General features: G+C 42.6%; 1 protein-coding gene across 1 annotated transcript; it reads right to left on the minus strand.

The window, feature by feature from the left end:
- Nucleotides 1–15487: 15487 nt before the first annotated feature.
- LOC310775781 (intelectin-like) lies at nucleotides 15488–45738 on the minus strand (the record flags this gene model as incomplete). The annotated part of the gene is made up of 12 exons (XM_083635915.1): nucleotides 15488–16403; nucleotides 16588–16694; nucleotides 16905–17025; nucleotides 18331–18489; nucleotides 18640–18887; nucleotides 20562–20606; nucleotides 25362–25415; nucleotides 29082–29115; nucleotides 29636–29784; nucleotides 44344–44442; nucleotides 44590–44828; nucleotides 45728–45738. 12 exons carry the CDS (start codon nucleotides 45736–45738, stop codon nucleotides 16251–16253), a joined length of 1419 nt encoding a protein of 472 aa, XP_083492041.1. The 3' UTR covers nucleotides 15488–16250.
- Between the last annotated feature and the right edge of the window lie 26351 nt (nucleotides 45739–72089).

Consider the following 72089-nt stretch of genomic DNA (forward strand, 5'->3'; position numbering starts at 1 on the left):
CTTCGCCTTTTGGTCTTTGTAGGGTTGAAAGTTTAAGTCTAGGTTTCTTTTTGCCCCAAATAAATTTGGAGATTACAGAGTGTAGATCTTTCCAGTAACCACTAGGTGGTGCCAAAGAAAGCATAGAGCTGAAAAAATTTATTCGTGGGAGAACATTCATTTTAATAACTGAAATACGCGAATGAAATGAGAGGGGAGAAGTGCTCCACCTTTGTAGATCAATTTTTACCTCCGCAAGCACTTTCTTGTAGTTAATTGACACAGTGCTTAGAACTGAGGGGTGGATCGAAATCCCCAGATATTTAAAGTTGTGTACCAATGGGATGTTTGATGGTATAGTCGAAAGTCTGGCAGAAGCGTTCAAAGGCAATAGTGCAGATTTTCCCCAATTAATTTTATATCCAGAGATCTGGCTGAAGTTGCTAAAGATATTTAGGAGGTGGGGAAGAGACTTAGGGGGGTTCTGGATAAAGAGCAAAATATCATCTGCATATAAGGATATATGGTGTTTAGTGCCGTGGACAGTAATAGGGTCATGATTAGCCGATTGCCGGATAGCCTGGGCCAGCGGTTCAAGCGATAGAGCAAATAACAGAGGAGAGAGAGGACAGCCCTGGCGGGAGCTACGAGTGACTGGGAATAGTTTGGAGCAAGTGTTACCCGTCAGTACCATAGCTGTTGGGTTGGAATACAGTAATTGAATCATTCCTAGAAAATTATTACCAAAGCCCATACGGCGCAGTACATCCCAAAGAAAATGCCACTCAAGGCGGTCAAATGCCTTCTCAGCATCCAAAGAAAGAATAGCATTTGATGTTTCAGCAGTATTAGAAGCTTCTATAACATGAAGGAGGCGACGAAGGTTATCTGAGGCGAGGCGGTTTTTAATGAAACCCGTTTGGTCCTCATGCACCAAAGAGGTCATGAATGGTTCCAGTCGGGAAGCTAATATTTTGGCGTAAAGTTTCATATCTGTGTTCAGAATTGATAAGGGCCGGTAGTTTGAACAAAGAGTTGGGTTCTTGCCCTTTTTTTAAAGAAGAGATATTAACGCTATATTGTTATTGTTAGAAAAAGAGCCTTTTTGGATTGCAGAATTAATCATTTCAAGAATGAGAGGGCCCAACTGGGGCCAGAATGATAGATAAATCTCTGGTGGTAAGCCATCTAGACCTGATGACTTCCCTTTGTTCATTTTCCCAAGGGCTTTATGGAGTTCGCATAGAGTTATAGGGGCTTCTAAGATGCGGCAGGCTTCCACGTGGAGCTGTGTTAACTGTAAGGGATTCATGAAGTCATTACAACATTGATCATTATAGTTTATCTCTGAGGAATACAAAGTAGAATAGAATTTGTGAAAGCAGTTATTAATATCCACTGGGTTGGTACACAAGTCGCCTGTGGGGGATTTGACTGAAGTGATATTTGCCAATTGTTCATTAGTTTTAAGTTTGGCGGCTAGTAAGTGGCTTGGCTGCGCACTATGGAGGTAATAATTTTGTCTACTCCTGTGTATGAGAAAATCTGCTCTAAATCTATATGATTGATTAAGTTCTTTATTCAGTAATTCTCTCTTAAGAACCAGAGCAGGGGTAGAATTTGAAGCCATGCAACTCTCTGTTTCAGCTATTTTCTTTTCCAATTCGTGGATATGTTTCAATTTGGATTTGTGTAAATTAGAAGAAAAGCTAATAGATTTGTCCCTAATGCAACCCTTCACCGCATCCCAGAGGACAGTAGGATCTGTCACAGATGGTTTATTGATAGATATAAATTCATCCAGTTGTTCTCTCATCTCCTTTAAAAATGATTCATTCTGCAACAGGGTGGAATTAAAGCGCCAACGAGCAGCCCGTTTGGGGCCAGAGGAGATTGCAACTGTGCCTATGATTGACCTGTGGTCAGAGAGTCCCATTGGTAGTAAATCAAAGTCAGACGTTTTGTCATAAAAATGTTTGGATATGAAAATATAGTCTATACGTGAGAACGATCTATGCCGAGCCGAGTAACATGTGAATTCCTTGGATGAAGGATTTGCAGTCCGCCAAACATCTACTACTGCACAATCATTAGCCCATTTCCTTAATGCTGAGGATGCCAGGCGCTGCTCTCTCCCCTCAGTGACCCCAGTTCTATCTAATGTATGCAGCCAGACTGCATTGAAGTCGCCACCTACAACAAGGCTATATTCAGACAATTCAAGCATTACATTTGTTAAATAGTCATAAAAATCTTTGTCAAAATAATTTGGTGCATACACTGAAACAAATGCAAATTTCTTATTGTTTACCAAAGTTTTTATGTAGGCAACTCTACCCTTAGAATCCTTCCCAGATCCCAAATCTGTGAATCGAAAGCTACGTTTAGCAACAATCACTACTCCTCTGTTTTTTTTACTGTTTGAGGAGGAGGCTATAACAAGATAGGATTTGTTCTGCAATCTGCAAATGTCCTTCTCCAGCAAATGAGTTTCTTGAAAAAGAGCGATATAAATTTTTTTCCTATGCAAGAAATCCATTGTGCTTGTGCGTTTATGAGGGATATTTAGGCCTCGCGCATTCCAAGACATTAGTGAGATGTTGCTAGTCATGACTATCTGAGTAAAAGAAAAATGCTGAAGCTAGATACCAAATAATGTTTTTACTAATGCCAAACGTTTTTGTCCATTCAAAAGGTCCTTTACCACCCCTCCCCCCACCCAATTCCCATACTAATAAATCATCGCATAAAGTACCCCTACCACCCATTCCCAAATTATAAGATACCACTTTGCGCTCAAATACCAATGCAATCATTAAATTCCAACCCCCAAACTTAGATAAACATAGCATAGAGTAAATCAAGAGGGCAATCATCATTATCCCACCCCAGACTACCCCAAAAAAAACAGATGGAAAAAAAAGCCCATCCAGAGCCCACCCCCCTCCCCCCCAAAACATTTACGTGACAGTGAAGGCCGATAATCAGATAGACCCCAGTCACCCCACCTCTCCAATAAAAATAACCAATGAGTAAATATTTTTCAGGACCCCCCCCCCCCCCCCCCCACACACACACACACACACACACACACACAAACACACACACACACTCACACAGCAGTACAACAAAAAGGCATACCAAAAAACAGTCAGATAAACAATCAAATAAATAAACATAGCCTAAGATTAACGAAGATAATATGCCCACACCCAAACTATATAGGCTACACACACACACACACACACACACACACACACACACACACACACACACACACACACACACACACACACAAGGGGGAAGAAAGAAAGAAAAAATATATATATATAAAAAATAATAATAATAATAAAGAAGCCAAAATATCTATCTTTTTCCACTAATAATGAAATAATTTTCCTTTTCTGCCGGACACATAAACATTCCTTTTTAGCGTTTCCCCATTCTTTCCTTTCTCACTTTCTTCACAATTAGAAATGTATCCCTTTTTCAGAATTATTCTTAGATTAAAAGCTGTGCAAAAAAAAAAAAGAAAAAAAGAAAAAAAGGAGGATACTAGGCTTCTTTATATATGCTTTATGTAACTTAAATAATATAGCAACAATAAACAAATCAAAACAAAACAGAACAAAAACAAAGCACCATTGTTGCAGAAAAAATGAAAAGCGGAAAAATAAACTCAGTTGTCATTCAAAGCAAAACAGAAGCAGCCTTGTTGTCAGACATGAGTTAATTAACTTATTTTGGTCACCATAAAAATGATCACAGTAAATATTTTACGTGGGGGAAAACAAGATTGTCCGATATCCAAACGATTATAGGCTACAGTTACATATGGCTGAGTCCACTTTTAGCTGCCCACCTTCTCAATTGCCAATTTGAGGAGGAATAGGCTACAGACTGTCTTTCCGCCGAGAGCGCCTTTCTTGATATCAATCACGAGTTTATGAATGTCTCTGCCTTTTTCAGGTCAATGAATTCTCTCACCTCTCCTCCTCGAGACAATTTAATGGTAGCAGGGTACAGGAGAAAGGCCTGGAAACCGACTTTCCTTGCTTGATTCATCAGCTGGTAACAGGGCGCGCGTTTCTTCCTTGTGTAGGCGCTGTAATCAGCAGCAAAGCGCACAGTAAATCCATCCATTTCCACCGGCGCATCCCGCGAAGCTTTTAATATCAGATCACGGTCTGTGAAACGCAGCAGTTTCATAATCATGATCCGAGGTTTATTTTGCGCACCAGACCGACCAATTCGGTGTGCGCGCATAAACTCAAAAGTGCGACCATCCAGCTTGGGGAACCACTTGTGGATTTGTTTTTGTAGATAATCACTAGCATTATTCCCCTCCGATCCCTCGGGAAGGCCAAAGGCACATAAATTATCTCTTCTGGATCTGTCCTCCAGTTCAGCGATTTTGGCTTCCAAGTTGTACTCGGAGCCACGGCTTTTGGCACAGCTGGTTTCCATGTCCTTAACGCGCGTCTCGAGGGAGGAGAATTCCCCTCGGAGATCTTTAATATCCACATTACATTGCAGCAAGTTGGATTCCATCTTTTCTAGACGGGAGTCCAGCACAGAGAATCGCTCTTTGGATTTTTCTTCTGCTTGAGCAAAATGTTTGGTTAGAGACTCTTCAATAAACTGCATTAGTGAGGCATTGATCTCGGCGTCCTCTGATTCTGAGTCTGCCACACCTGTAACCCCTTTCCTTGATCGTGCTGGCATTCTGATGAAGTAATTAACCCCGTTTGGCAGGGATTAAACGCTCACCGATGAGTATTCACAAAAATATAAATTAAAATAATGTAACGTATCGGTGATACGCCAAAGAACGGAGAGTTGTAGTTGGTACAGGTTCTTTATTCACAGGCTTCTTTAGCTCCTAGCAGCTAGCTTCACACCGCTAGCTCTACACACAACACCCGGTCTCAGCTCGCTCCATAGCTAGACTCCCCCCGGCACCCCGGCCGCTGGTCCTATATACCCCGTTTCCCCTAGGAACACACCCACACACATTAGTTCCTAGCTACAATCTAGACACTTCTCTTGTACATCACATTACAGGTAATACCTGGATTACCCGACACGTTACATACTCCTCACCCAACATTAGCTCAATGCCCACATTGACACCCACAACCCACACATATCCCCCTGTACCAAAACACACCACCCCACAACATTTTGTATTCCCCCAATTTGTCTCTTCTTATTTCACCACTTCTTAATTTTCGTTCCACCACCACCATTTGCATTTCTTTTCATTTCTTCCCTCTTTTCCCATTCCTTAAATTCAACCCACATTTCAATTCACATTCCCATTCCAATCATTTAGTTACTTCCCATTAGCACCCTTTTCCCCAACATTTTCACTTATCACAAGCCCCAACATTTACATTCCCTCTTTTCTCTTTACACTCATCTTCAATTTAACTCAAACCCATCACATTGACATCATTCTTTTTCCCATTACCTTCATTTAAACCTTTTTTTCTTATTCACATTATCCCACTTCACTTCAACCACTATTTCCATCCCCCCTTTTAAAGCTTATGTCCCACCCGAAGCACATCAGCCCTGCTCAACCCCCAGTGGGGTTAGCCCTCCGCAGGGTGACTCTCCTCGGTCCCCCCCCCGTGTTCCACAGTCAACACATGCACTGCAGTATCTCCGCACGTCCTCCTTTTGTTTGCCCCAGTAGAAATGTCTACGGAGGAGGCTGAGTGTCTCTTCGGGCCCACGATCACCGTATGGGCCATCGTGCACCCCCTTCAGTGCCAATTCTCGCAGGCAACCGGGAACAACCCACTGGGTCCCGCTTTTCCCGTGCCCCTTTCTCTCTAAAACCCCATCTCCACCCAGATGCAGGTCCGAAAACATGTTCCACAGTCCCCTCGTGGCCCCGGAACATGTGTGAATCTCCTCCACAGGGGGCCGGCGTCCGGCCGCTACCCACGCATACACCGGACCGATATCCGCATCCTCCATCTGTCTGCGTCTCCACTCACCCCCGTTGACATGCGTGATGTGCCTCTCCTCGTCTGTCGGCTCCACCGCTTGCACTCGCTCGTCCTCCCGTCCCGCTCCCCCAGGGGTCGGCGTGTTGAGGACAGCAGGGCGGACACCATCGGCGTCGATCTCCACCTCGACTTTCTGCAGCGCAGCCGTGGGGGCTGTGCAGCGGCTTGGCTGGGCCGGCTCCTCCAGCGTTGACCCCTCTCGCTCCCCCGGGGACACGAGCGCCGCTCCCCCGACTGTAACAGCTCTGCAGATGATGTCGCTCACCTCCCTCTGGCTGTTCAAAACGATTCCCATTATCCTGATGGTCTCGTCGCTGATGGCGATCTCCCCCACCACTGGCTGGCATGCAGAGCAGCTAGCCTGGGCCGGCTCAACAGTCACTCTCCTGCCCAGAACAATCGGCTCTGTACTGCTCCGCTGCTCCGCCGCTTGTTGCTCAGGCTGCTCCACTGCTTGTTGCTCGGGCTGCTCCCCCGGCTGTGTGTCTCTTCCAGCGTTCACACTCTTAGTGCAGTCTCTAGCTAAATGTTCAGGCGACTGGCTAGCCCAACAAAGCCTCACCTGTTCACCGCCTGCATGTCTCTCCTCTCTCGCTGTTCTCCAATCTCCGACAGCTTCTTGACATTCTCTGGCTAAATGTCCAATCGCTCCACATGCCCAGCAGGCTCCCTGCTGTCCATGTCGTTGTCCCGCATACCCGGTCCATCTCCCGGGATCGCCTCGGCACCACCTCGCCACGTGGCCCGGTTCTCCACAGCTCCAACACAGTCTTTGCGGCTCCTCCGTCCGCTTCTCTCCGTGCTGCGCGACCTCTCGTAGCAGCTCCATAAGCCCCTCTGCCCAGGCCGGCGTCGCCTCCAATAGCCGTCTAATCTCCTGCATCCAGTGGGCTTCCATGTCCGCCAGCATCGAGCTGATCTCTGTCGTCAGCTCTTCTTTTCTCCCGTTCGCCGACAGGCATTCTTCTAATCGCACCATCACACGTGGCGCTCGTAGCAGCTAGCTCACACAGCTAGCTCGCTACTGCTAGGTCGCTCGAGCCTTTGATCTCCAACTTTTTCTCCGCCGTTCCTCCTCACTCTCTCCCCTCTCGACCGAAATCAGGCGTTACCGCTTCACTTCTGACACCAATGTAACGTATCGGTGATACGCCAAAGAACGGAGAGTTGTAGTTGGTACAGGTTCTTTATTCACAGGCTTCTTTAGCTCCTAGCAGCTAGCTTCACACCGCTAGCTCTACACACAACACCCGGTCTCAGCTCGCTCCATAGCTAGACTCCCCCCGGCACCCCGGCCGCTGGTCCTATATACCCCGTTTCCCCTAGGAACACACCCACACACATTAGTTCCTAGCTACAATCTAGACACTTCTCTTGTACATCACATTACAGGTAATACCTGGATTACCCGACACGTTACAATAAAGTCAAAATATGGGTTTCCTCATTCTACATTAAAACAAGAAGGAGAGGTTTGGTGCGCGAAGAGCCTACGCTGCCATCTTGTTCACGTCACGTCAGTCGGCCAATCACTAGTGAATGATTTTCTTTATGAGCAACACTAGAATGAGATCACTGACATAAAGGTGCTCTAAACAGTAACCTTTATTTACAGAGGAAAAACATATTGTGCCCTGTTTACAGAATAGCAATAATACAGTACAATAATAGACAATAGACAATAATAGACAATAGCAAAATAAAGGGACAACTTTTTTAAACATATCTCATGTTATTACTTTTATAACTAGTCTAAAAGTAATTAAACCATTGTTGGTAATAATAATGTAACTGACCGCTTATTTTCTTTGCTGCTCCAGTTTCTTCCCCACATAATTTACACCCTTTCCTTTCGGAATTATTGTAGTGTCCACTAGGTGGCAGCCTCCTCTTACACTCTAGTCTGGTTGGTCTGTGTAGATGACCAGGAAATCCCCACTGATTAGCCTCATCTCCTCCACCTGTTGAGTCAGCAGCTGGCTGCATTTCTTATTTAACTGTTCGGCATACTGTGCTCTGGTAATGCCGACTTTCCCCCCGGAAGGAAGACAGAGTAACATGACTGAAAGCCCTGAGGTATGTTGTGCAAATTGTAAAACTGTATTACGGGAGTTTTGTGCTGGGGATTTAAGCCGATGGTGACTCTTGTTTTGGTTGTATTTGTTAGTGTGCACCTACGGTATAACCCAGCCAAGATGCGTCGATAAGCCCCCTGCTTAACAGCCTCGGCGAGCGGAACGAGGTATTCTGTTTGCACTTTTAGCAGGTCCAATTGTGTTGCTTTTGTGAATGTACATGTATTTTATTCGTTTGTGTATGTGGTTTGGTGGGTGGTCTATTGACTTTGTCTTGATGTCTTTTAATTCTTCTATGTATTTAGTGTGATGGTGTAGTCAACCCCATTGCTGCTTTCTATTTAGTGTTTGCACTTTATCTGTTTTGTTGCACGTTGACTGGTGATGTTTTAATTAGTTGTTTAATAAAGTTTGTATTTTAATTGTTACATTAGCTTTAATAAATTCTATGTAGGCCTACTATTGTTTATTTTTGATGTGCAGGCTGTAAATTGATATGTTTTGTATGTCCCTTTATAGCTTTCACGGTGTTAACCATCACGCCTCCTAGTCGTGCCTGCTGGAGAAAATAAAATCAATGGTTCATCAGTCGAGACTCTCTGCGTCCTGTTACTACTGCCCGAGCTGTTGCAATAACCAGTGTTGGGGGTAACTCATTACAAAAGTAACATATTACATGTAATATATTACTTTTAGTAGTAACTCAGTAATATAACTTATTACTTATAGGATTTCAGTAATATTATACCAGTTACTTTGTCAAGTAACTCAAGTTACAAATTGAGTTACATTTTATTAAATCAAAGCACATATTTAAAAAAGATACAATAACTTCCTAATCAAACTGTGTGTTTTTATGCAAATAACCACTATAGATGACAATAACAAAGGAAAATAATAACATTTAGAATTTTGGATAGTTTACACCGACTTCAAGGCGGTTGAAATAATTTTTCGGGATGGTTCCGGGGCGGCAATGTCATTCTGCTGCGGCTGTTGTTTTGGTAAAAGTAATGCAAAAGTAGTGTAATAAGTAATGAGTTACTCTACACAGAAAGTAATATTGTAAAGTAACTTATTACTTTACAATGAAAGTAACTAGTAATATGTAGTATTACATTTTGAAAGTAACTTGCCCAACACTGCAAATAACCACAGCTAGGTGAAACAAGAAGAATACTAAAAAAGTCCTCAACGAAGGATTTGAACTGTCCAACTGGCATGAGTGAGACCAGCTTCAATACAGCTTGGAGTTTATTAAATTTGTATGGTGCAAAAAAGCAGAATGTTGTTTGTCCTAAATCAGTTGAAACACATGGAATTTTAAGTGTTAACCAGACAAACAGTACCTGATGACTGGATACTTGTGGGAGCAAGGAGTATGTTTTGCTTGCACCTCTGTCACTCGGTCACTGGGGGGAGTTGTGGAGGTGTGTGTGTCACTGGGGAAGGGGGGAAGGAACAGCAGTAATTAAGATCACCTACACCTGCTTCTCATTCAGTTTTGTTTGTCAGAGAGAGGGGAAGTAGGAGCTGATAATTTCTGTTGACCGCAACACAATGCAATGCTAAATGTTATATCTTGTTAAGCTTATGCAACAATTAGCTACTACATCTTGCAGCAGAGCATGTAGTGTTTTATGTGGGTTCAAATAAATACCCTCAAAATGCAGCTATGGACTCATGTCTCCTGTTTCTGGACTCAGCGTGTCGGACAGATCCCTATGTACCCTCTCAGCGACTAACTGGTAACACTCTTAAATAGTCGCACTTCATTGTCAACAGAAAAGGCCACGGATCCCTGCACCTGTAGCCTAATATTTTCTGATGCCGCGCTGGACAAGTGCATGCAAATCAATGGATCACTCAGCCACATTGGAGTCACTCGTGAGTAAAACATCTGAATGAATGAATGGACGGATCGCAACACAGCAAAGCACGGTATGTGTAACCATTGCAGTATGTTAATGCTGTGAGTTTGGTCTTGCTTGGACACAGTTTGAAAATTGGTGCTGCAACATTGGATGCATATGGATGCTGCTGTGATTGTTTTTTGATGCATTGATTGTCCATTGCTCACGTTTGAATTTCTGTGGAGTGAAAGTGGATCGCTCATTTGTGGACATTAAAGTGGCGAAGACAGAAGTGGATATTGCATTTGATTGATGTGGCTCAACTTTCATGAGGAGACAATATTGGATTGCTCTGTTTTGGATGAAAAGTGGAAAATTGGATTTCAATGTTTGATCTTTATGTGGATTGTGGCGGATGCACACTGAATTGTCATTGTATTTACACTGCTGGTTGTCAATATGAGTGGATCAAAGGCTGGTTCTACCGCTGCTGCAAAAGTTGATGATGATGCTGAACATGAAAAAAGAAATGGCATACTCACTGAAAAGGCCTTGGCATGTAAAATTGAAAAGCTTCAGAAGGAACGCAAAACCAGACTGAATAAAATAAAGGGTGTTATCACTGCTTTGAAAGAGCTCATGGGAAGTGATGACAACACCAAACAAGTGCAAACTCAGCTGCATGTTTTGATGCAATTACATGAGCATGCAACTTCATTGCACGAGGAACTGATGTATGTAATACCTCTGGATGAGCAGCAGAAACAAAATGAGTGGTTTGCAAGCATCAACAATTACAACAACGGCTTTATTGAGGATGTGAAACGCTGGCTCTCTGAAAGTGACAAACTGGTCTCAAGACCGATGAACAGTGAGGAGCTGGAAAATCCTCCATGCCTGCTATTGGATGAGCCACAGCTTCACAATAAAAGTCTCTCCGATCAGAATGTTGGAATAACACATGATGACATTAAGGCAAGTGACAGCATCTCAAATGATGGCAGACGGTATGGTCCAAAATCTAGAGCCACCAGTATTCGGACTTCGAGTTCCTCTACTACCTCCACTCGTGTTAGAGCTGAAGCTGACATGGCTGCGCTTCTCGCTCGTCAACGATTGCTTCAGGACAAGCATGATCTTGAGCAGGAGGAGGAGAAGATCAGGAAAAGGAAAGAGCGATTGGAGCTTGAAGTGGAGATAGCAGCTTCAAAGGCTAAAGTGGATGTCTTGAGAGCTTCAAGAAGTAGCGTGAAGGGCAGCATATCGCATAAATCTGATGCTATGCAATCCTATTTTGACAAAATGGATAGAGGTGCCCATGCTGCTCTTAATGTTCATGCTGATACATTTGTGCCTTCTGGGCAAGGACAAAACAATCCAACCTCAGCCAGTGCTCTTCAGTCTCATTTGACTAAGCCTAATGAAACAGACTGTACTGTGGGTGATCAACCTCAAATACTCCAGCAGACATCGACCAAGTTCAGCATGGCTTATAGTGTAACACCTGACATTTCAACATCTCAGTCTGGAGGTGTACATGTTCCTGGTAATGCTGATGATAACAACTTGTTGTCCATAATGGCACGGCAAAATGACATAACTGCTATGCTGGTGCAACAACAAAGTCTCTCATCTTTGCCAAATAGAGAAATTCAAGTGTTTGATGGAGATCCTCTAATGTTTCATGCTTCTATGAGAGCCTTTGTGCAGAATATTGAGCAAAAGACAACTGATGCAAGTGACTGCCTGCACTTCCTGGTGCAGTACACCAGAGGTCAACCACGAGAGCTTGTTAGAAGCTGTCAACAAATGCCTGACAGAGGCTATATCAAGGCGAAAGCTCTGTTGGAACAACATTTTGGAAATGAGCAAAGGATCTCGTCAGCTTATTTGGACAAAGCCCTCTCATGGCCAATAATTAAAGCAGAGGATGTGAAAGCGCTCCAAGGTTATGGACTCTTTTTAAGAGGATGCTGTAATGCTATGGGTGAAATACAGTACATGTATGAGCTCAACATGCCTGCAAATATGCTGACAATAATAAAGAAGTTGCCATACAAATTAAGAGACAACTGGAGGACGGCGGCATGTGATATTCAAGAAAGGCATCATCGTAGAGCTGGATTTCATTGAGCGTCAGGTAAAAATAGCAGCCGATCCTGTATTTGGTAATATACAAGACATTCAGAGAACAGTGCAAAGCAAAGACGGCAGCAAAGATAATTTTCAGCGTCGTATATGTGAGAAAGGAAGTAGTTTTGGAACTACAGCCACTTCTATGGATGGAAAGGCCTATAAGAAGAATGAAGGAGGTTCACTGCACAAAAGGGCTTGCCTGTACTGCAAGGGTGAACATGCACTGGAGTTGTGCTCTCTATTGGGAAAGAGGGCACATCATGACAAAATGGCCTTCCTGAAAGAGCATGGAGTCTGCTTTGGCTGTTTGTGCATAGGGCACATGTCTAAGGACTGCAGGAGGCGATTGTCATGTAAAGTATGTGGATCCTGACATCCTAGCATGCTTCACATTCACCCAAAAGACAAGGAAGCAGAGAAGAATCACGCTGTTGCAGCTGATATGAACGCAGCGGTGGGCAGTGCTCTGGTGGCGGTGCAAACTAGTGGTCTCACTGGGGCCGGTGAGCCGGACTGCAAACTCTCCATCGTCCCAGTCAAGGTCAAGTCTAAAAAGGGCCATACAATTGTCCAGACTTATGCCTTTTTGGACCAAGGTAGTTCAGCATCGTTTTGCACCACAAGTCTGATGAATAGGCTGGACATCTCGGGAAGAGGAACAAAGATTCTCCTACGCACTATGGGCCAGGAAAAGGTTGTGGGAAGTTGCATTGTATCTGACCTTGAGGTAGCTGGCCTGGAGAGTGGCCTCTACTGTGATTTGCCAGATGTTTTTACACAGAGGAAAATGCCTGTGAGCAGGAGCAACATACCACAACAACAGGATCTGTTGAGATGGCCATACTTGCATGGAGTAAATCTTCCATGTCAGCCTTCCTGCTCACGCTCTCACCATGTCACCATGTCAGCCTTCCTGCTCACGCTCTCACCTTGTCACCAGGGCAGCCTTCCTGCTCACACTCTCACCATGTCACCATGTCAGCCTTCCTGCTCACACTCTCACCATGTCACCATGTCAGCCTTCCTGCTCACGCTCTCACCTTGTCACCAGGGCAGCCTTCCTGCTCACGCTCTCACCATGTCACCATGTCAGCCTTCCTGCTCACACTCTCACCATGTCACCATGTCAGCCTTCCTGCTCACACTCTCACCTTGTCACCAGGGCAGCCTTCCTGCTCACACTCTCACCATGTCACCATGTCAGCCTTCCTGCTCACACTCTCACCATGTCACCATGTCAGCCTTCCTGCTCACACTCTCACCATGTCACCATGTCAGCCTTCCTGCTCACACTCTCACCATGTCACCATGTCAGCCTTCCTGCTCACGCTCTCACCATGTCACCATGTCAGCCTTCCTGCTCACACTCTCACCATGTCACCATGTCAGCCTTCCTGCTCACACTCTCACCATGTCACCATGTCAGCCTTCCTGCTCACACTCTCACCATGTCACCATGTCAGCGTTCCTGCTCACACTCTCACCATGTCACCATGTCAGCCTTCCTGCTCACACTCTCACCATGTCACCATGTCAGCCTTCCTGCTCACACTCTCACCATGTCACCATGTCAGCCTTCCTGCTCACGCTCTCACCATGTCACCATGTCAGCCTTCCTGCTCACACTCTCACCATGTCACCATGTCAGCCTTCCTGCTCACACTCTCACCATGTCACCATGTCAGCCTTCCTGCTCACACTCTCACCATGTCACCATGTCAGCCTTCCTGCTCACGCTCTCACCATGTCACCATGTCAGCCTTCCTGCTCACACTCTCACCATGTCACCATGTCAGCCTTCCTGCTCACACTCTCACCATGTCACCATGTCAGCCTTCCTGCTCACACTCTCACCATGTCACCATGTCAGCCTTTCTCCTCACGCTCTCACCATGTCACCATGTCAGCCTTCCTGTTTCCCCCTGCCAGTTTCAACTACTGGCAGCAGTTGCTGGCAGCAGTTGCTGCCAGTACCTGTAGGGGCGCTGTTTCCCCCTGCCAGTTTCAACTACTGGCAGCAGTTGCTGGCAGGAGTTGCTGCCAGTACCTGTAGGGGTGCTGTTTCCCCCTGCCAGTTTCAACTACTGGCAGCAGTTGCTGGCAGCAGTTGCTGCCAGTACCTGTAGGGGCGCTGTTTCCCCCTGCCAGTTTCAACTACTGGCAGCAGTTGCTGGCAGTCTATTACTTATGAGTATTACACACAAATAGTACTACTTTCTGTCTTTTACAGGTGTATTCGACCCAAATACTATATTACTTATAGTTTTAAAGGACTATTACACCAAAATACTATAGTACTTATAGTTTTAAAGGTGTATTCCACCCAAATACTATAGTACTTAGTTTTAACGGTGTATTCGACCCAAATACTATAGTACTTATAGTTTTAAAGGTCTATTACACCTAAATACTATACTACTTAATACTTAGTTTTAAAGGTGTATGGCATCCAAATACTACTTTATGTCTATAACTTGTGTTTTACAGGTGTACTACACCCAAATACTACTCTATGGCAGTGGCACAGTGGCAGCTGCCACTGTTTGTGTTCACTCACCTGAGCTTATTTTGACCCTTCAAGTCTGAACTGTGTCAGCAGCAGCTGTGTGAATTACACATGTAGTGTTTTATTGACTTGCATTACAGTTAAATGTCATGTTTACATGTGAGAAGTTGTGTAATGTATTATAAATAAACTGAAATAATAAAGCTTCCTAAGAAAGTGCAGGTTTCCCTTTTAGTAACACCGTGTACACAACCTGCTCAAGAACAAACAGAATACAGACACGGTTGGAGACGACCTGGTGAACATGGTGGAGCATTTAACAGTTAAATAAACACATATTTCCCTCTGGAGTTGGTGGACACAAATGAAACAGAGCTAAAAAAAAATAAAAAAAAATAAAGACTGAATATTGGACTAACATTCATCAGGTGACACAAACACCACTGAAACTGGTAAAACAAAAAAAGGAAGAGGGGGAGGCTGAGCAGCAGGGGCTGACACACACACACACACACACACACACACACACACATATTAGCCATGTGCTTTTTACAATGTAAATTCCCTTGAATGTTGTTGCAATACAACATTAGATCCAACAGATGTAGCAGGGACAGATTTGTCATGATAAAGCTTGCATTATGATTTCTATCACCCATCATTTATTGTAATTTTTGGAATATTATATTGGTATAAAGTACTTGATGTCTTGGTTGATGTGATAATCAGTAGAATAGTTATATTGGTATAAAGTACTTGATGTATTGGTCAATGTGATAATCAGTAGCTCAGCATCTCCATTTTTTTTTTTTTTTTTTTTTTTGCAGAAAGACAGAAAAACCAGCACTCAAAATAAATCCTTTTGGTTTTTTTTTTAATACCTTCAAAGCAGCAGTCAAGCAATGGACGTTTCGGCACAAGCGTTCCTCAGCCTTCCTTTTTGCAACCTTTTTCTACAGTAAAATGTTTGATGCAATAATTTAGTGTAAAAGCAGTCTGGTTAACATAACAAATTATGTTCACCAGCAAAGATGCAGGTGAAGAAAGTGTGGAAAGAGAATTAATTGCAAGCAACACCAACCTTTTATCATCTGTTTCAATATCCCAATAGCATTTCTTCACTAATCAATGCAGGGTTGCTGCTCTTTTGTAATGATGAAAAGAGTTTTCACATAATTTCAAAGACAAATTTCAAAATCATGGACCAATTATTCACACTGAGATGAGATATTCACCTATAACAGTCCTTTTACGAACCATTTCTTTCCAGTCATGTTTACACATCTGAAACAGAAGATGATCTAAGCAACCATGATTTGCAATCACCGAACTGCCGCTGCAGGTCAATAACTGCCACTGACCTGCAGGGGCGCTGTTTTCCAACCTGCCGCGGCAGGTCTGACCTGCCGAGGCAGTTCCGACCATCGAGATAAATAGGTTCCGACAGATTCAGAGATCATCTTGTAGCATCTGCAGCCTCTTGGATCGTCAAGGTTGAACCACACAAGCCTATAGTAAACTATAGTTTACTCTACAGACAATGCTAATATGATACTGTTATTGTAGACATATCAGTGTTGTCTGGAGTTATCATTCCAACTTAGAAACTAAGACAGATGTAAACCTGGCCATGGTGATACAGATGGGCCCAGCTCAGAGATGCAAAGAAGATGAGGGAACATCAGCGATAGAAGAGCAGTACAGCTGCCTCAGTCATTTCCCTGGATGCACTGTAACCTGTGTTGGTCCCATAGCCATTATAGTCAAAGGAAGTGAAGTCTCCACATTGGTTTGGTGCACCTTCAGGGAAGTGTCCTCCTCCACCAATACAGAACTATATTAAAAAAAGAGTAAAAAAAACAACAACACAGAGACTTGTGTTGTTATACTTGTGATACTTGTGAAGACTTTCCTCTGTCTTACATTAGTTCTGCAGTAACCTAACCCTGGAATACTTATTTGTTGTAATATCTGCCACGACGTACTGCATCAAAGTAGTCACATAAATCCACTCTCACATGTTCAATATGGCCTGGTCCTGTTGGTTTGATCCCAGAGCAGATGGCAGTGGCTGCCTTTTCATTGTTGATAGCTCTGAAGCTGATGTAGCCTGGGGTAAACTGACCTGTAGGAGAAGCAATAAATAAATAAATAAAGATGATTGAAGCTAGATAGATGTGAAGAGCTTTCACTGGACAGATCACATGAGCACAGAAACCTGCACATACTGTGCATTAGTACACTCTATATTGTACCAAGATCACAGCAGAAGACAAGAGCAGCACATAGACTATCTGCTAGTACACACAACATGCTCATTTTTAAATACTATTACCTCTCGCATCGGGTCCATAAAGCATGCTTGTGGTGTCCGCATCTCCATGATCATATATGATAGGGGAGGATGGTCCATTATCCGTGACTGCAGATCCTTCATTGTACCTCACTGGGTAACGCTTGAAATTGCAAAAAATGAATGCTAGTGCTATTTTCCTACATCAAACACAGTGAAACATTACACATTTAATCATTAAACTAATAGTACTGCAAATAACTTTTTAAATGTAGTGCTTTTATCATTTAGGACGGTGCTCTAAAATAAATGCTGTAAAATCAGCTGGGGGGATGCATATTCAAAAAAGAAAGCTTGTAGGTTACTACTGACTCCATTCAGGCCTGCTCAAAAGAATAGCAACCCTGCATTATAAAGGAATAGTTCACCCTGAAATGAAAATTCAGTCATTATCTACTCCCCCCCCCCCCCCCCTTCCCCTCACACCCATGCCAGTAGAAAGTAAGGTTTGTTAGTCCATACAACAGTCCTGGAGCTTCCCAATTTAATGATTTTTTATGTTTTGATGAACCAAAACAACCCCAATCTAAGTCAGAAACACAACAGCACTGTGAGCCTGTTGGAATTCAAATACCTTACTATTAACACTTGACTAGCCTGTACTGTACTTACTGTACTGTACTGTACTGTACTGTAATGTACAGTCAACCTAGTGACATCATCTATGTAGCAGTGCCCAGTTGGTGAAAAAGTGAAATGTTCATCTTCTTACCATTTCGGTAAATTTCAGACTTGAAAGCAGTGTCCTGTCTTGTCTGAGAGGTGAAATGCAAATGAACTAGAGTCATATGATCAAATGTTTTATGTGAGTCATTCTGATTGGTGAGAATTAAATATTTGCCTGATTTAAAGCCCTGTTCACTCCCTGTTAAGCTCAAGCCTTGCAAGTCAACTCAACAGTTCATCCATTAGAATGATAATACGGAAGATTTCAGTTTTGTTCTCTTGGGTGACACCTATTGGCGATGAGTGGTAATTGCAGGTGAGATCCAAACTGTTATGTGACATTACTCAGTTTGTTCAGCCATAGTAACCACCCGTAATGCTAGCGGACACCCGAAAAAAGTAGCTTGTTATCCTTCACATAAGAGTTGTCAGGAACCTACAGTAATCTACAGAGTGAGTCTATTGGGTGTGAAGTGAAAAAGGCTAATGACTCCCACGGCTGCAATACTGAAAATGCAAAGGCTTCCATCAATGGGCCATACGCTCAATCACCATTGTGTTAACTCACTATCAGATAGATAGTGACTTAACAGACATTTATTTAGATGAAAATCTTCTGTATTATCACTTTAAGGAACAGGGAATGAGCAAGAATACATTTGGATAGGAACATCTTTCTTGTAGGCTACTGGTTACATACATAACCCAAGTGCAGAATGTATTAAGGCACAGTAGATCTTACTGAAAAGAGTCCAAAGAGGTTCCCCCCATATGTGGGTAAGAAGCTGCTGGCTGTGTGGTATCGTAAGATGGCTGAGCTTGTCCAGTTCTCCAGTGGGCTGATGTTGGGAACATGCCACACTGACATATCACTTGCAGATAAGTCATAGTAGCCAGGATTCTGGGAAAGAAAGGGAACAAGTGAAACAACAATGCCTGTGTAGTAATTTATTTCAACTGGACTTTAAAGCATTGATGTTTTTCTCATGAACGATGGTTGTGTCAGTAGAATCAGTAAAGTCAGGATTAGGAACCATCTACTGTAGCCCACCTTGAAGTCATCAGAGGTGGCACCTTCGGCCGTTCCAAAGATGTTTCTGTTGGCCCAGTTTCCATCTCCTCCTGGCAGATTAACGTTGTCCCCCTGCTGGCTGGACCAGCGGTCACCCACTGTACATTTGCCATACATGTTGTTCTCATGTACGCTCGCCACCAGGGTCCAGCCACCGCCAGCAGTGGTCATGTCACAGAAAGTCTGGTAGTATATGCCATTAGCAGTGGTCAGGTAGTACAACCCATCTAAATGAAGGAAGACACGAGTGTCATGACAATGTCTAGTACCAATCACAACTCCAAAACCTAATCAGGAGGGCTGCTAAAATCATTGGCAATCATACAACATAAAATCACCTACGACCCAAACCACATCCTTCATACAGAGTATGAGCTGCTGCTTTCATGCAGAAGGTACAGGTTACCAAACCACATCCTTCATACAGAGTATGAGCTGCTGCTTTCAGGCAGAAGGTATAGGTCACCAAACCACATCCTTCATACAGAGTATGAGCTGCTGCCAGCAGGCAGGACCAGCCCACCTCAACCAGCCCGCGGCGCGGATACTCCACAACCCCCGCCCCATCGACGCACAAACACAAGAGCCAAAATTTGGAGGGGACAACATTCGGCGACGACCAAAGGTCGACGCTGAAAACTTTTGACGGCAACCTTAGCTCACAGCCGAAACTTTTTGGCTGTTTTTCTAAAATGTTGGTGGTTTGAAGCCAGATTTAGAGGAATATCTCATTTTAAATTAACATTAGTCTGTTGTGATCTCATTATTCAGTTTTAACCATCAATATTTGTTCCTTTTCTCATTAGGGTAAACACTGTATGTTTATGGAGATTTTTGTCAATCATGTGCTGTTATGGTTATTAGCTTAGTCACTCACTTCTACTAGCTTCTACACTATTTCCACAGGAGTAATCCTGTGGGGATGGTGCATTCCCAAAGTGGTCCGCTGGGGGTCACTGTCTCAACCAATATTCCCCCCTTTTTTTCTGCAAGCAGCCCACCAGCCCACTGGCCCACCAGGATTTGTCCCGGTGCTCCCGATGGAAAGGCCGACTATGACAGGTATACATTTTATTTTGTTCCACTCAAACTACAGTAAGATATGTTGTTTTGTAGAGCATCTGTGCAATACCCAGTGTTGGTGGTAACTCATTACAAAAGTAACATATTACATGTAATATATTACTTTTAGCAGTAACTCAGTAATATAACGTATTACTTATAGGATTTCAGTAATATTATACCAGTTACTTTGTCAAGTAACTCAAGTTACAAATTGAGTTACATTTTATTAAATCAAAGCACATATTTAAAAAAGATACTTTTCTAAAGATACTTTTCTAATCCTAAAAATTGTGTGTTTTTATGCAAATAACCACTACAGAGGACAATAACAAAGGAAAAGAATAACATTTAGAATTTTGAATTGTTTACACTGACTTCAAGGCGGTTTAAATAATTATTCGGGATGGTTCCGTGGCGGCGATGTCATTCTGCTGCTGCTGTTGTTTTGGTAAAAGTAATGCAAAAGTACCGTAGTGTAATAAGTAATGAGTTACTCTACACAGAAAGTAATATTGTTATTAGTTATTATAAGTAACGTATTACTTTCAAATGAAAGTAACTAGTAATATGTAGTATATTACATTTTGAAAGTAACTTGCCCAACACTGGCAATACCTAACATTAGGTACATACCTACTGTATGTTCTCTCAAATGCCCAAGACAAAGTTCTCCTAAGGGAGACAAGAAAGGCTAATCTAATCTAATCTAATCTAATCTAATATAATCTAATCTATAAATGGATTTGATCAAGATCACCTAAATAATAACAATGACCTAAATAATAACAATGCAACATGACATTACTGAGTTTGCACTGCTGTGCACACCAACTCACCTGTGTTAACACCATTATCTCTTAGTTGTTTGCAGCTTCTGGCACCTGCACAGAAAAGATCAGATTCTGATTCATGGTATTCTAGCATCACCACCACATGTATTAGTATTTGTAAGAAGGCAGAAAAGGAGAGAACTATACTGCCCAAAATGAAGGAGGAGAGACTGAAAGGGAACATTGCTTATCTGAAGCATGACAGGCTTGTGGTTCACCCTGCAAGGGCGTTGTCTTTGCGGACGATACAAATATTTTCTGTACTTAAGTATCAAAAGTAATTTTCTGATATTAAATGTACTTAAGTATTGAAAGTAAAAATGCTGCAAAAAAATCAAGCAAAAGACATGCCTGGGCTTGAGTGGAAGTCTATTTCTTCTTCTTGACTTTTATAGCCGCTGGCAAACAACATTATGTTGCATTACGGGCAAGTCCCACCACGAACGTCACATATGCGTTCCGGCTCCGACGCGCTCGTCGGAGCTGCTCGCGGGCATTTTAGTCAACGTGTGTGATCCCACCAGGCGCGTATCAGGAGCGTCCCAGAAGCGGCTTGACGCCCCGCTCCGCTAAAGATACGCGGCAGTTCTATTTTTCACGGATGATGCCTGGAAGCTGCGTCGTCAATCTGCACAGAGCAGATCATTCAGCCCGGAAGTCAGACACACCAACTGCACGAGAATCCGGTCGATTTTCATAATAAAACACTGTGTGCAGACCCAATACCGGCTCCTTCTCCTTCTCCCCCCTCCCCCTGTAGTCTTTCAAGTACACGAAGAAATGCAAGAGTCCTCCTCCTGCTAACAGGCACTGTATGACAAATAAAGAAATAATTTCAGCCTACTTAACCATGGTAGAAGCACAACAATCAAGGGAAAATGACCAAATCAAAAGCAAGTCAATGACAGACTGTGTTGTTTGTGTGTTGTGCTCTTTACATCCACCCCATTGTACACACAGTATCTTGCATCAGCTGCCAGGCAGCGCTCGGAAGCGCTCCGCTTCTGAAGCGCGTGCTGTGGGACATGCTGACGTGTAGAGGACGGAGCAAAACCGCGGCGCAGACGGAATGCTGCACAGACGGGGCTGGTGGGTTCGCCGCGTTACAGCCATTACAGGAATGGCGTGTGGATTGTGATTAACGTAACTTGCAAACTAGGAGCACTGATTTGCCAAACCTGATTGGTTGCACGCTACGCAATTTCTTCTGATTTTACTTTGTAACTAAGATGCTTGGGGGAAATGTAGTGGAATAAAAGTATCCATTTTATTTGGGAAATGTAGTGGAGTAAAAGTGAAAGTTGACAGAAATATAAATACTCAAGTAAAGTACAGATAAAAAATACTTAAGTACAGTACTTAACTCATTGAGTGCCAATGAGACTATAGTCGTCAATTCAAATAGTAACGTAGAGTGCCAATGACGACTAAAGTCGTCAATTGCGTTTTTTGACGGTGGGACGTGGATCAAAGCCTGATACATCTCCTGTAAAAATATTGGAGCTATTGAAGGTGTATAACCTATTTTACGGACCCATTAGGTGGCGACAGTGCTCTCCAGATTAGAGAAAGTTGAGGAAAAACAGCAGAAAAAGCCGTGATGAAAGAGAAACCGATGCATGAGCCAGAACGGCACAGATTGCTCTGGCTGGAGCTAACGTTAGCTGCGAACAGCAGCCAATCCGCTCCCACAACTGAGCCCCTCTGTCTCTGCTGCGATAGTTTCTCCATGCGATTAGCCGCCAGAAAATAAAACCAAAGCCAAACCATTCTCATGAGAATGGGAGCCGGCGCACAAGGCGGAGCGCTCCGAAAATAGACTGGGTACAGCGCACTTTGAAACGCGCAGCAGAAAGCCTAGAATCGGACGCAGCTTCATCCCAGCTCACAACCGAAACCCCAGAAACGCAGCCAAACTCAGCGAGCCCGATCCAGACTCCCCCGACGAGTGGCCGCCATCCGAACGTGGATCCGCAGGCAGCAGAGCCTGCCATAGCAGGCAGCAGAGCCTGCCATAGCAGGCAGCAGAGACTCGCCTGACACACGCAGCAGAGCGAGCAGAGCCACCAGAGACACTCCCACAGAGGAGGAGTTTGGAGTTGAGGGGGGTGGGGGTGCTGTTTTATTGAAGGAAATTACTGTTCAGATGTTTCAGGTCAGAAAATATTAGCTTCAGAGTCAGTGATTTGCTTGAAATGCTTCATTTCACAAAAGGCTCATTATCTCAGCTTCTAGATGGAAACGTCTGTTTTTGCTGAAATCAACCTATCTTCTCCGGCTGATAACTAAAGAACGGAAAATGATATCAATAAACTTTTTTTTGCTGATGATAGAAGAGAGTCTCATCGTTCTTTGGGCATGTTCAGTGTTTACATAGTAATATCACACAATATTCTGTGGGCCTCGAGAAATCACTGAAAACGCTCTGAAACTCTGGCACTGGGAGCATCCGTTTTCCAAAAGTGGCTGGCACTCAATGAGTTAAGTATTTATACTTAGTTACATTCACCACTGATCGCAGCTAATTCCACCACTGCAGTGCAGGCTCAGAATCCCCCTTCCTTCCCCCACTCTGGGAAAAAGCTCCGAGCAGGTAGAAGGGGGCGCGGCCGCGCAGGGGGTGGGGTGGTATGGATTAGGGACCATGGTGAAAGTGCTGCAGCCCAGGCAGCCAGAAAGTCAGAATTAGAAAAATGATTTCACTATTATTTAAAGACTTAAGACGTTGTTGTGCTTATTTTTTGTCTACTATTGTAAAATAATAGTAGGCCTATTATCATGAAAAAGTATTTGTAAAAAAAAAAAAAAAAAAAAAAAAATGTATATATATATATATATATATATATATATATATATATATATATATATATATATATTACCCTCTCTGGCGCCCCTAATGGCTCAAGTGCCCCTAGCATTTGCCTAGTTCGCCTAATGGACGGCACGCCACTGCCAGAAACATTGGTATATTGGGTAAAACGTGACATATTTTAAATCAAAAATCACTATACACCCTGTACTGCACACTCAGTGGGCTCTATTCTCCCCCTGGTGTTAAAGTGGCTTTAGACGCTAAACTGGCCTTAAACACAAAAAACACACTTTACGCCTGCCTACCGCTGACTCGGGATGATACCGTCATGTTTTTACGCCCTCAATGAAGAGGCGTGGCACAGTGCCAGAATAGTCCAGAATGGGCGCTTCGGCCTTAAATACCAGCCTAAAGTGATCTTCCCAACGGATGTTAATTTTGCAGTTAAGGCTTTTCAAAACCAGGCGTTATTCAGTGCACCGGCGATGGACCCACGGCGTTATCCTATTTTGCAGACATGCCTTTCCAAAGCAACTCTCAGTTGTGTCTGCATGCTCGTCTGATACAGACTTCTCCCCCCCATCTCTCTCTCTCTCTCTCCCTCTCTCTCTCTCTCTCTCCTCAATCTCTGCATCTAATTAGCTGATCACTGTATGCTGTAACTTTTTCTTTCTTTTTTATTTTATCTGATGTGATTTATTGTACACTAGCCTACTGTGTGTTTTTCTTTTTTGTATTTTTAAAGTGTGTGTCTCATAACTCCTAGTGAGTGGTCCACAATACTTGTATGTACCAAATTGTTTTTATGCTGTTGTATTGAGGAGTGACACATAAATAAACTTTTCTACTCTACTCTACTCAAATGCTAGTTTTAGTTTCTTTTAGTGAGACAAAACGTGTAGTAGATGTTTCTTTTACCTTGACAGTTTCGACTGACAACTGCAGTCTTCCTCAGAAGCGTCAACTGACAGCTGTGACGTGTCAACAGCTGTTTCGAGCAGGCCTGACAGATCCCTCTCCCTCTCAATCACTCTCTCTGCCGCTATCTCACTCTCTCTCCCCCCTCTCTCTCTCTCTCTCATGCCTCTCTCCCTCTCTCTCCCCCTCTCTCGCTCTCTCTTTCACATCTTTCCCAGTCATCTTCTCATCCCCTGACCTACATGATTTTTGCTTCTAGGGCTTTTCTGACCAGATTGGAGTAGTCACTCTGTGGATCAGAGCTTGGAAGGGAAGAATTTGATTGGTTTACTGCAGATCACCAATGGCCACACTTGTGAATAATTCGACGCTTAAAAAGGCGTGGTTAAATGGTTAACGCCACACATTCTGGCTTATAGCGTCAAGGAAAAATTAGGAAATGTGTGTGACCACGCCCACTAATAGCGTTGCGCCCAGCCATATTTATAGACAACACCAGACACACAGAGGGACAGACAACTTCAATTTTATTATGTAGACTTACAGAACATGTATTCACAGTGAACTGAAGCATTGGAACAAATCCTCACTCTATGGCGATACACCACAAATAGATTTTGACCACCACAAATAGATTTTGACCACCACATATTCATTTCAACTAGTAGACTGCAAACTCCTGCTTTAGGCCTTAAATTGGTATTGTCTTGCCTGAACATCATTCCAATCAAAGTTAGGAAATTCTCCTTTTGTTAGTTTGTTCTGTTGATATGCACGGTTGCATTGACTGAACATAGGCTTGGCTCGAAATATATTATAATAAATTATAATAAATACATTATAATAAATATTATATAAACATTTATGAATTGCATGTACAGTATACATTGCTCTTGAGTCTTGAGCATTGTTTTTACCACTAGTGTTTTACCATAATTGCTCTATTGTTTCGATCATGTTTGTGAACAGTAAGAAAGAGTAGGTGAAATCCCCTTCTAATTAAGAAAATGTGAATTTTGTCCTCAAAACATGCTAATTTGGTTGAAATGTGATTGTGGTTCCCCGGGGGGTCTCACCTGCGTTCTCCCTCTCCAGATCCTCCACCTTCTTCTTCTGCAGCAGCAGAAGAACTACATGAAGAAAACAGTCATACAGGTCCATAGCCACTTGGAATTGTCTACCATGCAACATTTGTTCCATTAAAGGGAGAGCCTGTTTTAAAAGGATGCTTAGAGCCCATCTAGATGTAGACTCACTCACACTAAATTTATCACGTAACTTTTCCACCCATAATTTTGTTTTCTAGTGTTGAGAGTCTTGAACAAACATGATTGTGTTACTGGCCAGCTAGATAGATAGCTGACCATGCTAATGTTCGTCTTAGCATAGATTTGTTGTTTATTCTGTCTTCTATTCTTTTACTCTGTGTTTTTGTATTTTAATCATTGTGTGTCATGTAATGTATATTTTGTCTTGGACCCCAGGAAGCTGTCGTCTAGGCGGCAGCTAATGTGGATCTTATTAAATAACAAATAAACAGTTGTGCAAATGACTGGAGTGGCAGTTAGAGCCAAGATGACAAACTGTAAACGGTACTGACAACCAAACCAAACTCTTCTAATCAAGGAAATAAGGTCTAGAAAAACTCTGTAGGAAGCCTGTATGTTAGTGCTTTAAAACTGCAGTATGGTAATATTTCATTATAAACTTGGTTGAAATAACAAATTTGGACTATTGCATATCAGTAGCAATATTTCAATGAAGGGGTTATATATATATATATATATATATATATATATATATATATATATATATATATATATATATATATATATATATATATTCTAATAATACTAACCCTAACCCATATCAGACTGTGATATTACAAAATAACTTATTATTTATTTTGATTACTCAAAATAAATAGCGACAATATTATACCCATTATTGCTGAGTCAACAACAATTACATGGAAAAGGTATAATTTGATGTAAATGTAAATTGTAAATTGACCATACATTCCAATAGAAAGCATAACAATTGTGCTAATGTATTCTCTGTATTCAGTGTTGGGGTGGAGCACTAAGTGTGCAGAACAAGAATAAATTAGACAGGGTTGCTAAACTAGGAGGTAAGATAACTGGTGAACCAATGTGCAATATTACCATCATGTCAGATCAGAACACCAGGAAATTGGCGGAAAAGATCATAGGTGATCCACTGCACCCCCTATGGTCTGAGTATGCACTCTTGCCTTCAGGGCGAAGGTACTGTGGTCCCTATCGTTGCATCGGCGCAGTTTCTAGGCCGAGCGGCAGGCGCAGATCAAAGCAGTGGGCGTGGAAAGGCGCACTTGATATCGTCGTGCTGGCGCTAGATGCAGCCCAAAGCATTACAACCACGCCTTTTAGGCGTAAAATTATGCACCGTCATGCTCATTGGATAAGTGCAATAAACGAATCGCACGCTTGCCTTTTTAGCTCCAATTCCAGTGATCCCGCAAAACCAGACGAAAGCCAAACGCTCTGCCCCCCCCCCCCCCCTCCCTTCATCCAGCCTGTCTGTCTGCATTATAGGCTATTATTCCATATTATTATGCTTCTCAAACCAATCTAACTGCAGTTTCAATACTGCAAGCATGTAAATACGCTACACTATAGCAAGATCAAAGTGAAAATAATGTACTAAACGCATCAGCTAGAAAAATATAGCCTATTAGATTGGTGAAAGTTTGTCCAGAAAGATATCGTTTTCTCTCCCCTGCTGCAGGTAGAATGATGCACATAAATATACCCTACATTATGTAAAGTCATTGCATAAATGTGTTTTTATTGTAAAACTAAATGTGGAGTAGGGCGAAGTTATTGGAGCGCACATCACAGTATAGCAGATGACAGTAGAAGCTTCCGAAGCGCGTTCCGCTATCACTTACCTAAATCACGTTAAATCCACACAGGGTATATATAGGCTCAAGAGGACATATATGTTTCACATAGGGTGGTGTTTCATTTCATGTTTTATTTGGTCCAATATTGAAATGTTCGACAATTGCAGGTTGTCTTACCATTACACATTATTTTAGATCTACCTTTTATATCTATTTCGGCTCTATTTAGTAGCGAAATGGAGGACCCAATTGCATGCTGGGAGTGGACATTCACAGGCAGTAAACTTACAACTGCTATTTCCTATGGGAAGCTGGGTGCTGCTATGTGTTGTGTCTGTTTGAGCGAGGGAGTCAGAGAGAGAGAGAGAAGGGTGACTCAGAGGCAGAAGAGCACTGGCGCACTGAATAGGCCTGGTTTCAGAGAGAGACAGAGAAGGGTGACAGGGGAGAGGCACAAGTGCACTGGCGCAGTGAATAGGCCTGGTTTTCAAAGGCGCAAAGCGCTAAATTTAAGGCAGGTGCCAAGATATCAGTACGCCGAGATTTAAGGCCGACACGCCCACTTTGGCCCATTCTGGGACTGCGCCACGCCCATTCGGCCTAAAGCGCATTTGGCAGCGTAAAGCCATATTGATATCGTCCCAAAACAGGCGCAAGGCACGTTTTTTTGCGGTTAAGGCCCGTTTTAGTGCCGAAGGCCTGTGGGAGAATAGGGCCTGTATGCCCAGGATGAAAACTAAACGAGGCATCACATCTTTCGTCCCACGCAGCATTCAGCTGCTTAACAAGCTTTAGCCCATAGCTTGATTTCTTAGCACTTTGAATTTGCACCTTGCACCTTGTGCCTTATTGATCATGCAATTTTATGCTTTTTTATGATGTATGTATTTTATGCTTATATTTTTATTTTTATATGTTGTGCTGTATGTGTGCCTGTGTTCTTTTTGGGCTCTCCCTGTGCATAACAAATTCCCTGAGGGGCAATAAAGGTTTCATTCATTCATTCATTCATTCATTCATTCATTCATTCATTCATTCATAATGGGTTGGAATGGATTTGCTTAAAAGGCGTAACACAGAATTAGGTGAAAATGTATAGCCTACTTCATGGCGCTTTATAAACAGTCAAACCAGAACAGCAGATGTGATTATTGTGAATAAAACAATTGTTTCAAAACAGTATGTGAATCAAAATAAACTTTGACATGTATGTGATAATCGATCAATATTATGTGCCTCTGATCTTTAACTATACTCAAGATAATTAATAATTTCTACTTTTTTTAACTGAAAATTGTGTTATACTTTCATGTAAATGAGGTCTATTTATTTTATTCTACACATTTAAATAGGAAGCATACAAATGGTGGTAATAGGTTGGAATGAAGTTTCTAAAAGGAATGCTTCATAAACAGTCAGACCAGACCGGGTCAATTTGACCCAGGAGGACAACATAGGAGGGAATATTTGCTGACATTAATTTTTTGTAATAGTTTCAAAACAGTATCCTGACTAAACTTTGACATATACCAGTCTGTGATAATCCATCAATACGTGCCTCTGATCTTTAAAACAATTAATAATTTCTGCATTTTTTTTTTAACTCAGAAAAGTTCTATTGACCATTTTATGGTTCATAAACAATCAAGCCAGACTGGGTCAATTTGACCCGAAAGGACAACAGGAGCATGGTCGATGGGAAGACAATACAAGGCTTAAGAAGAGAGCATTTCAGACTAATTTCTGCAAAACTCTTTTGTTAATGAATGCATTGAAAACACACACACACACACACACACACACACACACACACACACACACACACACACACACACACACACACACACACACACACACACACACACACACACACACACACACACACACACACAGAGTCAGCCTTGCTTACCTGCCAGTCTTCCCTCCAGGCTGGCAGACCTCAGCTGGCCCAGTTGAAGAAGAAGAAGAAGAAGAAGAAGAAGAAGAAGAAGAAGAAGAAGAATATAAATGATGCCTTTATTGTCATTGAGCAGTATTAATACTCTACTCTGCATCCTCCATAGTTTCTCCTTCACCTGCTGGATCGTTCAGAGGCAGCGACGGGCAGGATTTAGGTGTGTCGACAGCCACAAGTCAGACTGTGATAGACCGATGGTTTGTCCAATCACCTGCATTTTTTAAAGCACCTGCCCTTTTCCAACCAGTTTCCCAAGGACAAGATGGTGCTATGAAATGTCATTCAATTTAGACCCCTAGACCCGCCCTCAAAACAGCAGCAGGGGCTGCAAAGTTGCACAGACTCATTTAGCTAGCATGCGGAGCGCAGCAATTCAACATAATATTGGCAGGGGCGTTTGTAGGGAGTGGCCAGGAGGGGCACTGTCCACTTCTCCAGGGAACAAAGATGGTGCCTGTAGCAAAAAGCCACTCATTGAAAGTATAAAGCATCAGTCAGAGTCAGACCTTGATCTGCAGCGCCTCCAGGTCTCTCCACAGGCTGTTGGTCTCCTGAGTGTTGTTGTAGATCAGAGGAATCTGATTGAATCTGATGAATCTGAACATCAATGGCAGCTTCTCTGAAGTGGCGGCAGAATGTGAGGACTCCGTGAAAACTGGAACAGAGACAAACACATTGTAAAAGAGTTGTAAAAGAGGGTGGTGCAGGTCAATCTTCTTCTTCTTCTTCTTTTTTTACAGTTTGAATAAACAAAAGAGAAATCCTATATCCAAGTCCCACATATTAATGAAACGTGGGCCTCTATCTTCCCAAAAACGCTAATTTAGCGTTTGCGCTCGTTTAACGCCGTGCGCAATGCAAATTGGGTGCGGACACAAGCGCATGCCTGTGATAATTGTACTGGGCATTGGCTGCCCCATGCCAAAGCAGGCATTTCAGTGCTAAAATGTGGGATAGATGGCGTTACCCTATCGTCAGCAGCGTGCAATTCGTTTGTGCTAAGAGCTTTGAAAAGGACCTCTTACGCGCAAATACCTCTCTGCGCTGGGTGCGCTGCACGGAGATTACGGCTGCGCTCCCAGCGCAGAGAGGTATTTGCGCAGTGGAAAGTGGAATTCCTTTTGGATATGTCATTACAAACAGCCTTGCCACGCCAAGACATCAAATTATGCTGCTAAAATTGGGTATTAGCAGATAATTCAGTGAGGCAATCAACTATAACTCATTGAGAAACTTCTAGCATATCGCAAAGAGGGAAATTAATTGAGAAAACTTGTTGGACAATGGACATAGGCTATTTACCTTCATAACCCGAAGGGTCGTTGGCACCACAGACGATCTGTCAATAAGCTCCCGCTGTCCTCGCACGAGTGAGTACACTCTATTATGCATGCCTCGCGCATGCATAATAGAGGCAAACAGCCATTGCAAGACGGGAATCTGATTGGTTTTGATTGACGTAATGCCCAGCCTTGCCTGGCCACACCTGTGAATAATTCTGGTAGTTAAGACCGCCCAAATCCCGTTTGCGCAGGCATTTTGGGGCGCAGATGATTTTGCCATGGCTCTAATTTGCACTTGTGACAGGTGCCGTGAACGTCTCTGCATGCCCGCCGAGAATTGCATCCCCAACATACTTCATGGCTGTTTTAACTTAGAAATCAGGGAGGTCACGTCTACCAGACAATTATATCACTTTTAAACAGTTACATTTCTGTATCAATCATTACAAGTAGCTCCCGTGAGGTGGGGATGCTTTTTTTTGCTGCTCGGCGGGGGAGCAAAACTCGGCAGAACACCTGGCGGACGGTGCAAGGCGGAATGCTATCTTCCGTGCCTTAAGAGGGATAGCGCCTGTCGGAAGATAGAGCCCGTGGTCTCTAACCGGCACCATGCTCTTTAAAGTCGCTGGAAACTAAATTCTGAATTCTAAATTCCTTTGAAGCTGCATTTACTTCGAGAAGCAGGGGGGTGGGAATATTAATCAATAAGAGGATACCATTTAAGCTGCTCTCTCAGCAAGCTGATACTTACGGTAGATTCCTAATAGTGAAATGTGAAATGTTTGGAGAACTTTATACGCTAATTAATATCTACAAGCCTCCCATCTCAGATATGTCTTTTTTGTGTAAAATTCAAAAAGTGTTAGACAGATCTCCAACAGGAGTGATTATACTTGGGGGTGACTTGAATAACATTTTTAGTTCTAACGATAGCTCAACAAAAAATAGGAAAATTAATCCTCCAAAAAAACTTTTGAAATTTCTTACGGTAAATGAACTACAAGATATATGGAGAACTCTGCACCCTAATACAATAGACTATACATACTTCTCACATCCACAAAATAGCTACAGCCGAAAAGATTATTTATTTGTTTCTAAAACTGGTTTGGACACTGTACTTTCGAGTAAAATAAACGACATATTAATATCTGACCATGCCATAGTCACTTGTACTATGACCCCAAAACAAAACACACTTTTACATAGGATATGGAGAATGAATAGAAAACATTTGAGTGACACCGATTTCCTGAAGCATATAAAACAACATATTGATATATTCATTCAAACCAATGTAAAGGAAGGGGACCCCTTAGACAGACCAGAAATCGGCATAATTTGGGACACCTTTAAGGCCTACATAAGAGGAATAATGTTAGGATTTGCAGCAAAAAGAAAAGCAGACCTGGATAAAGAATTAAATAAACTGAAAGATCAAATAAATACATTGGAGAAAAAACATAAAATACAAATCAATAATAGCACATTACATGAATTACAGGAATTAAAACTAAAATTAGATACTTTGTTATTAAAAAAAGCAAATGATTTCAGACATAATTCTAATAAACTCAATTATATCTCTGCTAATAAATCAGGCAAACATTTAAGCTCTTTAGTTAAAAAAGTTTTAGCGAGGCAACCTATATCTCTGAAAAATAAAACACAAGATGTAGTTTATATAAATAACAAAAAAATTAACGAAGAATTTAAATTATTTTATCAGAAATTATATACATCAGAAATAAAAGAAAATTATCCTCTTCCCTTTCTTCAATCACTTAACCTAAAATGTTTATCAATGGAGGAAAAAGAAACACTTAGTAAGGAGATTACCTGCACAGAAATTAAATCGGCCATTAAAAATTTTCCAATTAAAAAAGCTCCAGGGATGGATGGTCTCCCAATAGAGTTTTATTCCACATTTTGGTCAAGTATAGACTCCCTTTTCTTAGAAGTAGTTAAATCAGCCCAAAATAATCATCAACTCCCACAAACAATGTATTCAGCAACTATATCCGTAATACCAAAACCAGGCAGAGACTGTGATAGCCCCTCTGATTTTAGACCGATAAGCTTAATTAATTGCGATAAAAAAATTATTACTAAAATAATAAATAACAGACTGACATTAATCTTACCAAATATTATACATCACAATCAAACCGGATTTATACAAAACAGAGATCTAAAAACTAATACTAGAACATGTTTATCCTTAATTCAATATGCAAAAAAGTACAACAAAGAATTAACACTCATGGCGGTTGATGCAGAAAAAGCCTTCGACAGAGTTGAATGGTCTTATTTGTTTAAAGTTTTAGAAGTTTATGATTTTCCAGTTGAATTTATTAATATGATCAAAACATTTTATAAATCACCAATAGCACAAGTATACACAAATGGCATTCTTTCTGACCCTTTCCCCTTAAGTAGAGGTACAGCTCAAGGGTGTCCTTTATCCCCGTCTTTATTTGCGTTAGCAATTGAACCGTTAGCCCAAAAAATTAGACAATCGGAAAAAATAAGTGGCATTACAATTGGTAAAAATGAATATAAACTTAGTTTATTTGCTGACGATTTACTGCTTTATTTAAGTAACACAAACACCTCAATCTCACAGGTAATTGAAATTATTACAGAATTCTCCAAATTATCCGGTTATAGAATGAATGAAGGGAAAACAGAATTAATGATAATAGAAAAAGGTACAACTAATTTGGAAAATTTAAAACAGTTTAAAATACAAAAAAAGAACATTAAGTATTTGGGTTGCTATATAAGTGCAGATAAAACACAGCTATATAAGGATAACTTTCTTCCACTCATAAAAGGACTTAAACAAGATATAGAAAGGTGGTCTGAATTGAAAATTAATTTAATAGGTAGAATTAACCTTCTCAAGATGATGTGGTTGCCAAAATTCTTATACATATTCCAGACTATTACAATTACACCACCGCAGTTATTTTTTAAGGAGGTGAACTCTCTTTTCTCTTCTTTTATCTGGTCAAATAAAGCTAACAGATTAAAGAAAAAGTTACTGTATTATCCTCGAGAGGATGGCGGTTTGAACCTACCGAATCTGGAGTTTTACCATAATGCAGCTCAAATGTTTTATTTTGATCATATAATAAATAATACAAGTGAAGAACCATGGATAAATATCGAAAATCAACAGTTAAAGCCCAGCAGTTTTCTTTTAGCTCTTTTCTCCAAAAAAAAAATTAAATCTACAAATTTTATAATTAATAGTACATTAAATGCCTGGAAAAAAATGAAAAAAATACTAGGTCAAGACATAGGAATCCCCATACATATAGAAATCTGGAAAAACCCATCGATAACCATTCAGAACACGCAATTATATTGGGAAACATGGATAAATAGCGGAATTCAGAAAATATCAGATATCATAGACCAGAACTCGTTACTTTCATTTCCGGAATTAAAGAATAAATATAAATTGAACGACAAAGAAATTTTTAAATACCTTCAATTAAAAAATTGGATAATAACAAACTTTGACCTTGGAAATAGAATTTCGACTGAGATGGGGGAAATTCTAAAAAAAAAAAAAACAGATGAAAAGAGGCGATTATTGGGTGCGGCGTATAAAATACTTCTTAAAGCGGAGGACAATAATGAACTACTTCAAAATATATATAAAAACTGGAGCAAAGATCTTGGAATAGATGCAAAACAAAAATGGAAGGAATGTTTGCAACATACATATGTATTTACCACAAATGAAAATTTACGCTTAATACAATACAAACTAATGACAAGAATATATTATAGTAGAGACAAAATTCATAGATTTGATACCAGATCCTCAGATAAATGTTTAAAATGCAGTATTCATAGTGACTCTCTCATACATGCCTTTTGGTACTGCGACAAAGTTAGAAAGGTCTGGGATGATATCGAAAAGTGGATGACAAAAGTGTGTAAACACAAAGTAAATTTTTCTCCAACGATCTGCATCTTTCAAGACGTTGATGACATAAGATATCCAGCTAGGTGGCAAATCCTTTTTGTGTCACTGGTGTATAAGAAATTAATACTGCAAAATTGGAAAAGTAAAGACGCACCTTCAATTCAAAAATGGAAAACATTAATGAAATATTACTTAAGCATAGAGAAGACAATGTCGGATGACAGCAACAAAGAGAAACAATTTCACACGATATGGAAGTTAATCTACGATGCTCTGTAGACTGAGTGAGGCAGCAAAAAGAAAAGAAAATCAAACCAGCATTTATCAAACATTTTTATTTTTTTTGTTTGTTGTTGTTTTTTGTTTTTTGTTTGTTTTAGGAGTGAATGTGCGTGCGCGTGTGTGTGCAGTGTGGGTGGGCGGGGTGGGGGGTGGTTAGTGGGTTAAAAAAAAAAAAAAAAAAGGTTGTGGGAGGAAACGTATTATGCCTTGGATGCAGATCATTTTTGATGGTATATTCAAAAATATAAGGTAAACCATGTTTTGGTTTTCATGTAACCTGTCCTGACCCTCACTCAATAAAAACAATTATAAAAAAAAAAAAAAAGGAAACTAAATTCTGAAATGTGTACTGGGGACACTTATGTTGACACGCCCCCATAGTTTCGGAGCAGAGAATACTGCTTCTTTTTTCATGATTTCTAAACCAAATTTGATATACTTGGTGACATTTTTTATCGTTCAAATGTGGCTGTATGGTTAATAATAATGGGGACACCTCGGCATTCCGAAATGTCGGCACTCCGAAATACCGGCATTCCGACAAAATTGAGATCTGTCTCGCCATTGCGAAAGAACCCTAACCCTAACCCTAACCCGGGGGACCGGCTGGAGCTAACCTCTCCCAGCCCCCACGTCTAAACCTAACCTCCCCCAGACCCTAACCCTAAACCTAACCTCTCCCACCCCCCACGCCTAAGCCTAACCTCCCCCAGAACCTAACCCTAAACCTAACCTCTCGGCGAAACATTTTTTGGAGATAAAAAGGGCCGCCTCTCCGAAAGCATAGAAGTCAATGATCGGAATGCCGACACTTCGGAATGGCGAGATGACCCCAATAATAATAATGACAATCAATCAGCTTCCAGTGGTGTAAAGTAACGAAGTACAAATACTTTGTTACTGTACTTAAGTATCTTTTTTGAGTATCTGTACTTTACTTGAGTATTTATTTTTCTTTCAACTTTTACTTTTACTCCACTACATTTTCGTAATAAAACCTATACTTTTACTACTTTATTAATATCTTACCTGGATAAGCTCGAATGATGATGTATATATTATCAGTCCGAGTTGGAAGCACTGTCTCCAGCCCAGGCAGGCGGGAGCGGGCGGGAGAGAGTCGTACTGTAAACCTCATGCACTTGCCCCAAGCTCCGGGGGCGCGCGCAGCAGCAGCTGGGCTCTCTCGGCCAGAGGAGCAGAGAGAGCACAGTCTGACATTTCCGCAAACAAATCTCATGGCAGTTTAGCGCATATGTAAAATATAACGCTATACTACGACGTGACAACGTGACAAAGCTTCTCTAAACATATCGGCTAATATAATATCGTCACTGTGTACAAGCAACGCCAACTTTTCAGGAAATGAAGTCAGCAGAGCAGAGCGACTGGCTCTGTCTGTGTGTGTGTGCTCCTCGGGGGGATTTGCATGGGAACAGTCTGTGAGGAGGAGAAGAGCTCTGCCCTGCACTGCCTGCGCCCTGAGAGGAAAAATCTGAGGTGCTGTAACTTTGAACAAGAATCACGAAAAGCCCCAAAACGCAAATTAAAAACGGATTTCATTGCGCGGTTTATCTCTAGTTAGACGAGGGAATTACGTGGAGAAATCTCGCATTGTGTTACCCCAGAGCGGGGGTTTGTCCTATTGTGCGGTGTGCTGCGGTAACGAGCCCACGTCACTTTGCTCTCGTAACGTAGTTAGACACGCTGCCATAGAGATACAGGCAGAAAAATAATTAAATTTCTAGTTCGCCACTGAATTACCAAATTGATATAACTTTCAACCATTTTGAGCAAAGCTGTTTCCAAACAGGCCACCAGCGTTGGCTAGTTGTTGATATTTATAAAGATATTGCCCCTCTCAAATAAATTATTTTTGAGGCAGTAGGCAAACTGTAATGGCGTCGATTTCCGAAAAAAAATCTTGACTTGAACACAGCCAAAGAGTCTAGTATAGACAAGAGCATATGTCATTTCTTGGTTTTTTCCATAGGTATTTTCAAATCACTGTTCTGATACATATCTAGGGGGTTAGTCCTCCTTTAAGCATACTGCGTGGGGTCTCTCTCACACAAGCTGCACCATTTTGTCTATAGCCACAAAATTAACACTTCTAGCTGGAGCGACGCCAACTGTACGTGATCCAGCAACTGCGGAGGTGCATTCGGTAAGTCTAGGCATTTTGAGATGTCCTCTTTAGCGTAGCAACCGTTAAGTTAGCGATAGCTCGTTGCTAACGTTAGTTGTGGACACAACCTAGCATGCTGGTCCACGGACGCTAATCTGATTGGCCGCTGGGAGCCTGGGGCGGGCTCTCCCTCAGCGGCCAATGGGAACTGTTAGTTCTGAATATATTATAGAAACAGACCATTCTTGGGAAGCGACGAGATGAGGAAGTGACAACTCCGTCAGAACGAACGGGGTTGCTATATTTTCGACAAATTAATCCAGAATCATGTTTTATGGACCAGAGACACACGTTTTTAAGAGGTTACAGCTGCACGAATTGTGACCTTTAAGACTTTTAGTCATATTTTAATGGGTGACCTTGACTTTTACCCAAGTCATTTTCTGGTTAAGTATCTATACATTTACTCAGGGCCGGATCTAGAGGGGGGCAGGGGTGGGCTATGCCCACCCATTTTTTTTTTTTTTTTTAATCTCCCTTTTTGAATTCCAGGCGACCCCACTTAGGGTCATGACCCGAAGGTTGGAGACCACTGGGTTAGTTAGTTTAGGGCACCTAACAGTAGTTATAGCTTTAATTTGATTTGAGAAATAAGCTCATCCATTGAAAAGAATATTATGGAGTTGATTATTTTAAACTATGGATGGTTCAAATATACATACTACTGCATGCGCTGGGACGCGTCATCAGTGATGTTAACTGGGGTCGTGGGGTGTTTCGGGTCTGTCAACATCATACACCCTCGCCCAGTAGACCCAGCCGAGGCCGATTACGACCCCGACCCGCGTCCCAGAAGCAGCCGCTCACGGATCAGCCTTCCTACTCTGTCTGCAACGTTGCCCGCGGAAGGGTTGATCACGCCCAATCCGCTGCAATAGAGTTTAGTGCTACACCGCAGTATTGAGAGACCTTCGGTGCATGGAGGTCTAAGGCCCTGTGGGGTGATTCCAGGCCGGGGCACCTCCTTCGTCTCACCCGAACCTCCCGTGGAAAAAGGCAATCCTACCATGCCGTACCATGGGCAGGGAGGATGCCTCAAGGAGGCCTGTGCGCTGCACGTCATTCGCCTGCGCCGAGCACCTCGCTCTAGCCTGAAGGACCCCAGGCCGCGCCGATGTTTACGCAGATTTTCAGGAGGCTGATCCGTAGCGTTTGTGGATTTCTCCCTCACGAGAGAGCCAGGCTGGGGTGCTAAAACCCATCCCATACCGGATGCCGTCTCTCCGACCGTCAACTGTCTCTCCAGCTGAATGATGAAGGATGATGAAGGATTGTTATTTACTTTTTAGGGTAACGAAGTCAATCTGCTTTCAAAGTTTTAATTTCAGTTTGAGTTTGAATAAGACTAAAAGTCTTGTAAATATAGGTTTGAAGGCTAAATGGCAAATCGTTTTTAGCTATGGTTAAGTCTCACTGCACTAGTCTTTAATTTGATTTGAGAAATAAGGTCATCCAATGAAAATAACTGTTATGGAGTTGATTATTGAAATTATGGACGAAGGATGTTTTTAGGTTTTATGGTAAATCACTCTGCTTTGAAAATGTTGTTTTCTTTTCACTTTTAAGACTAAAATTCTTGTGAATATAATAACAGTTTTGTAAATAGTTAGTTTGTTAGTTAGTTTGTATGTACATAGTTTGCAAATAGTTTTAATAATAGGAGTTTTGTAAACATTGGCCTGTCCCCTGAGTGAACGTTCATACTTAGGTTACCCACAGCACAATGTGGACACCTAGTGGAACAGTTTACTGTTAGAATATAATGCAACTTAATTCCAAACCGAGAACCTTTGGGCAACCTACCGCCAAAGATGTAACAGGCTAAAAACGGACCTGGTACCAGCTACTGTATGGCATACTAGCTTGTCGGCAATAATGTTCCAAAGTTAGGCACATTTTTGGCGAGTAACCTGACGCTGCCAGATGGACGGTTTAGCTCCACATTGCATTTCACTAAACCAGTCGATCTGGGAATGCAGTAACCCGACCCGCTGACGGAGGCGGGCACTTTTTCCAAGCTACTTGGCAGGTGCGCAGGGCTGGACTGGGACCAAAAAAGCTACCTGCCATGTGTCAGACAGGCCCACAATTTCGAAACGGCCCAATTTTTCGAGCTCGCACTCGCATGGGTTGGGGATCTACTTATAAAGCCACATGTTATGACCCGGTCTAGGGGTTTTAGGTGTAATCATGGGTCGCGGAACCGCCCGGGCCACACGGGCCCGGGCCTGGGTACATTTCAGTTCCCCCCCCCAATTTTTTTTTTTTTTTTTTTTTTTTTCCAAATACATAATTCATACTTTTTCACCAACCTGACCGGCCCACTAGCGAGCGGCCCACCGGCCATTGCACCGGTAGAATTACATTGCAGTCCAGCCCTGCAGGTGCGTGTTAACTTCAACCAATCAGATATGCCTCTGATGTCACGTTTGCGACCGGAGGAAGGTGCCTGATCTCCATGGTATTCATTGATTGAGTCCTCACCGTCCTCATCATCGTAAAGTCGTCACAAACTAGTTGTGTGGCTTAGCCTTCCCAAATGTTGAGGGTCGTTTTTTAGAATTTAATACATAGAATTGGGAATGTTACATTCAATTTCATTCAGACTGCCTGTCACTTCCACGGCGGCAGCCATGTTGATGAGTGAAAAGAACTACAAAGACCATGTACCCACTACTTGCCCAGACGAGCCTAAGCCCGCCTAACGCTCAGGGGTGAAAGTGGTTTGAATTTCTTGCAGGAACTATAGGCTACTACCCCAACCTTCATCGTTTCATATTGTTCTCCTCCCACCCCCATGCATCCCTGAACACACACATCCAATTTTTAATGCCTGTATGGTGTCGAAATTAGAAACACTTGACAATATGTATAGTAAATTATTTATTTAAACATTATAACAGACTCATAACAGACTCTCCTATGTGGACTATTATGTGATTCCAACTGTCCTTTTTGACCAAAACATTTACCACACACTGAACAATTAAATTGTTTCTCTCCTGTGTGAACTATCATGCATCTCTTCAAGTCTCCTTTTATGGCAAAACATTTACCACACACTGAACAATTAAATTGTTTCTATCCTGTGAACTATTATGTGTCTCTTCAAGTCTCCTTTATGGCCAAAACATTTACCACAGACTGACTGAGCAATTAAATTGTTTCTCTCCTGTGTGAACTATTGTGTCTCTTCAAGTCTCCTTTATGGCCAAAACCTTTACCACAGACTGACTGAGCAATTACATTGTTTCTCTCCTGTGTGAACTATTGTGTCTCTTCAAGTCTCCTTTATGGCCAAAACATTTACCACAGACTGACTGAGCAATTAAATTGTTTCTCTCTTGTTGTGTGAACTATTGTGTCTCTTCAAGTCTCCTTTATGGCCAAAACATTTACCACAGACTGAGCAATTAAATAGTTTATTGCCTGTGTAAATTATCATGTTTGTTCAAGTCTCCTTTTTGACCAGTTTTCTTTTAACCACAAACTGGGTAACTCAAGTGTTTCTTAACTGAGGTTCATTAGTTTCCATCCATTCTTTATTACTGTCATCAGTTTTAGGTTCAGAAGAGTCTGAATTATTGTTATCACTAGCTGCCAGGCGTGCCAGCTGGTTGTAAACTACTAGCTGGATCTAGGTCCCTGGGAAACTGGGGACACTTAAACACTTTTCCACATTTTCCACAGAGGGCTGAAGTAGTTATCCTTGTCTTCTGTGTAATGGCGAGCCATGCAACTTGTTGAGTGGGCTGCTCTTCTTCCTTTGCCCAGCCAAGTCTTCACATAAGGCAGTGGATCCCACTGTCTGCATGGAGGTCCCACAGAGCTGATGAAGAGGAGATTTGCTGCATTTCTTGTTGTCATTTTGCTCCTATACTCAGTTATGATGTTGTTCATTGTGCTGAACCCCCGTTCACAGTCAGCATTGCTTGCAGACAGTGTGTCAACTGCCATGAGCAACTTCTTCATCTTGTTAGGAATGGTTCTTCCTCCACTTGCTTTGTATTCAGTGAACCCAAGGTGGGCCTCTTGTCCATTCAGATGTAGGACATCACACAAAGCCCTCACCTCATTATCTCCAAATCGAGGATTGTCGTGGTCCCAGTTGTCAGGGTTGAGGACTGCCATTTGTTTGATAAGGTTATTGTACGCCTCTTTTCGGTTGGCTGCAACACTGGCCTGTGCTCTGTTTGCTGTGGTTGTGAAGAGTCTTTCTTTCATATTGTCTACCACTGCTTGGATGAACTGAGCAGAGTTAATGATGGGAGACCTGCCAACTCTTAACTCCTCTCCCTTGAATTCCATCACTTCCTCTGCTTGGCTGGCTTCAACTGCATGTTGTCCTGGGTAGCGATTGAAGCTTTCTATGCGTTTGATATACATTGTCATGGTGTCATGGGCCTTTGGGAGCGTGGTCTGTCTGTCCTGAAGAATTTCTGACAAGTTCTTAAGTTCAGTCAGAACATCTGCCATCACTGCAAGACTTTTCAGGAAGTTGATGGAGCACAACTTAGAAAGCAGACCTTTGAATTTGGCCCTGTCTCTGCTGTCCCTTGTATTATCCTCTGATGCTTCACGGAAATGTTGTGCCAAGGCTGGATAAGACTGCCAAACTGCAGAGACTGCCCTGCATGAAGAAGCTACCCAGCGAACACTGAACACTTTTCCGATCCTCCTGAGGGCGATGTCTAGGTTGTGAGCACATTCACTCAGCTCCCGCATGTTTTTTGGTGACTGGCTATATAATGAATATAGGCTGTCAAGGAATGCCTGGAAGTCCTTTGTTCCCCCCGTCACATCCAGGGCCTGGTCCACAGCAAGCTCCAGTCTGTGATTGAGGCAGTGCCATAGTAGGATGCCTGGGAAGTCATCCTGGAGCAACTTCCCAACACCTGACTTCACTCCCAGCATGACACTGGCCCCATCACTGCAAAATCCAATGAGGACTTCCCTCAGCAACTCAACAGTGAAGCCGTTCTTAAGCAAGCAACCCATAATCTGTTCCTTGATATGAGCAGCACACATACTATCCAGCTCAACCAGGTCCAATGGAAAGGCAATGGGCTCCATTTCTCCATCAACACTAGCCTTCAGAAACACAATGAGTGTTGATTTGTGCCCGACACTGGTCGACTCATCAGCCAATACTGTGATTTTACTCTTGGCCTCGATTATCTTTTTCAGAAGTTCCTTTTTCATCTGTGATGACACATGCTCAATTACATCAACACAGACTGTTTTGCTGTGCAAAACACGCCCTAAGCTAACAGCATTTACTTGCTGCAGGTCAATCAGACTCTCAAAGTCTGTGAAAGGCTTGTCATTCTTGGCCACATAGTATGCTGTCATGAATACTTTGGCAGTAGACTCAAATGCAGACTCCTGACTACTGGCGTTCATGTTCAGAAGTATGTCTTTATCTGCTGTCTGAAGGATCTTGACAGCTTCAGTATGCGCTGTGGAGTTCCTGTGCTCATGGATCTTTTTCCTCAGTGATGAAAGCTGTGTTTCCCTTGAATGACCACATGCGGCTATCTTTCCCTCAGCCCACTGAGTAGCTATGTTGACCCCACGGGATGCCATGACACCCAGATCTTTTACATCATGGCATGGGCTACAGCCTAGCCTTCCATTTTCAGCATGCAGCCATTCATTTTTCTCCTTGAACTGTTTATACTGTTCTTCTTTCCATACATTAGGGTAAGCAGTAGGAGGGCTAGCAGCATCGCCTGTTCTTTCTTCTGAGGGACCTGCTGCTTCTTGTTGAGTCTCCTCTTCCTCTCTCTGGCCCTCAACTGTTTGAATTAAATTAACATTTACAACTAAATTCATCAACAGTCAAACAGTCTGTCTTTGAATTGTCAGAACAGTGGGCAGATAAATTAATGAACAGATTATTAGTAAAATAAAATATCTCAAAATGTATCCTACAATGTGTAGGATACATACAAAATGTTGTACTGTATGCACACAGACTGTATTCTGAGTAAGCCATTGTCTATAGTTTGCTAGTAAGCTAACTTCATGTCCATTCTCTGGTCTAAATTAGCATCATCACCTGTATTTGCATCTGAGGGTGGGTTTTCATTTTGCAGAGGCTCTGCCTCTTCCCTCTGGCCCTCAATTTGCTCTTTTCTTCTAAATTTCGCCACATTATCTGCTTCTTTCTCTCTCTCCTTCCTCTTAAACATTTGAGTTAGTGTTCGTTGCATTTCTGCTCCTTTGTTCTGAAAACAATGGCGAAACATGTTGGGCTCGTTTATTATCCGTCCTTGCCCGCTGCCCTGTGCAAATTGCATTAATAAAGTAGGTGCATTTGCTCGCAAAATGTCCGGGAACAATAAATCAAACGCACCTTTATACAACAGTTAGTTCCGGCCGAGTAATTTGATTGGACAAGAGTTGCCTACCGCCGTACATTTCATGTTAACACAACAGCGCTGGCACTTCACTCAGTTCACTGTGTGTGTATCACTCCATCACTTCACTGTCTGCGCCTCCTCCTGCTAGCTGCTGTTAATAGCTACTCGCCCCACAATTGCCACAAAGTAAACCCATGCCTTGCGGCACATCGCTGCCTGCCTGCCTCTCAGTGGTTGGAAATATTACCGTTTCTGCTTGCTTGCTTGGGAACTACACTCGTGCAATCCTGGTGGAACTGTTTTTGTTTGCGGAGCGGAGGCAAGCCGCAAGCGAGACTAGACTTGACACAGCCCAGTGCAGGCAGCAGCAGCGGCATTCAGGAACTGCGTGCTGGAAGCGCAAATCAGCCTACAGCACGGATTAAAAACCACTGACAGCCAGGTCTAAAAAACGGAACAATTTAGAAGCAATTTATGAGAGAGACTGTTGTTTATTAGTAATGACATAACGTCAGCCATGCATTTCCTTGTTGGAAATTATGGATCGACTGCACTCTGCAACAATCGGATTTTGATTGACAGGCAGCTGGATGTTTTACCCCAACGGCGTTCAGGCAACGAAAGTCTTAACGGAACTGCGCACCGGACGGTTCCGGTCCACTTTCACCAGTGCTAACGCTGCCTCTGATTCGTCGAGCTGGCATGGTTCGGCCAATCATCTTAACTGCCTGTGCATGACAAGATGGATTACGTCGAGAGAATCTCTTTTGATCTCGCGAGGTTATCCATCTTGCAAGCAAGGTTACCCCCCCCCCATCCCCCCAAATTTTCAATTGCCCACCCAGTAACCTCACCCTAGATCCGGGCCTGCTTTTACTCAAGTTTGGATTTCGAGTACTTTATACACCACTGTCAGCTTCTGTGGTGTGACTAATTCAAAACAGATATTTATGTTTGCTTTACATTTCAGTTGAATTTTATATACTGGTATAAAGCTATAAATAAAGCTATGAATTGGATTTTAACAGTATATCACTACAACAAATATGAATGTATTTATTTTCAATATTCTGAATTATTTGAACCAAATAATGACGCCTCTTCATGCTATCAGTGATTCGGCAACAGATGTATGAAAAGGTTTCACTTCTACCTTTATAGAGAAGGAGAATATTCACTCCGGTCAGCAAGATGAGGTAACCAGAAATCACATATAAGCACCACTGCCTTTTTGTCTGCTTCGACTTCACATCTGAAACACAAACAGAATATATATATATATATATATATATATATATATATATATATATATATATTGCGCAGCTTTAATTGACTAATATAGACTAATATATTAGCTTTGAAAAGACTCATATAAGCTCTACTTCAGGCAGGCACTCACCTTCAGTCTGGAAGCTGTGGAGGTCACTCCTGCTGAGGGACATTTCAGACAGTGGGTTAATATTGGCATACACCAACACGTTCTCACTCCGACCACGTAGGGTTGCATACACGTGACCCTCCACGTTGTCCACCAGTGTCTCCATGAGAACAGAGTTGCCCTCGCCTCCTCCATCAGGAGCTCTTATAATAACGCCGCGTGACGTAGGGGAAACCAAACTCCTCATGGGGAGGAAGTATCTGTTTTGAGGCCGAGGGGAACAGAACTCAGCATCAAAAACATATGCAGGAGCCAACTTCCCCGTAGGACGGGGAAGTTGGGCGATGGGTCACATTGATCTGTTTGCCAGAGTGACATTACTGTCACGATATATTCAATGTTGACAAAGACTCAAGTGTGTGCTCCGATACTGGTCCCGGCCGTATCGCCCAGCCCTAGATACCTGCAGATGAGGAAGAGTGGTTGAACAGGAGGGGGATTGATTTTGTGTACAATCATATTTTATAATACGTATGAATAAGGAACTTGTACGGCTGTAGAGAAGTAATGTTATATTGTTGATATGGCAATGGGGGGGAGGCTGTCTTGTCTTGGTTCTGTTTTTTTCTTTGCTGTATTGTTGGCCAGTGCACGCAGTGGCGCAGGCCCTATAACAGAGTTTGTCCACCCAATTTGCAAGCCCATTTGGGAGACCATTTGGTCCCACTATGAAACCATAAGACCTGCCGCTACCGAACTTGGTATAGTAGGTTCACAGAGTCACCTTACTATGGGCGGAAAAATACACTTGTTGACCACTAGGTGATGCTATATCAGCCCTCTTTACGTTTTGGGCCATAACTTTTGCACCATAGCATCTACAATCACAATTATTTTTTCCCTGGATCCCTTGGGTCATTCTGCATTTGTTTATATAGGCCCCGCCCATTCCCGCCTAACTAGCTTTTCTGCCATTTTGAATTTTCCCCAAAAGCGTTTTTTCGCTATTTCTCCTTCAAATTTTGTCCAATCTTCACCAAACCACATCACACAGTGTGGGTGGACGCGGTCCTACACAAAACCTATTCTGCACCGTGATATAATCGACTTCCGAACTTTTGTTGGTGTGGCCTAGTTCACAAAAATCGCCCTAACTCACTCATTATCCATTGCGAATTAACCTTGGTACAGGTGTGCAGCTATGTACTCTGAGCTGATAAAAAACAATTGTGTCATTTCGACTATAGGGGGCGCTATGGCAACAAAAAGTACCCGTAGCTCACAAACCATAAGTGCGACGGTTCCCAAATTGGGTACATACAGTAGGTTCACAGAGTACAGTGGTACGGTGGTGCAGTGGTAAGCGATGTCGCCTCACAGCTCGAAGGTCCTGGGTTCGATTCCCACCTGGGACGCTGTGGGCGCTGGAGTTGTGACCCCCCCATATCTTCAGTGCCTACTGCCCAGGTGGGCTATCTCGTCGAAAGGGCCTTTCTGTGTGGAGTTTGCATGTTCTCCCCATACCCCCCAGGAGGTTCCTCCGTACATAACCCCCCACTAAAAACATGCAGAAGATCGTCATCGACCAGTGACGACAACATCTGAAGTTGGTCCAATGATGGTCCAATGAAGGTCCCCGGGCGCTGGAAAGAAATAGCGACCACTGCTCCTGGCCTGCCCCCTGGAGGAAAGGACAAGCCTGGATGGTTCAAATGCAGAGGACATATTTCACCGGCCACCGTCAGCATGAGTGTGTGTAGTGGCCGCATGCATGTCTTGTAGTGTGTTCATGTGACAATAAAGACGGGCTTCCGTCTGAAAATCGTGTTTATTTTTTTTACTCTTCTACTCTGGCCTAAAAAATTCATGATTGACCTCACGGTGGCGCTATAACTGCCCTCTTTACGTTTTGGTCCATAACTTTGGAACCATAGCTTCTACGATCAACATTCTTTCTATATAAACCACGCCCATTTCCGTCTAACTAGATTTAGACTTTTGTCCAAAAGCATTTTTTCGCTATTTCTCCTTCAAATTTTGTCAAATCTTCACCAAACCACATCTGTCCTGCACAAAACCTGTCTTGCTGTTTTTTTAAAGACCTCACCGTTGCGATATACACGAATCCGGCAAAGTCCCGGATGTAAACAAGCCGCCATTACTGTGGTGGCTTACTGCTGTGGCTCCTGGGGGATTACAATACAATGCGCACGTTTGAATGCAAGCTGTCCTCGAGTGTATATTTTTCCTGATATTTTTCTACGTTTACATTTTTATTCAACGTTACTTTTGTAAACGATGTCTAGGAAATGGGGAAGAAGCTGTGCAGTTCTGAGCTGCTCCAACAGTAGTGGCAAACTTCAGCTTTGTGTAACAGGGTGACCTAAACCGGTGGGTCCCGCCCACTAACTTAAACACACCAGGTGCTCTAGGTTAGTCAATTTGGTCTGCCCCTATCAGTAGCCTCCAAACAGACAATGGAGTAAGGATGGCTTCTCTGGTGTCTTTCCCTCCAAACCTCCATTTGAGGAAGGTATGTAGCGACCCATAAGTTTGATTTGTAAACCTTAGCCTACATGTTTCCTGGTGTTTATTAGACAGTGGCCCCGTTCCAATACGCATACTTCCATACTATTTAGTAGGCAAAAAAAGAATTAGTATGTCCCAATACATAGTATGTCAGATGCAGTATGCCAAGAGTACCAGGATGTTGTACTACATCAGCTCCTATTTCGGAGTATGCATCGATGCATGCTGCTCCGGCCAAACTTCCCCACAATCCTTTGCGCAGCGGAAGTTCTTCTTCTTCTAATGTTTTATGGCGGTTGGCAAACAACTTTTTGTGCATTGCCGCCACCTACTGGAGTTACGTCGCACTGACTGAGCTGCGTGTATAATCCACGCCCACCTCCATGACGCCGTGAACACGTCAATAACTATGATAACACACTGACAGAAATATGCACATTATTATACTGTTAAGAATGAGACTGCATGTAAGTATCATCACATCAGTTTATTAGAAACAACATACATTACAATATAACAGCAATTTGTTTATTTGATTGTCTGTTCCAATTTTGTAAATGCTTAGTCTGAATTTTTTGTATAATGTACTGTTTGTTATTGCCAGACTTTGTTTATTGAATTAAAAAAAAAAAAAAAAAAAAAAAGAACTCAAATGTCGAGCTGCGGACGTCGGTGGAAGTGAGCAAGAGGTCGGAGTTCAGGAAGCTCACGTGACGACAGATGTAGTGTGTCCCAATAGTATGCATTTTGCATGCATGCTACACACTACAATCCATACTTTGTGAGGGCAGCGGCAGTACATACTACAAGAAACAAGTACAAGTATGGGTATTGGAACGCAGCCAGTGTTTCTCCATTAGGCAGGCTACGTAGGCTCCTGGGTCTGCCTGCAAAAAGGGGTAAACAGTCCCATGCTACATGCATTTGTAAGTGTAGCATTTCACCTTTCACATTCTCCACACAACCCAACTTGCCATTGACCAATGTGCTCTGTTTTCTTGCTTCCTCAAGCCATTGGTCCTGTAGGCTGGGCAGGCAAACATAGCCTACTGTATATGGTCCTGGGTCTGGGTATAAGGAGCGGTCAATATCTCTATGCTAACTGCTTTTGGTAAGTGTAGCAATTCACTAAAAGCATTTCAAATTCTATTTGTCTGTGGCTAATTGTACCTTGTTTTCTTTTGGACAGGACATAAGCTGCTATTCTGTCCTTATCATGCTGTCTCATGATGTCCAGAACTAAGATTGCCCTCTTCTTTGTGCCCTGCATAGGCCTGGCCACTGGAGTGGGTGGGGCTTACACTGGTGTGAGCTACAGGCCCGAGCTCCCTACCTGCCTCTTCCTTCCATATTGCATGTGTGTGAGTGTGCCTTGTTTAAGCACCCTGTGTGTGTGTGTGTGTGTGTGTGTGTGTGTGTGTGTGTGTGTGTGTGTGTGTGTGTGTGTGTGTGTGTGTGTGTGTGTGTGTGTGTGTGTGTGTGTGTGTGTGTGTGTGTGTGTGTGAGAGAGAGAGAAGCCTCTCTCATATTTTGTTCTTGCCCAGTTAATCCCTCACTCACGTGTTTCAGTGGCCCTTGCTTTTATAATTCCCCCTTAGTGGTTTGGACACTTTAAAGGTGCATTTCATTGTTTTTTGCAACTTAGCTGCTTTTAGTATTGTTTGAATGAATCGGAATGTGGAATATTTTGCATAATGCAACTTGTCCGGACATTCCTAAATAAATAATACACTCTTTTGTAATTGGAAACCACGTCTCTGCTGTCTCTCATTGGTTTTTTACCATTGTAAAGAATCTGTATGGTTTATCTGTGGCCATTAAGCCATGGTATTTCCTTGGGTGAAACTCCTTAGGTGGCGTTGTCAGTTATCTAGATCTGGTCACATTTGGAAGAGAATCGAATGTGAAAGACACAAGCCTTTACTACATAAAGAGTGCCCCTGTCTGAAACCATACATAAACATACAAATATAGATTCCCCGGACGTGCAGAGGCAGGGCCGGCGCGTGCCATTCTGCCGCTCTAGGCGAGAACAAATTATGCCGCCCCCAATTGGCAACACCATACCAGCATCAAAGTATGCATGACGCAATATGCAGGCATTTTGCACATCCATATAGCCTACCTACAAAAATAACGCACCACAGGTGTGCACAGGTCTGCATAATAACTCCAATAACCACAGCAGTCATGATACAGCACAGCTATTTTCCAAATAATCACATTTTTCAGACCCTCAAACTATGCAAATCTCTCTTATCTACCACTTTCTCATGTGCGTAAAACACACACATGGAATGTGCGCACGGCGGCGCAAGCACAGTAATGTAAGACTCACAATGGATTTAGCCTATAGCCTATAATATCATCAGCAGATTCACAACTTAAACAAAGGCGAGTTGTTGTTACAAGCTGTTGGCAAATAAAGCTTGTTTACCTTTCAGAAGTGGACACCAGCGGAGGCCTGTGTCAGCAAAGGTCTTTAAATAAATCCAATCATCCTCTATTAGGATTCTCTCTGCCAGTTCATTTTATATAGAGATTGTTGCCAGTCCATTAAGTCTGTCTTGTTTCATTGTAGGCTACTACTGCAGAGGTAGTTTCAACTTTGAGAAACTTCAGATATTGTATCTTGGAATTTTGGTCTCTCCAATGAATGGGCAGGCAAAGTGCGCACCGCACAGGGAAACTGATTGTTTTGGAACCCAGAAACAATGTTAGAAATATCGCGCTAATTTACTGATTACACTAATACTGGTACACACATATGAGCACATGGCCTATGCTACCTTAACCGAAAGTTAATGATGTAAATTAGTCTACTTGTATGTCCCTTTTCCTCAATCAAGCGGGATGGAGAAGACATGATGACCCGCCCTCCTCTGCCTCTGATTGGCTAGTAGTAGTGCTTGTTTAGGCATGAGGAGTGATGATTGGTTGGGTTAGGGTAAGAATATCAGGGTAAGCCAATCAGAGGCATAGTAGGGCGGGCGGTTCGTGCAGCGGACAGCGGGGAGAGCATGGAAGAGGCAGAGCGCTGGAGAATATTTGGAGAGCTGCAAAGTGAAGGCGCACAATTTGCCGCCCCTCCAAGTGCCGCCCTAGGCGTTCGCCTATGTCGCCTATATGTACGAACCGGCCCTGTGCAGAGGACTGAGCTGTTCGCCAGAGGTGGATCAAGAATATTAACTGAAAGGACTTTGTTCGCAATAACAACAGCATGGTAGGTTTTGGTCGTAAATCGCTAACGTTATTTCACCTCATAGCATGCAGCTGCCTTGCCTACACTAACACTGATTATGACATGGGTTATGTTAACATTATGATGGTTGTTGATGGACTGTGGATATCGGACAGAATGATGTGTTCATCATCTGGTAGAGTGTGCAATATTTGACCAATCCATCCCGAGCTCATGTAATTTTGACCCTCTATGAGAGACCTGTAGTTGGCATTCTGTTGCTCATCACAAGCCAGGCGATTAATAAAATACTCTTGAATACCTATAAAAAAAAAAACAGAAATTCGTATTGTTTTTATTTTATTTTTACTAATGTAATTGGTGTGCAATGATTACATGCAACTTGATTGTTTATTATGCTAGCTAGCTAGTTACAGTAACGTTAACATTAGCATGTTTACACAATAACATCACTTTAAATGCGGCTTGTTAAAGCAGCTACGAGCAACTTTTTCGATTGTTATTAAACAGTATAAATTTAATATCAATGCATCACATCTTACCTCTAATCAGGCCCGCGGGAAGTAGGGGTGCTGCAGGTGCTGCAGCACCCCCTAGATTTTTTCCAAAAAAAAAAAAAAAAATTTTTTTTTTTTTTTTTTTTTTTACAAATGTAATTAAAAATATTTTGCAGTGCACTATGTTCCTTTCTTGTTTAAGAATGTTTCGGGAAATGAAAATGTAGCCTATTTAAATAGAATTATCAACAATAACAATCAAGGAAGTTACATGCTTGTAGGCTAGAGAAGAAGAAGCGCGCATGCACGCACATGTTGTGTTGAACCAACCAACAACCAATACGAATTGTTTAATCTGGCAATAAAGAAATGTGAACTTGACATGCTATTTTAATAGCCTACTCAAAAATGCACCTCCCACTATACAGCAAAGAGAGGAGTCAATGTTTCTTGATATATGCCATTCAGATCAGAATAATTAGTCTAGTCATTAAGTTTGCTGATAATATTTCTATCATGTTAAGTCTGTGTCATGTTAACTGGTGTATTCAGAGCAAATAGGGAGATATAGAGCATTATCATCATGCTATATATCTCCCTCTTTGCTCTGAATGAGTGAGAAAAGGAGAAAATACTGAATAATTACATCACAACAGTATCCTAATGTTGATTTAAAATGAGATATTCCTCTAAATATGGCAAAAAAATGTAAAAAGAAAACGCCCAAATTTTTTTTGTCCCTTCCTCCCAGCACCCCCTGCTTAAAATGACTTCCAGCGGCCCTGCCTCTAATAGTCGACGAGACCAACGCAGAGTAGTCTCGCTTGAACCCCGAGTGAATCGGCCAGTGTTAGTCTGTCTGTAGCCAGGGCAGATCAGGAAGTGAAATGAAACGGTTTGCAGCAGCCACTTCGGCCATAACCACAAAATAACTTCCAAAAAACCTGTTAGAATATAACGAGAGATGTTCCCGAGAGTATGCGTGGCGTTCACATTGTTTATGTTATGTTGCTAGGCAGCGCAAACGGCGTAGGCAGGCAGCTGCGTTTCACTTCCGGGTTTCACTTCCGCGTTTCACTTCCGGGTACCCGGTCCGGTCTCTCTAGAGAGCCCCCTGTTGACGCAAGTTTAGACAGACACAGAGTTATTAATCACTTAAGGGAGCAATCTCAGATACACACGGCTTTGGTCTCAGCTACTATTATAGGTAAGATGTGATGCATCAATATTGTAATTATACTGTTTAATAACAATCGAAAAAGTTGCTCGTAGCTGCTTTAAGTGGTCTTTTTTCCGCTATTTACAATTTGAATAATTACTATCCCCATAGGTGTAGTGCTAATGTAACGCGGGGGAACGGCGTTCCCACACTTCTCCAAGGGGTGTTTTGTACGTTATTATTTACGACAGCATGAAGAAGAGTGCTACTGCGATGCGTTATTATGGGACCCACCACGGTTCTTCCCAAGGAAGAAAAACAACAAACACCTGAATAATGTCATGGGCAAACTGGAGGAGTGCAGAAACACCTGTTGAGCCGGCGGCAGTACAAATCAATTGGCAACTTTGATGATATTTCATCTGCGCATTGAAGCCGTGGTCTCCCCCCTGTGCGTAATTGGGCAGCGCCAGCTCACCTGATACAGCCGCTTTGATCTCTGTTACAGCCCCCGATTCGTAGCTACAAGCTGATATGAACTTATATTGCTACAATTAACGCATTAACAGTGTGTAACAGAATACATTCAGTGTGCAACAGAATAGCCTACATTCTGACTGTGTGTTATGGAACGCATCTACCAGCGCCCACAACGCCAACTGGGCCAATTTAGAGAAAGCGTGTTAAAGCAGAATACGGGACTATCTGGAGAAAACAAAACAAATGAACAATCTGAGCTGGCAATGTTCTTTTGTTGTGGAATGCGCAGTGCATGGAGACTTGCACGGCTGCCTTAATCGAATAGAGGTGAGCATTGCTTCTTTGTGAAGAAGGAATGGAAAATGATCTCAATTTGGCCATACCAGTGATAATTATAATAATTTTGAGCATATTATGCATCATAATGTATTATTTTATTTCATGGCCAGATGTGGCCTTTCTTATCTCATATAGCCTATAGTGCAAGTCTTGCTGTTTATGTGCTTTTGTCCCATGCGTGATGCCCTCACGCTGCCTATGATTTTGACACTGAACATTTGTTTCACAAGCGAAAATAATTTTTTTCGGGGCACCGTTAATGAAATCGCCGGGCTGGGCGCAGTGTTTGTGATGTGGGAGATCCGAGCTGTCAAGAGGCAGAGCTGTCAAAAGGGAATAAAATACTCGCTCCTGGCCAATCCCGGAGCTTGACTGCCACGTAGGCGGGCACAGGGCATGGTTTTGGCGGAACCGCGGTGTGGGTTCCATAATAACGCGTATTTGCGTGCGGGGGGGGGGGGGGGGTTGTTGGGACCTGTGCGTGTGCCAGGGGAGGGGAGTGTTCCCCATAGAGCTATAGGTGCGTTCCCCCACTTCTCCAGATAGCACTACACCTCTGACTATCCCCATCCATAATAAGATAGTACCTCTCGTACTCTCGTAACGGGACAAGCCCCGTCTTTTATTGTCACACGAACACCACAACACATGCATGCGGCCACAACACACTCATGCTGACGGTGGCCGGTGAAAAGTGTCCTCTGCATTTAACCCATCCAGGCATGTCCTTTCCTCCGGGGGGCAGGCCAGGAGCAGTGGTCGCTTTCTCGTACAGCGCCCGGGGACCAACTTCGGATGTTGTCGTCACTGGTCGGATGACGATGACGATCTGATCTTCTGCATGGTGTATTTGGAGGGATTCTTGACCTTTTTTATCATTCTTGCACCAACTCTGTGTAATAAAATGGCATCAACAAAAAAATGGCTGCAACAGTTTGAGACATAAATGAGCATGGGGATGGCCATCATATAAGTACCATAGGGGGGCCTCCAAGTGTTTGTGCCCATGCAGGACCTCGGCATTCCTAATCCGTCCTTGGGAACAGAGCTAGTGAGATTTGGAGGAACATCTTGGGCCAGTGCATCGCAGGGCAGCCTTCCTGCTCACACTCTCACCATGTCAGCCTTCCTGCTCACGCTCTCACCATGTCACCATGTCAGCCTTCCTGCTCACACTCTCACCATGTCACGGGGGGCAGGCCAGGAGCAGTGGTCGCTTTCTCGTACAGCGCCCGGGGACCAACTTCGGATGTTGTCGTCACTGGTCGGATGACGATGACGATCTGATCTTCTGCATGTTTTTAGTGGGGGGGTTATATACGGAGGAACCCCCTGGGGGAGCACGGGGAGAACATGCAAACTCCGCACAACCAGAAAGGCCCTTACGACGAGATACCCCACCTGGGCAGTAGGCACTGAAGATATGGGGGGGAACACAACCACAGCGCCCACAGTGTCCCAGGTGAGAATCGAACTCAGGACCTTCTGACTGTGAGGCGACAGCTCTACCACTGAGCCACCGTGCCCCCTTCATCAGTAACTGGGGCCACTGTCTCACGTCATCAATCCAGCTCATGAGGCTGTCATTCATTTGGCATAGCATTACTGCAGTCTGCAACAGCCAGCAGCACAGTCTACCTGCCACCGCAGTAATGGCGGCAGGGCCAGTTCCAGAACAAGATGACTAGGGGTGCATCCTAAATAGGAAGGGGTGCAAATGCCCGGCCAAAGGCCGGGCCCACTCAAATGTCAAATGTCAAATTTGACATGTTATTTTACTAAAAATAATGCATTTGACCATCATTTCAAGTAGAATGATACCAACCAAGCAAGAATATTTCAAGTGTTTCAAGTGCTTTACTGAAATATTTGGATCATATAATGATAATACAATTATTAAAAGGTTACATATAGGTGCCAAAAAGCCATACATTCAACTATAATTCAAGTTTAAACAGTAAGTGTGCAGCTGCAGCATTTATTTAATTTATTTAATTTATTTATTTATTTATTTTTACTTTTCAACTGAGCATGTAGACAATTAAAATAAGGGTGCAATGCATGCTTTTGCACCCCCGTAGAACCGGGCCTGAATGGCGGCACCACTAGATGGCGGACTACACAAATTGGCCGGTGGATTTGTGTATAATCGACTTGCAAAGTATTGTGGGTGGGGCCTATTTAACAGAAATCGCTATTTCGCCTTCTAATTTGTCCAAACTTCACCAAACCACAGCACACAGCGTGTGGACTGTGCTACTCAAAACTTATTTTGTGTTTTTTTGAAAGCCCGCATCGCACCGTACCGTACCGTACCGTACCGTAGGCTATTTCAACAAAGAACTCATGATTTTGGGATATACTCACTGGGAGAGATGTAATTAGAACAATAGAAGTTGAAAAGGCAGCATGAGGTTATACAGAGGGGTGGGGTCCTTTTAATGCGACACATACACATATTTTAGAATTTCACAATAAATATACGCGCGCACACATACACACCAACCCATTCTCACTCCGAGCGCATATTGACGCTTTGTCCCGTCCCTTGTGCGTCGCTTGTTACTAACATGGTACCCTTGAGCGACCCATGAAACGACTTGGGCTTTCCGACTAAACTCAATGTAAACCCATGGAAGTCATCTTTGACGCTTATGGCAACTGTTCCCCCATTAGCCTAACTGCTCCCCCATTAGTCAACTGCTCCCCATTAGGGTCTGGGCGGAGGAGCTAACCTCTCCCAGACCCTAACCCTAAACCTAACCTCTCCCACCCCCCACACCTAAACCTAACCTCCCCCAGACCCTAACCCTAAACCTAACCTCTCCCACCCCCCACGCCTAAACCTAACCTCCCCACGAACACACTACAACACATGCATGCGGCCACTACACACACTCATGCTAACGGTGGCCGGTGAAATATGTCCTCTGCATTTGACCCATCCAGACTTGTCCTTTCCTCCAGGGGGCAGGCCAGGAGCAGTGGTCGCTATTTCTTTCCAGCGCCCGGGGACCTTCATTGGACCATTTCAAGATTCAAGATTCAAGATTTGTATTGTCACTCCGTAGTACAAGTATCACGTGTGAAATTATTGTGCTGTGGACTCCGTTTACAACATAAATATAACAGGGCATATGAGTGCTGTATAAGTGCTGTATAAGTTCTGTATAAGAACAAAACAATATTCATGTGATTTACTGTGATTTACTGTGTGGAAACAAATCAGATGTTAAACAGCTCTTAGCCACTGGAAATCCTGGCTTGGATACATTACGCATGGCATGGATGTCCCTCTCTCTCCAAAACCTCTTCCCCTAAACAGTCTTGGAATTGCGCCTCTATAGCGGTTGGGAGGTGTATTGCACATTGGTTATATACACCTCCCAACCGCTATAGAGGCGCTGTGGCGCAGTAGACAGCCGGTGCACTCATTCATTGCGGGACAAAGAAGAAGTGAGGAGAAAAAGTCGGACATCTGGGATAAAATGCACGTTTATTGAACAATAAGGAATATACAAAGACCCGGCGACGCTTCCGTAGAGCTTCCTAACATCTGTGGCTTTGAGGGTGAGTACATTACATGTTGGATTTGAACGTTTATGGACACGTAAATCAGGGAAAACCAAAACCGCCGACCGGAAAAGGGGACAAGTATCCAAGACGCTGATGTAGTGTAATGTAATCAGCGTCTTGGTACAAGGCTAAGTATAGGCTATACAGCCCATTACATATGAAATAGGACTTCAAGCGATTGTGAACGGGACCAGGGACACTACGTTAGAGATGTGGAGGGATAAAATAACAATAATAATTTATTATTTTTTGTTTTTTGTTTTTGTTTTTCTTTCTCTGTTCTGTTTTGTGGGGAACTGGGACCGAGATTGGGGAGGTGAGGGAAGGGGAGAAAAATATGTTATATATGAAAATGTCATGATTGTTTTGAATTAAAAAACAATTGATCAAAAAAGAAATAGGACTTCAAGGTGTTTCTCAAACTTTTTCCTTTTTTTTTTAATTCGAAAAGGTAATTAGAACACTACTCGTTACCACAAAGCGTAGTGGATTAGTCCCAACACTTGTTAGTAGGCAAACACACAAAACAAAGTTGCCGACGTTATATATTTCACCCTACTGTAACCTCATTCTCCTGTTCGGACCCGCAGCTCCTGTCTTTGGCCGCTGCAGCAACAGCTTCCTCTCCCTCCAGACGTCGCAATTCCTCCTCATATGGGCTCAAGTGTCCACATAGATCAGAATCCACCAGTAGCCTACACTGTTAAAATCATCTTCGTCCATAACCATTTCGTCAGGAATGTTGCCTTTTTGCTATATGGTAAAGATTCAAGATTCAAGATTTTTATTGTCACTCCGTAGTACAAGTATCACGTGTGAAATTCTTGTGCTGTAGGCTCCGTTACAACATAGTGCAAAAAATAAAAGATATATAAAAAACAAGAGGCAACAAGCAATAAAGCAGTAAGACACGCCACAGACAGTGGCATATTCACTGCCCATAGTGCAAATGGCATGAACATACTTTAAACATAATTAAACATAATAACATTCTGTTAGGTGCAAATAGCGTATACCTAATTAAACATACTATTGAACATTAGTCATACATAATGGTAGCATCTACAGTGCGGTACAGTACGGCTACTACACTATTTGTATATGTTAAGGAGTCTCGTGGCCTGTGAGAAGAAACTGTCCCTCAAGCGATTTGTGCGTGCTCTTGGGACCCTATCTCCTCCCTGAGGGTAGCAGGGAGAACAGACTGTTGTGGGGGTGGTTTGTGTCTTTGATGATCTTCAGGAACCTCCTGAGGCACCGCTGGTTGTACAGATCTTGCAGTTCTGGCAGCTTACATCCTGTTACGTGCTGGGCCGCGCGCCTCACCCTTCTTAGCGCCCTGCTGTCCATGGTGGTGCAGTTCCCATACCAGGTGGTGAAGCAGCCAGTCAGCAGGCTTTCAATGGTGCCTCTGTAGAAGTCCCTGAGGATTTTTGGCCTTAGCCCGAATTTCTTCAGGTGCCTGAGTCCGTGTAGTCGCTGTTGGGCCTTTTTGACAACAGTGGCGGTGTGGTTGGCCCATGTCAGGTCCTGGTGGATATTGACTCCCAGGTACTTGAAGCTGTCCACCCTTTCCACCACTGTGCCGTGGATGGTGATTGGGGGGGGCGCCCCCCCCCCCCCCTTCTGTAGTCTACAATGACCTCCTTTGTCTTGGAGACGTTCAGAGAGAGGTGATTGTCCTGGCACCATTGTTCCAGGGCCTCCACCTCCTTTCTGTAGGCTGACTCGTCGCTCCTGGAGATCCGCCCCACAACCGCTGTGTCGTCTGCAAACTTCACGATGGTGTTCGAAGTTTGAGTCGCCACGCAGTCGTGGGTGTAGAGGTCATACCAGAAGGAGCTGGAGACGCACCCCTGTGGCGCTCCTATGCTGATGGTCAGTGGGGAGGAGGTGAGGTTGCCCACTTTCACCACCTGGCGGCGGTCTGTTAGAAAGTCCAGGATCCAGTCACACATCGCTTTGCTTAGTCCAAGATCCTTGAGTTTGCTTACCAGCCTGGAGGGTACTATGGTGTTGAATGCTGAGCTGTAGTCCACGAACAGCATTCTCACATAGGTGTCCTTCCCCTCCAGGTGGGAGAGGGCGGTGTGGAGCACGTGTGCTACTGCATCCGCTGTGCTCCTGTTGGGGCGGTATGCGAATTGTAGCGGGTCGTGGTCCGGGGGGAGTGTGGGGCGGATCTGTGATATAACCAGCTTTTCGAAGCATTTGCTGGCTATGGCTATGGTGTTAGGGCTATTGGGCGTCAGTCGTTGAGGCTGGTCACTTTCTGCTGTTTGGGAATGGGGATGATTGTTGCTGTTTTGAAGCACGGGGGAACTTGCCGGAGGGAGAGAGACTGGTTAAAAATGTCTGTGAATATGCCTGCCAGCTGGTGTGCGCAGGCAGGGGCGGACTGCATAATCGGGCACATCGGGCAAATGCCCGGTGGCCTGGCCTGGCCTGGCCTGCAAAAAAAAAAAAAAAAAAAAAAATTGTGATTACTTTCTTTTTTAATTTGAAGATTAAAGCATTTCACCAATTTCATGAACTTATTTTTCAAAGACATTTGTGGTGGCCTGCTACTGCAAAGAGAAAATGCAAGGATCCAGAAGTCATTACCATTGCCCATTTTGTGCATTTCAACCTTTTGCACGGGCATTTGACTTCCTACACCATTTACATGGCAAACATGGTAGGGGAGAGCCGGTACGAACGGGGCAGAGGGGTAGTTGCAGCACGGACCTTTTATCGCGTTAAGCTTGTAGTGCGGAATTTCCGGTGACGTCATAATGCGGATGTCCCCAAAAAACAACTTGTCGTGAAAAAAGTTTTCATTTCTGACCAGTTTTACCGGAGATATAGCCAAAAAGATGTTTCTTCACTTCGTAAGTAAAAAATACAAAATGGGAGTTTTTTCCGTTTGTACGGCTATGTTTATTTGTTGGCGATTGTAAATGTATATCATCTCGTAGACCTATCTGTAGGCTAAATAACAGTGAAGGTTTCATTTCAAATGCAGTCTTCTCCTTGGTGCTAGGTAGCAAAACATTGAGGGAGACGGTCGAGGGATGAACGGGGCATGGTGGTTGTTTGTCGTTCTGTTAGTAAAGATTTATTTATTTTGCTGTTGTTTGCTGGAAATGTCCAGGGTTAGAGTGATAGGATAATGAACCAACTTACCTCGAGTGATGACACGCATGATTTGGAGGTGGATAGGACGTGATGTGCAACCTACGTGATTTATGCTCAAAATAGTTTGAAGCATTGGACTAATTTCGGACATTTTCAACATTTATGATGAATTGATTTGACACTAAGCATGGTCATTTTGCTCGGAGAACTCAACTGAAGCATCAATGAGCGTTAGATACAAGAAAAATGATGTATGTATCGGTTTAGGGACGATTTAACAAACCCCGTTCATCCCTCGCGCCTGCAGCGTTCACACCAACAGACAGGGCTGTGAGGAGATCCGCGCAAGATTAGTTTACTTCCTGATTGCGCCCGACTCGTTTCACCAAAATAGAAAAACACGGTTGCTATTGGGAGAGGACAAGTGTATCTTGTTCACAATGAAGTCTGGTTAGGGACTGTTCGTTATTTATGAGAGGGGGGGTATGGTGCAGAAAGGGGGAGGGATATCAAATATTTTTTTGAGTACTGGGGAGGGACTTGTGTTTTTTATTTTGGCTTTACTATACAACATTCATTTTTTGTATTTTGTATATATTTTAAATGCGTTTTTTCGTTCCAAAATTCGTGTTTACTCCCCTATTTATATCTATGGTTTACCTGTATGGTGACTGGACTTGGTATCTCCCATTCCTTCCTTTCACGTAAACCGCTGCTCCTATGCACTGTGTACAGGCCCTCACTCGGTCCTGCTGTTTGCTTGGTGCATTGACTGGAAACGTTTATCATCGCTTTATATTGTTTCAGAGCTGGAATTGTTGACACATATGCAGTTGGCTAGGCTCAGGGCCGGTTCGAACATATAGGCGACATAGGCGACCGCCTAGGGTGGCACTTGTGCGCCTTCACTTGCAGCTCTCCAAATATTCTCCAGCGCTCTGCCTCTCATGCTCTTCCCCGCTAGATCCATTCTCTCGCCGCTGTCCGCGGCACGAACCGCCCGCCCTACTATGCCTCTGATTGGCCTACCCTGATATTCTTACCCTAACCCAACCAATCATCACTCCTCATGCCTAAACAAGCACTACTACTAGCCAATCAAAGGCAGAGGAGGGCGGGTCATCATGTCTTCTCCATCCCGCTTGAATGAGGAAAAGGGACACGGAGTAAATGAAATGACATAGCCTACAAGTAGACTAATTTACATCATTAACTTTGGGTTAAGGTAGCATAGGCCATGTGCTCATATGTGTGTACCAGTATTAGTGTAATCAGTAAATAAGCGCGATATTTCTAACATTGTTTCTGGGTTCCAAAACAATCTGTTTCCCTGTGCAGCGCGCAGTGCGCACTTTGCCTGCCCATTCATTGGAGAGACCAAAATTGCAAGATACAATATCTGAAGTTTCTCAAAGTTGAAACTACCTCTGCAGTAGTAGCCTACAATGAAACAAGACAGACTTAATGGACTGGCAACAATCTCCATATAAAATGAACTGGCAGAGAGAATCCTAATAGAGGATGATTGGATTTATTTAAAGACCTTTGCTGACGCAGCCCCCGCTGGTGTCCACTTCTGAAAGGTAAACAAGATTTATTTGCCAACAGCTCGTAACAACAACTCGCCTTTGTTAAGTTGTGAATCTGCTGATGATATAGGCTATAGGCTAAATACATTGTGAGTCTTATATTACTGTGGTTGCGCCGCCGTGCGCACATTCCGTGTTTTATGCACATGAGAAAGTGGTAGATAGTGTACAGTGGGTGGTACCAAATACAAGATAGCGGGAAAAAACAACACAGAAACTGAAAGTGAGGATTTATCCTTCAAGATGAAAAACGTACACCAGGATTTGGTACAGAAAACCTATACTTTCCCCCCAACTCCAGGGATTTCGTTGTCATGCGACCATCAAATGGTAAGTGTTATATGGCCGCCGTGCCAATATTGTGGACGCTGCTCCTACAGTATGCACTGTGTACAGGCCTATTCAGTACATTTGGGAGAACGGTCATTAATATGCACGTGTCGGTATGTTTTGTGTGTGTGTGTGTGTGTGTGTGTGTGTGTGTGTGTGTGTGTGTGTGTGTGTGTGTGTGTGTGTGTGTGTGTGTGTGTGTGTGTGTGTGTGTGTGTGCAGAATAGGTTGTTTTGGTCCTGCAGTTTGCTTGGTGCATTGACTGGAAACGTTTATCATCGCTTTAGCCTATATTGTTTCAGAGCTGGAATTGTTGACACATATGCAGTTGGCTAGGCTACTGTAGGCTTTATAACTAGGAGATGAGGCCATATTGGGCTGGGTACTATTAACGTTATATGCCCCCCGCCCCCTCTCCCCCCCGATGTCGGGCGCTATCAAACGTAGCGTTCTTCAGTAGGCTACTACCTTTGGTGTGAATATGATAAAGTGTGGTTATTTATGGTGGAGGGAGGGTGATGCATTTATCTCCAGTCACTCAGGGAGGGACATGGGAAAATATTTATAGATCTGGGGAGGGTGAAGGAACAAAACGAAAACAAAGTCGCCCCTGCACCATACCCCCCCCTCTCATAAATAACGAACAGTCCCTTACGGAAGTCGGGTTCCTCTCTGTGCAGAGAGGAGAATAGAAAAAAACGCCCCGTTCATCCCGGCTCTCCCCTACATAGTCTTTGGTTCTTATCTTGGGGTGAATGTTTTTTTTTTGAAAAGTCGACTTTGATTGAGCTACAATAATTATCTAATGTGTGACTTATTTTCACATTGTCTATCTCCTGCAGGCATTGAAGCGGGGAAAAGACGAGGTAAAACATGGCATTAAATCTTTCTCATTTGTTGTTATTTATTTTAAATTACAATACATTTAATTTTCATTACAAATGACAAAATGCTGTCAATTGTGATAAGTACTAATACAGTACCTTTCACAAGATGTAAAACCTATGTTGTGCATTCAGAAACTATAATTATAGTCACATGTATTTGAATGTTATTTCCCAGATTACAGATTACAGATTACATTTCCCAGTGTGCGGCAAAACATAAACAGATTGTAGAGAGTCTTTCTAGCCCATACTGCACACTTTCAGAACCACCTCCTACAAATGTGCTTCACATGGCAAACATCCTGTGGCTTGAGTATGGCGGTTAAAAAAATAAAATACAGCTTTATCAATGTTTTACATTAAAAGCTGTGATAATGGCTGTTGTTTTTGTTTTTTCAGAGAAGCCAAGTTGCTCAAAAAGGACAGCTGAAAAGGACTCAACAGAAACTCCAAAAAGAAAAAAAGACACATATCACAGAAGACTCCACAGACAAGGAATCCAAACATTTGGCATGTCCGCACTGCACAGCTGTGCTAACAGCTCCGAAAAACTTCCAAAGACACATCAGAGATATAACTGGTGTCAGTTTGGGAGGACGAGAGTCTCATTTGATGCTGTGGCAGGACAGTGGAACTGTCAGTGTCAGGGAACTGGAAAATCATATGACGATGGGAATGTGGTGGATTTTCCAGGAGTCCCCGGATACATTGCTAGCCACCACAAATAGCCAGGTGGAGGACATTGATGACTTGGAATGTCACATGACCGAAAGCAGCATCACTTGTGAGCCACACAATGTGAACTCTGAAAAGATACGTACAACGACATAATATTTGTATGCACAAAAGCGCATTCCTTGCCTGCAGGACCTACCTGTGGAACTGAGAACCCAGGACAAAAAGCCACCACCATGTTTTGAACCATCAGAAAACTACTGCCCCTACTGTCCAGGGCCCACCCATCCAGCACTGAATCTTGCTAAAGTAGTCACCACCCAAGCAATGGTGTATGGGATGAGCTATGTGCAAAAAGGTAAGTCAAAAAAATTAGTGAGTACCGTATATACTTTTGCATGATGTATCCATCCGGATATGACATTCATATCTGGATTCAATGACAGTTAAAACACAGACTACATTTTGTACTTTTCTTTCAATTAACAGGTGTCTCTGTTGCTGTAAAAGAGTGCCCAACATGTGCTAATGTTGTGAGGTTCCAAGAATAGCTACTCAACAACTAACAACCGTGTCATCATAACAATGCCATTGTGTGAGCTTCTGCTGTCTGGTTTGGCGGTAAGGTCACCATAAATGCTTTGCATAATACACTTCCAGCCAACACTTATACATGTGTTAAAGCATATCAACATTTCAAATTAAAAAAGGTTGTCAAAGATTTACTGATAATGGATATCACTTTAGTATTGTTACTTCCCCAGGTTCTCCACTTGTCTATTACTTCCCCTATGACTTAACCCCTGTGTTATGATATAGATGTTATGATATTAATGTGACAATAGATTTAGTTTAATTTTGATAGTGTCATTTACTCATTTAGGAAGTGGGCGTAGGTCAGGCAGGAGGAAGCGGTGGGGCGAGTGCTGATGTCACATTTGGGGGTGTTGCTTTGCCTGGAAACCTGGCCTGCGGACAGTCAAAGCACACCTTTCACACAGGCAAGTTTAGGTTCCAGGTTAAACACAACATAGGAAAACTGTCAGGTTACGAAGCTTGTTGTCTTTAGATTTAAGAGTACGTATGAGCCTAGGTATCAAATCGACGTAACACGTGTTTGTTTAGACACGACTACAGAGTGTGAAAAGGCTGATTTCAGTAAATCTTTAAAATGCTATCTGGTATGACAATAAAGGGTAACCCTTTATTTTACAGGTCCATAGTTACATATGAACTATTTGTAATTAGACATGAACACCAAATGTAATTACACAGTAATTACATTTGGTGTTCATATGTAGTTAGATGGTACCAGACCTGTAAAGTGGAGTGAGTCTGTTCAACTGTAGTTCATATGTAGTTACATGGTACATTGTAAAATAAAGGGTTACCCAATAAAGGTTACAGTATTTGTTAGTCTTTTCTCTACATAGACTGAGTTAACCTTCATTGGCACATTACTCTAACCTCAAAATGTTTTTGGTTTAATTGCAGAACAAGACAACCAGTGGACGCATGCTGGATACTCTGTCATTCTTCAATGACAACCGGTACCACCACCAAACCGTGAGGAGAGCGTTCCACCACTTTTTGTCACTGACTAAATTTAAATTGGACTTCTCTTGCTACCAGTGTGGATACCACCCAGCTGTTGTAATAGGAGATGCAAATTGCAAACTGGCCTTCGATGTACCACGTAAGAATATTTTTGCTATCTGCAATTATTGTAAAATTCCAGCAATGATAAAGATTCTGATAACTGACGCACATGTACACATGTGTGTCTGTATCACAGATATTATGTGATCAAGGATAAAAAATATTTTCCTTTTGAATATTATAATTGCATTTTTTTAATGCATATTTGTAGGTAGCTGTGACTTAGCTTCTCTGCTGTGAGGAGATTGTGTGGTATTCATGCCTTTGTAATTGTGTTCAATACTTATTTTCCAGTTGGGACATTTAAAAGGCCAGACCCGGATACCATATCTGACAAAGACCTTGAAGTGGACATTGTCAAGGCATGGTCAGATCTGGACAGGTCACTGATAGCGGAAGGCCTTATATCAGGTATGGACTACAGTGTGAATGTTCTCTATATTATCTTAAATTTTGACAAATGTAAGAAGTTCTACCAACCTTACACCTTTAGGTTAGCGTATGCTACACTAACAAAATCTGTGAATAAATGCAATTACAATTTCATGTTTTACTGATAGGAACATCTGTGGCAAACCCGTATTGCACATCTGTTGGCCACTCCACGTTGGCACCATGGATGGGAGAGCACACAAGAGTGGGAAACATTCTCCCAAAAACTGAGGCCAAGAAGGCAGTAAAGAAGAAAAAAGATAACACAAGGCATCCCCTCACAAAGATAAATGAGGACATAATACTTGAAATCATTGAGTCAAAGAAGGTATACATTGTGCTAATCTTACTGGTTTCTTAGTATACTTCATTATATAGACATACACCTCCATGCAGTTTTCTCATGGAAAATGGAGACAAATGGAGACTTGTCTTATCGCTAATCTGCCTTATTGCCTATTGCCGCTTAGTATTGCTTATTGATGCCTATTTCTTATTGCCTATTGCTCATTGCTTGTTGCCTATTTGTACTATGTCGTAAACGGAGTCCACAGCACAAGAATTTCACACGTGATACTTGTACCATGGAGTGACAATAAAAATCTTGAATCTTGAATCTTGAATCTCATTGATTTAAGTGAGACTTCTCAAATTTCAGCCTCAGAAGAAAAAGGAACTCCAGGAAGCTTGCAACGCCCTGGGTGTGTCCTCAGACGGTTCCAACACTGATCTTTTGTGCAGGCTTCAGGAACTCCTGAACTTTAAGGATGTGTACCCCAAGCTTTTCCTGAAGCTACAGAAAGCTGGTGGTGAGAAATAGCTTGATATTTGATTGTTCTTTATTTTCTTAACTTTCAATATCATGATATTGCTATAAAATCTATTTTTTCCGTTCTTTAGGTGGTGTCCTTCATTTTTCCTGTATGCATGGTGTTGTATACTACGTTAACTTTCTCTTCTGGACGGAGTCTGCAAGAGACCACACAGACAGGCTGCTAAGTTTCAAGCACTTCCCCACCTGCTACATCTCTGATGTAGCTGGACAAGTTGCTTGTCATACCAACAACCGCACTAAGCAGTTGTTTCTCCAACCTAATGATGGAAGACTGTGTGAACGAACATCAGACAACATCGCAAAGGCAGCCAAGAAGGAGTTAAAGGTTGATATGGAGTGGGTGAAGAACCTGAGGTCCCCATTGCCAGGGAAAGTACAATGGTGACAGAATGACAGCAAGTCATCCAATCACCAGGACAAGTGAAAGGTACTCCCTGACCCTGTATGACAGATTCCACCCAAAAAAACAGAAACGTCCAGAAGAGAAGCTGAGAAGCCTCAACATCTGCCCCACCCTACGAACAGAGGTGAACTCCTCTGTTGCAGAGCAGTTCAATCGTGAACTTGCATCAGTGAGGTACTCATTGTGCCAGATGAATGAGGGACACTTCAAACACACTGTTCGGGTGTTGATCGATCTGCACAATGACAAAATAACCCAGACTTTTAAGGCAGAAATTGAGGCCTTGTGCAGCATGCAGTTGTGTATTGGCCTGCACGGGATGCTGGGACTGCAGTCTGATGGTAAGTTTGGTCAGTGATATAAGATGATAATTGATAATAATTTGATATTTGTAGAAGTGTAAATGAAAAGTATGCCATTACGTTAAACAGTATATAATCTTGCTGGTCTGACACAAGCTGGTGAAAACATAAATGTTGTAACAAAGTAAACAATTATTTCAGAAAACCTTAATTTTTTCTTTGTAAATTTTCAGAGGGGAAGGACAATCTTCTGCGTACCCCTGTTGCCACTCCCAACATCCAAACTGACAGCATTGTGTCTTCATTCGTAGCACAATCATATGCAATTGATGGCAATGACAAGGTAATTTATCAAAATGTATGCACTTTCCTTTTGTGTTAAATGTATTTATGAATGAACTGTGTTAACAATTACTAATCTGTCATGTGTGTATTAAGGAAAAACTGAAGGAGTTGTTGTCAGGATCTCGGAACGCAGATCAAGCCCTGATTCATGCCTCCAGACGATATCCTGTGTCGATAAAAGACATTGCCAGTGTGTGCCCACTGCAATTGTTGGAACAGTGGTTATGCCATGGCTGACTGATGACGTAAGTGTAGATAAAAAATGTGTTTGTAAGTAACATATGAAATGAAGTGAACTGTAATGGCAGTGAGATCATTGTTTGTAAAGCTGACCTGTTTACCATATACTTATCACTATTTCTGAATTTGATTATAAGAACTCTATTGAATTACAGGCTGTTAACTACCGAGTAGCACAGCTGGCTCAGGAAGACATGGTAATACATTTAAATTTCCTCCATTTTCCTCCTTCCCATATTAATGCCTTATCAAGGTTTACCAAAGTATTGATGCTATATTTTCTGATACAGTGTGGTTCTTTGGGAGACTTTGATTGTATTTTGTGGCACCGGGAATGGACTAGGAGTGGAGCAGTCAGTGACCAGGTTGTGAAACGCATCCCTGTAAGTTATTTTTGTGATTCTTTTGAGCATAATAGAAGACAATGTAGAAATTAACAAAACACATCTGCTCTTAACATGGACTGTGTTGTCCTACCTGATGTTATTGTTTTACTATAGGTGTCAGACAAGATATTCCTCCCAAGAGTTGTGGGTCATTCCTCTCCAGAGACGGGGAACCATTTCATTCTTTGGGTGAGCCACCAGTAATTTCAAGGTGTTATTTGATCATTTCGCTTTTATTGATTTTGACACATTTTGTTTTGTTCACCAGCCTATGTCAAATGAGGCAGACACAGTAAAAGCCATAACCTTGAACCTTGACTGTGACCTACATCTAAGCTTATATCAGTGTAATTACAAATGTGATATGTTTTGGAATGTTGTAATGACATATTCATTTTTTGTAGGTGTTGGACTTCAAAGCCAAACTGATTAGGATCTATGATTCTCTTGCGCTTTACACAACAATCAATAAGAATGACATGGACCTCCTCTGGTAAAGGGAGAATTACATAACATAGAGCATCTATCATTTTTAGTTAAGTTAATGTGACAGTATGATCATATTAAATGTTGCTACCTTTTGTTTTGTAGGAATGTCTTTAGATTTGCTGGTGGCCTTAAAGGTTGGACTGGGACATATCCTCCACAGTGGAAGCAGCAGGACTCTGTTAATTGTGGAGTTTTTGTTTGTTCGGTGAGTTGCTTGTTGCTTGTCTTCCTGTTCAGTACATGTGTGGTATGAGGGTTCATCAAAGTCAATTGTTCTGTTCCCGACTAGGCAGCTGCAAATGAAGTACGAAAGGTTGAGGTCACTGTGGAGCCTCTGACTCTCAACCAATGTAGGATTCTGCGGATGCACCATGCTGCCCAAATGGTGAAAAATGTGAATGCTGAGGTTAGAAGAATTGATCTCTTAACTCAAAATATATACTGGTAATAACAGAAATGCAGTGGTTATAGAAAAGGTCTTTGTTACACAGGACTAGTTCCCACCTACTGCCGAAGAACTGCAAAAAATGAAGAAAAAGGAACTTCGACTGCAGCAAGCTGAATCAAAAGACAGCGACTCCAGCAGCCATTGCCTGGCCTGGAAAACAAAAACATGTTTGTTCCAACGAGCAACTGGGACAAACAAGTATGTACCACAGAAATCACTACTCGACTTCAGACTTAATTTTTCTATTTATATAGCACTTTATACAAAACGCAGTTGACGACATCAGTTATCGTTAAGTCACAAATAATATGTGTTGTAGCCAATTTTGATGTGTGCTATAATTTGTGTGTTTGTGGTATGGTTTGGTCGGTCTTCATTGGGTGATTAGCTAGCTGCCTATGCCCTCTAGTGTGTAGGTGATGCAACTACACCAATCACCGACCAAACCACACCACACACACACACACACAATATATAGCACACATCAAAATTGGCTACAACAATATGAATATATGGAAAAACAAATTTTTTAATATGTGAAATGGATAAACATGATAGCACTTTAAAAGGTATTGTGGAATATTGGTTGTCCCTCCTATGTTTTCCAACAGTGTATTCCATAGCCACATTAAATAATACCAAAGGGTACAATGCACAGCATGCAAAAGCTGGGTGCATTTTCAGTGTGCTGGAGTGGAGGGCGACTGGACAACGAAGGATTTCTTCTGTGGATGCAACATTTTCGCAGATGTGTAAGAATAATCTCATCAGGCCTGGTTCTACGGAGGTGCAAAAGCATGCATTGCACCCTTATTTGAATTGTCTGCATGCTCAGTTGAAAAGTAAAAAAAAAAAATATATATATATATATATATATATATATATATATATATATATATATATATATATATATATATATATATATATATATATATATATATATAAATGCTACAGCTGCACACTTACTGTTTTCAACTTGAATTATAGTTGTTGTTTTTCTTTGTTCTTTGATGTGATTTTATGGCTTTTTGGCACCTATATGTAACCTTTTAAGGTTGAGATAATTGTATTATCATTATATGGTCCAAATATTTCAGTAAAGCACTTGAAGCACTTGAAATATTCTTGCTTGGGTGGTATCATTCTACTTGAAATGATGGTCAAATGCATTATTTTTAGTAAAATAACATGTCAAATTTTTCACAAGTGGGCCCGGCCTTAGGCCGGGCATCTGAACCCCTTCCTATCTAGGATGCACCCCTAGTCATCTTGTTCTGGAACCGGCCCTGAATCTCATGCATGTCAGACCCGTTGCTGCCATTGAAATCATAGTGATAATTGTAATAGTTGTTAAACAAGAGTATTATGGAGTAATTTCCCTTAAAGGCCCATTCCGTCGGTTCTGGCGAGAAATAAATGTGCACAAAGTGTTTTTTATTGGCAATGAATGAATGCGCCTTGACGTAACTTAAAAATGGCGACCAGGGGCGTTTCTCTCCGACCAGCCGTTCAGAAGATACATGGAAATACCGCAGTTTCGAAGGGGTTAGCATTTCCCGCCACAGCTAGAGGATGTGACGTCTGCGCGTTCACGAGCATGCCTCTTGTCCTAGACGGCTAACAGGAAATGGCTAAGGTTACGTTCGTCGCTAGCTGCTAGCAAAAGGAAACAACACAGACTCCAGAAATAGTCCACACTAACTAAATAAATAAATAAATATTTATCTAATGAAGCCCGTCTGGCCAGACAGCAGCAATGTGACCGACATCGGGGGGAAACTAGAGTCAGGACTGTGTTTTCGGTTCATGAAGGGAACTTGCTGCTTGTAGCTACTGTAATGTGGTTTTGACCAGATAACGTTAGCTGCTAGCTAATGGATTTTCAAGATTCAAGATTTTTATTGTCACTCCGTATCTGCTAACATTACCGTCTTGTGTGAAGTAATGCAACCCTAACGTTACTACCGTTATGCTTATGGTGATGGAACATTATTGTTTGAATGCAGTTAGCTGCGGTGGTGAGTCTGCCTATAAGGCCACAACAGACTAACCATAACGTTAGCTTGATGCTATACGTGGCTAACTAATAGATTTAGCTATATTTATAGAAATTACCACCAGCCCCACTAATAACGTTACTGTCTTGTGTTGATAATGAATCTAACAGTCGGAAACTTGCCTAACGTTAGCCTACTGTCTGTTATGCTTACGGTACATTGTTTGACTGTTCAGTTTGGTGAAGACGTACCGGGGGAGAAGGCTCTGACTGCAGTTAGCTGCAGTGGGACTGCACATAGTAACGTTAGCTTGATGCTAATCGCGGCTAACTAATATTAATTTACATTTATAGAAATTACCACCAGCCCCACTAATAACGTTACCGTCTTGTGTGGATAATGAATGTAACAGTCGTAAATATATGCCTAACGTTACTGTTATGCTTATGAAACATTGTTTGATTGTTCAGTTTGGTCAACTCCAGGCATTAGACAGTACCGTACATACAGGGGGAGCAGGCTATTTCCTGGCTTGTGCTAACGTGAGTATCCACTTCCCCGCAGCCAACGCAAGCCAAAACATGACCAAACATGCCACAATAACGTCCCCTAATTAATCCAGAATCCTTCCTGGGCATCTCGAGGCTGATCTGACCGATGAATTGTCCAGGTTGCTGTTTTCAAGTGACTTTTATGAGTTAACGTTACTTAGCAACCAACACCTCTGCTGTTGCCAGGCTACTTGTGCCCGCGCGAGTATGGTGCCCGCGTGTCAGCTCGTTCACACGCTGCCTGCAGTTACTCTAATTGACGGAATGGGCCTTTAATGTGTCAAATCACTTTTAGTTTATTTACATTTCATATATTGTGTGTGTCACATGAGGAGGTATAATTACTTAAAACAAACATTATAAAAGTAATGAACAAAATATTTGTTAATTTGCGTTGTGGAAGATTTACATGTACAGATATCATTAAAATGTTGGCAATGCTTTGGTCTTAAACAGAGATGACATACTTCAGTCTGTTGAAGTGGAAGACATTCTAACCGATGAAGAGATAAAGGTAATAACACACATTGGGGATTTCGTCAAGGTTTTCTCACCTAAATGCCATTCACTACTTATACATACAGATCAGACAGGTAAAAAGTAATGTACATCTAAATATACATCTAATATTGCAGGACTTAGAAAAACACCTGCAGAGTGGGCATGTTCTCTCAAACAGAATGTATCTGCGGAACAACAAAGGATTCGATCCAACTCTGTTGAACTATTACAGTGAACCTTTCACTGTATTCACTGACATGAAGGTATGTAGCGGTAGTAGTTTGTTTGTACTGAAGTGTTTGTAAAGCTGTCAAATGGAGTTTTAACGTAGGTTCAGACAGGATGATCTTGATCTTCACTGGTTCCACAGTCACTGCACTTCTCCTGCTTGCTCACCTGTTAACCTGTCAGCTTCCTGGTGATAATTGAATAATCAGTAATCAGTTGCCTCCTAGTTTCCCATAAGCCAATAGCATAGCAACACATCACCTCATTCACCTTTGCTCACCTGCACTTCTAGCCTATCACATTGTGGCACTCCCCTTCAGGCAGC

This window comes from Poromitra crassiceps, assembly GCF_964638095.1.
Source record: "Poromitra crassiceps genome assembly, chromosome: 4".
Taxonomy (NCBI): domain Eukaryota; kingdom Metazoa; phylum Chordata; class Actinopteri; order Beryciformes; family Melamphaidae; genus Poromitra; species Poromitra crassiceps.